Consider the following 60,217-nt stretch of genomic DNA (forward strand, 5'->3'; position numbering starts at 1 on the left):
TATAGTTAAAAAAGAGGGGGGAAAACAACAAAGAATTGAATATAAAAAAAAAAAATATATATATATATATATATATATCAACTAAGTCAAATTATTGGAAAGAGATCTTCAGAGTTCAGACTAGTTAGGAAAGATTTCCTAATGTGCCATATAGAATGATAATAATAATAAAAAAAAAAGTAAAAAAAATAGTACTAAACTCAACCATTATTCTCCAGTACTTGTGCCACAGAATCCACATAGTTGTTCCACAATTCTTGTACCACCTTTGATACAAAATCTGCGAGTTCCTCAATTAGTTCTGGCAAATTTTGCAAACCTTCTTCAATTGAAGTCTTCAATTTCTCTGCAACTTCCCCAATTGCTGACCCAGTAGCACTCATTGAACCTTTGATGCTTTCTTTAATAGCATCAAAGAGTGAAGACAAAAGCAAGCTTATTCCTTCAATTATAAGCTGAAACATAACATCCAAACACGCCCTTAACGCCTCGGCTACTAGTTGAAATCCTCCATGAATGGCCTCACTGGGTACTTTGATGGCTTGAATCAACAACACAATTGCGGAAGCAATGAAGGAGAAGATTAAGTGAGTTAACAAACTGCATAATGTTAATAGAGAAAATATAATTAGCCTTAGAAGAAGAACCAACATTTGAATTATTAAGAAGACTTGGCAAACAAGCAAAAAGGCAAAACTTTATGGCAGCATGAAATTAGAATGTTATATCGAATTTGAATGTTTAAAAGTCAAAATTCTATGAATATTTTATTATGATAAGTAAACTATTAGACTGGGTTTGGTTCTGAAAATATGATAAGATAAAATACTGAAAATAAAATACAAAAAACAAAAGTACAAAAAAATATTTTTATATTTTATTTGGTAATAAAATAAATGATCAAAATCTAATTTATTTTATTTTTTATTTAAAAAATTAAAAAAATTATCATACTAAAAAATATAATTATAAAAATTAATAAAAAATAAAAAAAATAAATTATGATTTATGTTAACATTTCTTTGTCTTTGTCTCATTACTTCGTATCTATAAACAAATATAAACAAATGCAGTCTTAGAAACAATTGTTTTGAGTTACCAGTTACTATACGCCACCTTAGAAAAACTTGTAAGGATTGTTTATTTTTTCATATATGCTTTGATTTGAAGCAACGTTACTCCATATGTCGTGCGGTGTTAACATTTAGTTGCTTCTCAATAATGCTTTTAAACACTCATAATCATAACTGAATTAAAGACCTTTTAATGATTAAAAAAATGGTAGCGTGTACTTTTTCATTTTCAATCTTAATTAATTAAGTTTTATTATTAAAATATCATAAAATAGATCATTTTAAGCATATTAACCTTTTTATTAGTATTGAGTGAAAAATTAATAATAAGCTTTGATATATTAGAAGGATAATAAATGAATGATGATATATGGACCACTCTTAAAATTGTTTATTATTTATAAATAGTGAAGCGGCACAATGTTAAACTTAAATTAGAAAATCTCTTTTAATTGAGTAAAACTGGTTCCTTCTTTGGCATTATTAATTATAATGAGAATATATATGTGTTGTGTAAAAAGGACATTAAATTTGAATATCATTTATTTTTTGTTTGTGAATTTACATGATAGGTGTGGTGTGTTTGGTTGACATATACTACTAGAGCATGAGCCATCCCAAAAATCGTTAAAGAATTCTTTGAAAATTGGACTAGAGTGCCAAGTAAAAGTCTAAGCAAAAGAAATGGTTGATAGGATTCTGTACGGTTATTTAAAATATTTGGTTAGAGCAGAATAGCATAGTATTCCAGAACGTAGAGACAAGTGTTGAAGGAGTAAAGATTAGGTCCTTCTTGAGTTGCAGGAAATGGTATGGAGTTGATCCGTTTAATTGTTGATGGCAATATTAGAGATAACAACAGATTATATCTTTTTTATTTGTATTTATAACTTATTTTTTTGTCGTGTTTTGTTCCTTTTTACTCTACTTTATTATGCTGAGCTACCTTTATCCAAAAAAAAAATAGATGGGTGCTTTCTATTTTGTCATTGGAATTGCAGTTTGGGATGGTACCATAAAGGATCATGATGATAAATTTTTGTTTCAGTGCTAATATGGGTACTTATTTTATTACTCAAGCTGCTGAACTATAGGAATATTTTTTTGGATTGAATTTTGTTATCAACTTTAGTATTTTGAACTTAAGTATTGAGGTAGATTTAAATGTTGTTGTAAATTTTGTCTAAAAAATAATACTGTTAATTTCTGTTTTGTTAAATTCTTGTTGCTGCGATTCATTTTAGATGCACAAATTTACTGTTTAAAAAATTCATCATGGATTCAGAAAAACAAATGTTTGTGCAAATTGCCTAATGACACATGGTCATAATCTGTAATTAGAATGCCACTCTCTTTTTAGTTTACCTTCTGCTATTTTTTCTTATTTGATAAGAGACGTCATTGATATATACTTCTTTTTCTAGAATTGTGTTTGTATAATTTTTTTGGGTTTTTAGTCCCATTTTTTATAAAAAAAAATTGTTGAACTTAAATTTTTGTCTTTTATTTAATGTATTTTAAATTTAACTATAAAATTCAATTTTAAAAATTTTGAACATTTCGTGAATGGCATTAAAGTATAAATTAATTCAATGCTTTGTCTTAAACGGCATTTACATTTGTATATTTAATAAAAAATTTACATAATTAATAGATTTTAACTAAATAAAGAATTAAATATAAAGCACTAATGAAACAAAATACCAAAATTATATTTATGTTTTCTTATATAATCTATGTGCATTGACATTCAATAAAAGTGCAAACAGTAATTTATTGGGTGTCAGTCAAAATATATATTTATTATTTTTATTAGAACCCAACATAAAGCAAAAAATATTATTGAATGAGTGCACAACCCCTTATAGCAGGAGAATGAAATAATCTAGATTTATTAGTTAACCTTCAATAGCTAATGCAAACATGAATTAAACAAAGGTTCACTTAAGTGGATGCTTAATTACAATGGGACTCCTAACGTGATTCTTGCCATCGGTCCATTCCAAACTCCCAAATGTATACTCAGGAATTTTCTCTCTTACAGGCCTTAAAGTGAATGTAACTGTGAACGTTTTCTTTTCACCTTTTCTCTTGAAACTTAGAATCTTGGGATCAACTGAAATATCAACTTGAGGAGGTGCTTTGACTCTCACTTTGTATGTGCTTGGGGACCCAACATTGGTAACCGTGCGAGTCACATGCCGAGAAGAACTTGCATTTACAAAGTTAGAAACTGTGATAGATGGGTAATTGAAATCTGCTGGGTCAAACTCCTTTGGACAAATGTATTTTTTGCCAATAAATTGTCTTATTTGCAAACTGGTGTAACCATGACCACACAAGAAGTTTACGTAATCAATGAAACTTAGGTCGTATATTAGTCCTGGATAAGCTGCACGATTTGGAACAATGTGGCCTGCACCGTAAGCAAATGGTGTTGCCCTTTTTATTGCTGAGTCTAGCATTGACCTTCCAGTGTTATCGGTTATTTTTGCTGTGTATAAAAGATATCAAATGTATCTTAATAATTAAAATGATAAACGGTTCAAATGTATGATCATTAGTTAAAAAGAGTGGTTTGTTACCGGTGGTCATGATTGCCGACTTAATAGCCGCCGGACTCCAATGAGGATGAAGTGATTTGAGAAGCCCAACAACACCGGCAACGTGAGGACATGACATTGAAGTGCCTGACATGGTAACGAAAGGAGTTCTACGTTTATCAAATTCTTCTTCTGATGGAGGTACACCTTCACTGTAGGCGGCAATGATATCCACTCCCGGAGCAGTAACGTCCGGCTGAGACAAAACAGAACAGAAAGTATTAGATTAAGGTAGAAATTCAGGTGCAGTTAACTTCATGTAAAATTAATAGCTAAGAATAGTTAAATAATTTGATAAATTTGAGTAAATTGTCATTTAACAGCTCTCTCTGTTATTAACTTCACATCAAGTTATAACCAATTTTTTTTATAATAGACCTTAAGGATTGAAGGCTCTATGGGACTTGGCCCTCTTGATGAAAATGTAGCCACAAATGGAGCTGGTTTTACGCCCAATTGTGTTCCCACTCTAGAAATGGAAGCCACAGGGTACCTGCATAGTATATACATGATTAACTCTTGCCTTGACAAGTTGGTTAGAGTAAAGAGCGTGTAAAAAAGTTAATTACTTGGTTCGGTTAATGTAAGAAAAGACATATTGGCCATCATTAAAATGAACATGTGAGGAAGGAAGCAGATGAGGATCAGCTTCAACGTCGTTTACTGTCTTATTCTGATTAGCCAAAATCATTCCAGTAGCTCCTACACGAGCAGCTTCAATCCCTTTCGCAAGTCTGCTATTCCCACCGCGAACACAAAACACTATTTTTCCCTTCGCCTTCTTAGGATCAAGAGTTCCCTCTTGGCATTGACTCCTAAACATTTCACAAAAACGTCAACACTGTCACCACTCTTTGGCTTCTATTTCTAATACAAAAATATAAAATAAATGAATATTTTTGACCAATTTTTTGACTAATCTTGAGTGGTATTCTTACGCATATAGTTCGGATGCACTAGCAAGTTTAGCATCGGCGGCACTGATCAATGGAGAAAACTTAGTATATGGCAAAACAGACTCGGAAAGGCTTGCTCCCTAAATAGAAAATAAAAAAATATAGGTAAATAATAAAAATATTAAATAATGTAAACAATAAATATATAGGATATTCATTTTCCTAGTGTACAGATGGTTATTTTAATATTAAAATTTAGAGGGTTAATTTAGAGGTGTGGTGTGTTTTAATTTGATTGGTAGTTGTTCATATTGTTCAATAAAATCATTGTCCCCCTAGCATTCCCCATAAAAAATTGACGAGTTACAACAATTTAGTAAAATTATAAAGACTAACAAAATAATTAACTTTTTTTTAAAAGAAAAAGAAATACCTTGCGGATTCTCTTATTACCAAGAATGATATGATTAGTAAAGGCTCTATCAAGAGTGCTTGCAGCAACAGTGAAGATCCAGGGCTCAAAGTTGCTGACAGTAGAAGGAGAAGGTCCATTGTTTCCAGCAGAAGCGATAACAGGTATAGCATGCTGCGCAGCTGCATGAAAAGAGCCTATGGAAATGGCACTATCATTGAACTCAGAGGGAATATCAGAGCCCACAGATAGTGAAATTACATCAACGCCATCACTTATGGCAGCTTCAAAAGCAGCCAAAATGTCCGCATCATAACAACCTCCACTACCTTCCGTTGGTGGCCAACAAACCTTATATGATGCAACACGTGCTTTCGGAGATCCACCACTTGCTGTTCCATTTCCATTTCCGAATACGTTCGCCCCATGAACAAAGTTACCTCCTGTAGTACCAGAAATTTTTTTTACCAAGTTGAATAATAAAGTTTGGTGAGCCAGCCAGTGAGCTACTCTGATAATGGATAATGAAAAGAAGGTAATCACATAGACACAAGTTTAGAATGTCTTTTTTTTTAAATATTTTTTAATAATTAAAATTTAATACATATAAAAAAAGGTCTATGGTGACTTGATTTTGGTGGCTAAAAGTGACATAAGTTTAACTAACAAATAAAATATTAATATATGATAAGAAAATTAAATCTAAAATCAAAATGATTTTCTCTCTTATTTTTATGAAAATAATTTTTAATAATTATTTTCATAATTATAAAAAATAATTTCAAAAAATAACAACAAAATAATTTTATAATTATATTTATAATTATTATTTTATTATTATTTTTATTTTTAAAAAATAATTTTTATAATTATTTTTACTAAAATCATTTTTTATAATTATTTTTATTTTTTAATTATTTTTATTATTATTATTTTTAATAATTTCTAAAAATAACACCAAAATTATTTTTTTAATTATTTTCTTTATTATTTTTATTTCTAAAAAATAATTTTTTATAATTATTCTTTTTGTAATTTCAAAAATCTAAAACCAAAATGATATTCTTTCTCTTGGTGTTAGTTTAAAAATAATCATAAAAAATTATAAGAGAGAGAATATTATTTTGGTTTTAGTTTTCCAAAATTACAAAAAGAAAAAATAATTATAAAAATGTATTTTGATAAAAAATAATAATAAAAATAATTAAAAAATAATTTTAGTATTATTTTTAGAAATTATTAAAAATAATAATAATAAAAATAATTTAAAAACAAAAATAATTATAAAAAAATCATTTTAGTAAAAATAAATATAAAAATAATTATAAGAAATTATATTTTAAAAATAAAAATAATAATAAAATAATAATTATAAATATAATTAAAAATTATTTTAATATTTTTTTAAATTATTTTTATAATTATAAAAAAATTATAAAAAATTATTTTGATAAAAATAATTATAAGAAATTATAAGAAAGAGAAAATTATTTTATTTTTAAATTTAATTTTTTTGCCATATGTCAATATTTTATTTGTTGGTCAAATTTATGTTATCTTTAGCCACTAAAATCAATGCCACCATAAAATTTTTCTACATATAATTAATTAAATAGTGTTATTTTTGTTAAAATTAGATCAGACAAATTAATTTGACAAAAAAATCAAAAAATTAAAATTTGAATCGATTCAAAGTGGAGTTTACTGATTGTTTTGTCAAATCAATTTTTTTAATCTGATTTTGACAAAATAACATAATTTAATCAATTATATATATTAAATTTTTATTATTGTAAAATATCTTTAAAAATTATTTTAAATAATTTTACCTGAGTGAGAAAGGTGTATACTTAATTTGGTTTTTAACAAGTAAAATTTGATTGATATGGATGATTTAATAAGTAATTTATTTAAGATAATTATTATTTTTATCTATAAAAATTTAGATTATTTATAAATGAATGAAATTAATTTTATATTCATTAAAAATAAATATTCTACTTTTCAAGATATAGAATACTAATAATAAATCTGTTCATAAAAAATATTAGTGTTTGAATATTTTTATTATATGAAAATTATTCTTTATAAGTATAAATCTATTTATCCTATAAATACTTTTGTTGACATTTTAAAATTTTAAAAATAAAAATAATAGTTTACTTTTTATTGAGAGATTAAATTAAGTCTCATATTCGGTATAATATCAAGTAATCATTAGTTACATATATAAATATTTTAGTTTATTAATTAAATTCATCACTGAATAAAATACATTTAAAATTTAAAGACAAAAATAGCTATCTTGTGAAAAATTAAAAGACAAAATTAGGTATTATCTCAAAATTATTTACTATATAAATTACATTTTAGAGAATAATTTTAACACCTGCAGTGGATAGCGTGTGTGTTCCATGACCTTCATAGTCACGTGTAGTATTAAAGGGGATTTGGCCAAGAGCTGCGATGTAGCCTTTGTTAAAATATCTTGCTCCAATGAGTTTCCTTTATAGTTTATACAGTGAAAAAATAAAAATCATGAGTAACAAAAATTATGAATTAAAGCAGTTTCTAATTGATAGAAATTATTTGACTCAATTTAAGAGATTAATTTTGTTTATATTTAATATTGATAGAAAATATTTTGGCATATCATAATTTAAACAAACTAAAAAAACAATAACCCATTTTTTAGTTACTCCAAAAATCTTTATAATTTTATAATAAAGTTCCTAATGTTTAAAAATGTGTGTAAATTATTTTTTATGCAAGAATTATTTAAAAATTTTAATTATAAAGCCCAATTCCATAAATAATTATTAAATAGTGTCTTCAATATTTTGTGTAATCAGCATGAGCAAGAAAGAATAAACCTGTTACAGTGAAATTTAAATAAATTCTTCTCATCAACTTGACAAATTCCACGCCATCTTTTTGGAATTGGCCCCATCCCTTCATCACTAAAACTCTTTGATTCAGGCCAAACACCTATCAAATCAAAATACCAACATATAAAAGAGATTAAAATAAATTTGGAGCAAGTCATCTTAACTATTACAATCTTTTAGCTTATTATTTTTGGCATATTTTTCTTTGCTTTTTTTTCGCATCTCACGTAAATTTGCACTTGGTTTGCCTTTTACCAATCAAGTATCATAATATTAAAACCCTTTTTTTTTTCAAATCACTTAAATTAACAAAATGTGTTAAAAAATGATTTGTAAAGAATTCTAAAAAGCATGTTAAAAACATATATTTCTATGCATCATTTATCATTACCAGTGTCCAAATTTGCAATAATTACATCTTGACCCAAGGACTCCTTCCATATAGATTGTTTTCCAATTGCACCATTTGTCTCTAATCCAAGAAAACTCCATGAATATGTTGTGTGCAGTTGTCTTGGTTTATTCGGGAAAACTGATAATACTTCTGGATGTTCTGTACTCCAAATGAAAAGTGTTAGAAATATTAATTATTTGACATGACTTCTAAAGAGAAAATTATTTGATTTTTTTAGAATCCTTTCACTTAATTTTTAATTATATAGGAATTAATATTATTGAATATTTTGTTTGTGTGAGTTTTTTAAAAAAAATTATTTTTCTAATTATTTTTTAAAAAATCTTTTAAAAAAGTAAAAATAATTTTATATTAGACATCTCATGAAAAAAATTATTTTATTTATAAATTATGTTTGGATACAATAATATAAAAATATTTTTTATTTATTTATTACATAAAAAATCTTAAAAAATCTTTTTAAAAAAATATAATTTATAACTTTTTATTTTTTTATTTTTCTAATACTTTTAGTTTTACTATTAAAAATTTACTAAATATATTAAAAAATATATATTTTTCTATAAACTTAATGGCACTGGAACAAACCCTTCGTTTACTAGTTTTTACATATCATGATAAAAAAAAATATTTTTCATTTATTGATAATATAAAAGAATTTTAAACAGACAATTAATTAATATATTACACATTGATAAATAGGAAATCAATTTTAAAATAAACATATATGTAATTGTGTACTTGCAATCTTGGCTGCTTCTTCCTCATCAAGTACTGCAGCAAAACCATTGATGTATTTATTATAAGAGTAAAAGATTGCTTCTTTGGCCTTCTCAAGGCTGTGTCACAAAATACATTCCATTGTTAATTAGTTCATAATGCATTTTGCACTTGCAAATTTCATGAATTAGTTGGGGTTCAATTAATTTCATCGTACCTTCCAACATATGATCCAAGTAAATTATGGTGAGAGTTTGTGACATATTCAGCATCAACTAATGTAGGATTTTGACCAAATGAATGAGATCCCATGTACACAATATAGGACTGTCAAAATCAGACATGAATGGTAATTAGGCCTGGCTATAATTTAAAGTAATATAAAAGTTAAAATTGAGACATGATAATACAATAGTATAATAATAAATAATGTGTCTATTAATTCATACAATAAAAAAAATAATTTTGTTTTATTTTACATTCTTTTCAGTAATATTATTTTGATACTAATATTTTCTTAATAATTAATATGTATTCTTTTTTCTAATTAAAAATAATTTAAATATATAATTAATTAATAATAATTGTATTTTTGTCCAAGTACCAAGAATGTTTGTTGTATAAATATTATATTGCAAAGAAATATTAGGAGAAAAAATTTATTAAAACTTAGTGCTTACAAAATTGAAGATAGTCATAATAACAAGAAGGATAAATAAAATAAAATTATGTCAGTCATCATTAGTTTGGCTAAATAAAATAAAATTATATTACATGAGTCATTAAGGGACTAAAACAGCAAAATGTTGGAACCAAGATAAGAACAAAATTTTATAAAGACCAAAATTAACAATGATGAATTTCACATAAAGATTAAAAAAACATATATTTAAAAACATAATAATAAGAAAATTATCAGTGTTATATAAATCCTAAAAAATTGTAATAACTATAGGCGAATTCAAAAACTTGCTTGTTTGATTGCTTGAGTATTTTGGTGTAGCAGAAAGCAAAGGAGAAGTGAGAGCATCACATGCCACGTTGATGAAGCCATTGTTTTTCTAATGAGTTGTTTCTTTTTTGTTACAAAAATATATTTCAGAGAAGTATTATATAGATGTGTTCTATGACTGATTTACACCCCTTCATACATTTCCATTGTGTGAAAAATCAATTTAGACTTGAATTACATTTTTTTCTACTATATATAAAAGAATTTATTGAATTACTGCGTATAAAAAATATGTTTTAGGTAAAACATAATGGCAGAAGATACTGTCAATAATAAGAAAATTAATTTGCTTTGATTCCATTAAACAACCCATATATGGAAGGAAATATCTAATTTGTTTCAAAACACAGAATAAAATCTTTACTATGAATGCTGACAGCTGACATATATACGCGTTTAATATATATATCAGAATCATTCATGTACTCCTTGAAAATTAGAGAGTAAAATATTTTTTATTTTTGATATATTACTTTTTCTATTTTAAAATAAGTGTCGCTTTTACTTTTTCGATTTATTAAAACGTTAATGTATTTAGACAATAAATTTATCTAGATACATTAATTTTTCAACAAATCTAAAAAGAAAAGAGACACTTATTTTAAAACAAAAGAGTATAATAAAATAAATTTAATTATTAACCTACAAAAATAAATATATAAATATTTTATTTGAAAATAATTAATATATCTTATTATTTTTAAGATTTAATTAATTTATGTTCTAAGAACATATGTTAAAATTATAAATTAATTTTTATTAAAAATTTAAATTTTTAATATATTATTTTATATTTGTTAAAAAATATTTAAAATTTTATATTAATAATAATCATAAGGGCATATATTAATTAAATTTTTATTTTTATTCTCTTGGTATATTTATGTATATTCTAAAATTTTTTTATTCACATGTTAATTACCAGTTACAGCTTCTTAATTTTGGTATTATCTTTCTAGTAGTGTTTTTAAGTAACGTGAAATTTGATTTTTTTTCACGTGAAAATCACAAATCTGGTCAGATTTGTAGCTTTTAATTTAAAAAAAAACCATACAAGTTTGAGAATTAGATTTAGTTTTTATATTTTAATATTAAAAATTTTTTTAAATATGTAAATCGAATTCTCTCATTTATTTTACAATAAAAAAATTATTTTAACACAAATCAAACTTTTCAATTTATTTATACTATTTTTTGAGTTCATATCACTAAAAATATGAGTCTCAAATCTTTATTCAAATATTATCTCATATATTTTAAAATTCTAATTTGACAATTTAAATTAAAAAAATACATCTCTATATTAAATTAACACACATCACTTTTTCCAGAACAAAAAAGAACACAGCACATTTGTCAATTAGGAAAAAAATCAGCCTTTAACTACGTGTTACATTGATTGAATATATAGAAAAAATAATTTATCCACTAATTTTCAAGAGAGTATCAGTAATATTCTTTTCCATGATAACTAGAGTACATTTCTAAAATAGATGCACGTCTAGCTCAGAGAGGGCAAACCATGAAAGCTATTATTGATAGCTCCAGTGATGACATGTTAGAATGTTCCAATTGTAATAATTGATTTATTAATTTAATTAAAATTATTAAATTGTAATAAAATTATGAATAAACATACAAAATTATAATTATATTTTAATATAAAATTTAAAAATATACAAATTAAAAATATCATAGTGATCAATATCTTATAATTTCAACTATAAATAATAAAAGAAATATCTAAAATTTTATATATTTTATTTGAATATAAAATTTTATATCTTAACTAAATTCTAAATAAATAATTTATTTTGTTAATTTTTATTCTTCTCTTAATACTATATAACATAAAAAATACTTGTATAACCCTAATGCATTTAATGCGTATTTTAAAATTTTATTTTTATCCAAATTTTAATTATATATTGAATTGGTTAAATATTTAACAACTATACTAACTGTATACAAAAAATCAACACATATATAAATATATATATATATATATATATATATATTTAAATATAAATTAAAAATAAATTAAACAATACATATATTCATATACAAACACACAATGATAGATTTTTAGTATACACAAATATTTAATTATTTCATGAGTTAAAAACTTACAAAATAGATTTATTATGCAATAATATATAAAAAATATAGACACCAAAAATAGATATAAAAAAAACTTTTGTCTAATTCAAAATAATACCAGAATAATTACCTATATGTATACCTTTTATATTCTTTCCCATTATAGCTAGAGTACATTTTATGACTCAACAACAACAAAGCAAATATATATTTGTTTTTACTGGTCTTCAACATTTTGTGATAAATATGAACTTATTAGGAAAAAAATTCACATGAAAAATATAGTACTAAATGGTTTGTTAACCACTTTTGATAAAAGTAAAGAAAAGAAAACAAAATAACAGACCTAGAGAGCAATTGAACAACTATAAATCAAGTATATTTATTTATTATTGGATTTGCCAACCAAGGAAGACACCCAAAAGGCCAGAACTAATAGACAGGACTCCAGTGTAATAAACGGAAGACCCAACCATAAAAGGTAGAGAATATTTATTGAGTTTTTTCATAACAAATTTCAATTTTCAGAACTGAACTGGTCCAAAGGCATCAAAATAACTCACCAACTGTTTCTAGGCAATAGAAAATATTCAATCTAAAACCATCGAAAGCCAGAAACCTAAAGCACATATCAAGGGTAAAATTTCGAATGAATTTTTTTTCCCCAACAAATGTGACACCATTTAAGAGTGAACTTTATTGCATAGATAGAATGAGGATGGGATTTAAATCCTAACAAATCGAATAACAAATAAGCTAACTATTCAACCAATCTAAATTAATTAATTTCAAATAAATTCCATATTTTTAAGATTGGAACTATCTTTTAACTTTGTACCTATTTTTCATAAGTACAATGTTAAATTTGTTTTTTTTTTTATAGCTAATTTTGTTCGCGTTTTGAAAATCCATTCGAGTTGTAACTCCCTCCCATGACCACTTGTTGACTCCTTCAGCTAAATTCCTGTTATGTGCAAACAACCCAATAATCTTTTCTATAAAGTCTGTCCGGAAAAAAAAAAAGGGAAAAAGCCTTTCTGTAAAGATCAGGACCTTGGAAAATATTCAACAATAGATGCACATATAGTGTCACAGTGAACAACTTTATCTCTATTCAAAATCTCTATCAACTTACATAAACTTCAAAAGCTAAAGCATCAAAACTATACAACATGTAAAGTAAAAGTGTACTAACTCTATATACAATATATAAACATAAGCATAAAAAACCAAAACACTCAAAAGCTAACAACAAAAATCTCACTGTATACACAAGTAGGATTTGCCCAACAAATGAGGAATTTATTAGCAACCTTTGCATTGCCCTACTTAATCATCCATAAGCTTATATACATTATCGATATAATCTTCCGTCTCCCAAAGGAAAGATCCAAAGGCAACAGCTTCCAATACCAGCCTCTTGAGGCTTGAGAATGAGGTCAAAATAACATCATCACTCTCAACCAAACCAGATTCCTCATTGTTAAAAAGTGCACAACTATAGCTTCCTATCAAATTCACAGCCTCTTTGGATCTAAGTTTCGCACATCGCTGCAATGAACCAGGGTGAAATCCAGTTACGTAGCATTTCAAGTCTTCAATATCCTCTTCCTCCTTAGTTATCCCTTGTCCTATGGATTGCAGGCTACTCAAGCTACCAAAGATGGTGTCTTTAAAACCACTAGGGAACATGTCAATAAACGGGAGGGTATTCCTAAGACCAAGATGAAGATCAGGGTTAGCTATCGATAGATTTCGTTCTAGATGGTACCTCAATGAAACCGACTTCAAAAAGTAACCGTATAATATAGAAGCAACATAAACTCTGGCAAGTAAGAATTTTCTAACTTTGGTAGTGGCCCAACACTCGGTAACACTAGAATTTGCTCTCAAGCCAGTTACGGAAGTTATGTGTTCCTTTATCATATCCAAAACTTCCAAGCTGTGAATAGACTCTAGTTCCCAGTCCTTAGAAGGCAATATCTCTAGCCTGCCATTGTAAAGGCAACTAGAAAGCTTTGGAACCAAAGGGACCCTGATCTCGGAAAACTTGTAAAAGATCAATAAGTACATAATATCTTCTACCGCAATTTGACATTGATTTTCTTTTAGCTGCGCAATCCTCCTGGCATTAAGAAAAGTTTAAAGTCAACAGATTTTCAATGAATGCCTACGACTGCAATATGAAACTAATAAGGAAATTAATATGTAGGGTTAGTTGTTTGGCTCATTTGCTTTGACGGTATCATACTGATGACAGAACATACTCTAATATATTCATCATGCAGAAATTGTTTACCATCTAAAATGTCCACAAAGTTAACCTCCAAGACAACTCATAGTACATACTGGAAAATTCAGATCAAAGTGAGCAAAATATATGCCTATATTGCTTGTATTAGAGAACCTAATGCCCTGCTAATTGGTAAGTGTAATACTGCTGCTAATTGGGGATCTTCCTGATAAGTACTACTTCTATTCCCCATAGAATGGAGACACCACTAAATGCTGATTGTCCAAGCAAAAAAGTTAGAGAGTACAATCACGTAACCATTAATTTAGTAGCTGATAAAGTTTCATATGGCACAAGATAAGGCCACTAATTTTTGGAGCTAAATAGGTTTAGGTTAGGAACTAACAATGACCCAATAAAGAACAGAGAGGTCTTAGCTAGCTTCAAATCACGAATGCTAACCAAGACACGATCCAACTCTCACCTCTAACTTCCATTCAGTAGACTACATCTTACTTCTCCTAAACTGAAAATCCTTTGATTCCAAAGCTTATTTCCATAATCTAGTTTAGAACTTACTCCTCTTGCTACTTCATCATACAGATATGCAATTGGCAAAAGAAACACATCAACGCACTGGCTCTTGGATGTGTCAAGTAAGAATGTCTAATACCAAGTTGAAGTCATGTGGACCCAACGTCAACCCTTGGTGCCAACCTACATATTCTTCTAGACAATTACTTCGAGGTTCTTGACAGGTACTAGCTGAGCCCATTTATCTTCGAACAGTTGCAAGTTGTAAAAGTTCACTCAATAAAGGTTTTGGCAAGAGCTAAAATCTTTAATCCATGTACACTTTATGAATGACCTTTAAGATTGGAAGTGAAATGCTAAGCATCATGACAGGTGTGTCTCAACACCTCGAAAATTGCTATGGGATTCAGTTGTCAGTTCAAGAATTCCTTGATGCCTTGCTTCAAAGGATTCTAAAACATGCTGAACTCTTGATTCTTTGCTGACCCTCCTTTTCTCTAAGCTCAGCGGTATCTCATGTTTAACAAACACTTCTGTTTTTAACCTCTAATATGTTTTCTTTTCCTATGAAAAACAGGATTCATATCCACAAAACTATACGAATCAAACCTTCAAACGAACACAACAAGGTTTTTCTTCTCCTACGTAACGTGCTAGACCTTACATGGAACAAATTGACCCAATTTTAAACACAATCACCCACACAAAAAAATTCTGAAAAAACCAGAAAATAAATAAATAAATATAAATCAGAGAAACAAAGATACTTCAGCACTTATCTACACATACCAATGAAGAGAAGCCACGTTAAATATATAGGACCAACAAATTTCCTTATTGAAGTCATTTGTCTCACGAAGAAACAGATTACATCCAAACATACACATGCAGTTTCAAATATACCGAATTAGAATGCCAATCTGGTTGCACATAACCGTCATAGCGCATGAGTTTAGCCCCAAAATCCTGACTAATAAAGCATACCAAAACAAAGTGTTTGAGAGTTTCAAAACAGATGAAAGAGAAGGGACTCTTCAAATCAAATCCCTTCCCCTCTCTATCTCTTCGAAAACGAAGCCAAAACTCGCAAACCAGCACTCAGAAAAAAAATTAAACCAAAAAATCCAACAAGAACGGAATCACAGTAATCTAGAGCCGAACCTGTGAAGCAAGGCCTCATCGGAACCGGAACCGATGACCATGCGAGCCAGCGCAGCATCACGGTCATCGGCCAAGAGCTTGAGCTCTTCTCCAACTGCCACATGGAACAGCTGCCGGTGGTTCTGCAGGACGCCACTCAAGAACTTCCCAACCGTGGACCGCGGCTCCAGCGGCGAGTTCAAGCTGCTGAACTCGCATGGAGTGGCCCCGGCACTCGCCTTCACCACCAATCTCCGCCGCCTCAACGACAAAGGACCACCGCCACCGCCACCGCCGAGAGAAACTCCAACAAGAGGCCTTGTTGCTGCTGTGTTGGCGAAGAATCTCACCGATGATGATGACGACGAGAGTGGTGTTGGAAGAGTGAGAATTGTACGGTGAAGGTGGTTATAGACGCAATTTTCCATAGAAAGTGTGTAACAGCAAAAACGTGAAGATTGAAAAACAGAAAAGGAGTGGTTGGTGTGTGTGAGAGTATAGTAGTAAAAGGTTCTTCAATTTCAAGAGATTCTTTTTGTTTATATTTATTTATTTTGCTTAGTTTGGTTTGGTTGAGAGAAGATAAGTTGAGTGGAGAGAGAAAGAGAAATATCTATAATTTTGGGCGTAACGGATAGGGTTTTGAGACTTTTGAGGGAAGGAAAGGCCGGAATTGTGGGGCTTTGCTTTTCTTTTCTGTGTGCTGAACTGCTGATTGATAAGTGATAAGTGCGTATTATAGTGGGACAGTTGTTATGCTACCAGACAAACTACCTATCATACCTTATTAAATATTATTTTATTATTTGGATAACATATTCAATCTCGATACCTGGAAAGTGGAAATTACTACAGTCTTCTACTCCTTCTTTGTTTACTTTGACATTCTTCTAGATGTATCCATCCTTCAGGAAAAAAATGAAAGTAAAAAAGATAAAATACAATTTATCTAACACGTTAATACATGCTCATGTTATTTTTTTTTATCTAAGATAAAAAATTTTATTAAAATAAAAAGATTGGGTCTAACTATGGGCTTCATACGTTATCAATATTTATGGGATACCTAGAGGTGAAAATAGGTCAAATCAGACCAGACTTTACGTTTAATCAAGTTTATAATAAAGTATAATAGTTTTAGCCTGTAGTTTCATATAAATTTTTTAATGGGTATTAAAATTAGCCTATTGTTAAATCTAGCATGGCCTAAAGTCTATTAATAAGCCTGTTTTTTTAATAATAATTAAATTTAAAATATAATTTAATTTTTAAAATTATAAAATATAAAATAATAAATTTATGAATAATATTGATACACAGATTATATTAGTGAAGAAGAGAAAAGAAAATGACCGTGTATATATTTATTTTTTTATTAGTGTAGAGGGAAAGTTTTTAGAATTATTTTATTTGATTGACTTTTGATATTTTACCATCAAAGATTAAAGATATTAAAAAAATAAAAATATACATATATAATTAAAAAGACAAATGGCTAAGTCGATAAAGGTATTTTCTTAAGATAGAAGATCCAAGTTCAAATCTTTTTAATAGCATTTTTATTAATATAATAAAACTCTATATATATATTTGACAGGCCCAACAGACTATTTTAAAAGTCTAGGCCTGACCTTTTAAAGAATATAGGCTTTTTTAATATTCTGAGTCTGTGCCTATTTCCTATCAGGCCAGGCTACAAGTCCCTAGCAGGCTGCCTGGCCTATTTTCACCCTTAGAAATACCCTTCAAATTTCTCATATCTTAACATAACCTCAAATGCACATACAACTAAAAAAAAGAGAAAAAAAATAAAAAAATAAATATTTTTAATTGTTTGATTGAGGAAAGAAATTAGAGAAAAAGAAAAATAGATGAAAAATAATTGGTGGACCATTAAATTTTTTTCTCTCCAATATTAAAAAGAAAATAAAGAAAAAAAATGATTCTTTCTCTACTTCCAATATTACCTCTTCATTTTTTTAATATATTTTATAATATAAGGGTAAAATTGTCTTTTTATAATATTTTTTCTTCTTTTTTTTCATTCAAACACATCTAAAAAATAAATAAAAATCTATTCAATTTCTTTTCTTTCTATTTCCTTTCTCTTTATTTCTTTTCTTCCAATCAAACATAGCCTTATCTTTTCCTTCTTCGAAAATCTTTTTCTAGCTTTTATGCTTCCTCAACAATATGCAGAGAGAATTCCATCTTTCCTTAAAAAATATTAACATTTCTAGTTTTTCATATGTGCCATAAAAGGTAGGTTGCTTGCAAAATCTTTTTTATGTTTCTAAAGTTTGCAATTTTTAATTATGACTAACTATCATTTTTATGGGTATATGTGTCTTGATTCAAGTTGGAGATTGTAAGTCCAGAATGCTATTAAATTACTGAGGACAATTAATCAAGTAATGCAAAATATTTTCATCATTTTAAGAGTATCTACTCTATATGGGTGAGACCAAAGAGATTCTTTAGTTCAATCTTTGTCTAACTGAAATTCTTTCATGCATCATTTTTTATAGAAATTTTTTTACTTTAGCTTGACACTTCAATTTTCAAATGGAAGACCATAATTTCTTCTGCATATCTGAAAGAGATTGAGTACTGACCATGTTTCTCCTTTCTCCAAACAGGTGTGTCTTCATTCCCATCTATCCGTGTCTGCATGATTATTTGATATTGTTCATATATGAAATTATATAAAAGTAGTTGTTGATTCCACTGTTCATTAGCTGTAATCAATTGAGAGACTCAAATTAATTTCAGGTTAGGATTGGGGTTGCTGAAGGTAATTGGTGGGTAGTGATCTTTAATCCAATGATCTTCTGTGATTCTAACTCAGTGTCTTCTGTCTATATTACAAAAGATCACTTTCTCTAATATCTTTCATCCTTCCAACAAACTTTTCCAACCTCATGAGGAGTTTCTACCTGTATTTGTATTGAAGAAATTTGAGTACTTAAAATACTTGCTCTTGTAAACTTTGTAAATAAGAGAATTAGGTTTAGTTAGCAGTCGTCATTCTTGTTTTTCCAGTATAGCTAAATTGAAAACTTTCAAGTCTTTGAAGTTTAGGCCTCCTTGATTTTTCGGTCTGCAAATAATACTTTAACTTACCCAATGCATCTTTCTCTCCGCATTCTTTTGTACTCACTAGAATTGCATAATCATCATCTGGATTTCTTTCACAACTTAGAGTGTAGATAGGAATTGTCATAACTACAGTCTTAATAAGCACTTCTTTTTTACTAACAGAAAGTAGAGATCTCTTCCAATGCTATAACTTCTTTGCCACTTCGTCTTTGATGAAATTAAAAGTTAATTTCTTTGATCTGTGAATAACTGTTGGAAGACTCAGGTACTTGTCTTGGTTTCTAACATAGAAAACTTGCAGAATGCCAGATAGATATTTTCTAGTAACCATTGGGGTGTTATGCCTAAAGAAAACTGAAGATTTGTCCAAATTCACCACTTGTTCACATAGTTGACAATAATTATTCAGCACAATATGTAGATTAACACAGTCTTTTTGCGAAGCCTTGCTAAATAAAATAGAAACATCAGCAAAAAATAAATACTAATGTAAGATCTCAAATTTTTAAAAATCTAGATATGAATAAGTTGATACTATTTTGTTTTATTTTGAATCCATTTAGGCCGCTTTTTCGGTTTTTATGAATGCTTTTATGGCCTCTTGGTGGACCGTACGTGCGTATGGTTGGCCTCTTGGTGGGCTGTGTTAGATTCTTGTTTATTTCATGGATATCCGTGTTTTTGGCTTCGGGAGTGATCGGTCTCCGGAGATAGCCGCGTTTAGTTCGTGTCGTCAGTTGGGGCAATGCTTTGGAGAACAAATGTTAAAATAAATTTTTATTTAAAGTTTGGGCCTCGTTAAAACCTCTAGACGTGGATAGGAAAGAGTGTTTGATAAGAAAAATATGCGATAAAATAGTAGCAACTTAAATAATGAAGGAAAATAAAAAGGTAATTTAAATGACCTCAATCTTGTCGCTTGGGAGGGTGTTTCTATATGTAGTAGCGCCGCAAGTTGGTGGCATTCCAAGATATCAGGAGCTCGGTTTCGTCTAATTGTTTGAGCTTGTAAGCTCTTTTCCCTATTATTGTCTTGATCCGATACGAGACCTCCCAATTGGGCATGAGCTTTCCTTCTCCGAGCATGGGGAGACCGATGTCATTTCATCGTAAGATAAGGTCTCCTGCCCCAAAGTTTCATCGTACCATGCTGCGATTGTATCTTAGGCTTATTCTCTGTTTTAGGACTAACTTCTGTAGGTGTGCTATGTCCCTGACCTCGTTTGTGAGGTCCCACTCTTCTTTTTCGTCGTGCTGTCCAAGGTTCTTCGTGGGCTGGGGTCCCCGACTTCTACTAGGATAATGGCTTCTAGGCCGTATGTTAGTCGAAAGGGGTCTCTCCGGTCGAGGTTTGAGAGGAGATCTGGTATGACCAGAGGACGGATCCAAGTTCATCAGCTCATAATCCCTTGGTCTCGTCCAGTTGCTTCTTGAGGCCTTTCACTATTATTTTGTTGTCTGCTTCTACTTGTCCGTTTGTTTGTAGATACTCTACCGAACTAACCATTGGGAGATACCGAGTCCTTTTAGGAATTTCCTAAATAGTTTGTCTGGGAATTGGTCCCATTGTCTGAGATTACGACCTTAGAGATTCTAAATTGGGTTATGACTTGTCTCCAAAAGAATTTTTGACACTAGCGGGCTGTGATTGAGGTCAAAGACTCGGCTTCGATCCACTTAGTGTAGTAGTCAATGGCGATGATGAGGTATCGGAGCTGTCCGAGAGCCGTAGGAAAGGGACCAACGAGATTGATTTCCCAGGTTTCTAAAGGTCAATCTGCCATTATAACGCTGAGTTGGTGAGGGGCGGCCTGGTGGAAGTCGGCGTGGATTTGGCATTTGTCATAGTTTTTGACCAGTTGGAGGGAGTCTTTAATGATAGAGAGCCAAAAATACCCTGCTTGGATAACCTTTTGAGCCAGTGTCTCCCCCCCCCCCACATGGTGGCCGCAACATCCTTGTGAATTTCGCAAAGTATGTAGTCTGTGTTGCCAGGTTCTATGCATTTGAAGAGGGGCTGTGATAGAATGCACTTGTACAGTTACCCCGCTATTGTGGTGTACTTTGCTGCTTCCCGTTTGATGCGTTTTGCTTCCTTAAGATCCTCAAGTAGGCTTCTATTGGTAAGGTATTGGAGAATGGGAAAGGTCCAATAGTTCTGGCTTGTGATGGGGAGGTCGACCAAGTTTGTGACTAAGACGGACAATGTCTTGATGACCTCTTGAATCAATAATCGATTTTCCGGAACTGATTTGGTGCTTGCCAATTTTGGGAGTAAGTCGGACATTGCGTTTAGTTTCCTAGGGATGTTCTAGATGGTTATTCCGTGAAATTCGGCTGCTAGTTCTTTCACCTTGGCTAGGTATTGTTGTATCAAAGAGTCTCGTGTTTGATAACCACCATTAATTTAAGAGCTGACTACCTGGGAGTCACTGCAGATCTCTAATACTTTGGCACCGACTTCTCTGGCTAGCATTAGTCTGGCTAGGAGGGCTTCATATTCGTCTTGATTATAGGAGATAGGAAACTTGTATCGAATGGATTGTTTGATGACAATTCTGTTCTCGTTTTCCAGTATTATTCCTACTCCTCCTGAGCTGGTGTTCAACGAGCCGTCAACGTGGAGCTTCTAGGTTTTTGCGGGCTCGTTTCCTATGGTCATTTCGGCTATAAAGTTTGCCGTGGCCGGGGCCTTAATAGCATTCTTGGCCTCAAATCCGATTTGGTGTTATGATAATTTGATGGATCATGTGAGCATCTGCCATGCGAGGTCCGATTTCTGCAACACTTGCCTAATCGCCTGGTCCATTCAGACTGTAATGGAGTGGGCCTGGAAGTATTGTCGAAGGTGTGGGGAGGCCGTGAGTAGTACAAAGACAAGTTTTTTGAGTCGGGAGTAACGTGTTTCTTCACTCTGGAAGACCTTGCTTATGAAGTATACGAGACTTTGTATTTTTTGCTTGTCTTCTCATACGAGCACCGCGACTAGTGCCTCCTCTATTATAGATAAGTAGAGGTAAAGCGTCTCCTCGGTTCTAGGTTTGGAGAGTATGCGGGGTTCTGCCAATACTTTTTTAAAGTGTTGGAAGGCTTCTTTTTTACTCGAGTTCCCATTTAAAATTTATACCATTTTTCATGAGTTTGAAGAACGGGATGGCTTTCTGGGCCGAGTCTCTGAGGAAGTGAGAAAGGACGGCTAATCGTCCGGTTAGCATTTAGACGTCCTTAAAACTTGCCAGGATGCTCATCTTAAGAATGGCCTTGCATTTTTTCGGATTTATCTCTACTCCCGTAGGAGATCATGAAGCCTAGGAACTTCTCGGCTTCCATCCCGAAAATGTACTTCGTTGGGTTAAGGTGCATTTGATGCTGCCTTAAGGTGTCCAATATCAGTTCGAGGTTGTTGATGAGCTCCTCGCCAATTTAGGTTTTGGCAAACATGTCATTGATGTAGACCTCCAGCTTGGTTCCGGAGAGGTCTCTAAAAATTTTGGTAACGAGCCTCTGATAGGTGGCTTCGGCATTTTTTAACCCAAATGGCATGACCATGTAGCAGTACGTGCTGTCGGGGGGAGGGGTTACAAACGTGGCTTTCTCCTCGTCAAGCCGGTGCATGGGTATTTAGTTGTACTCAGAGTAGGCGTCCATAAAGCTGTGGTACTAATGTCCCGAGGCAGCGTTTACTAGTCCGTCGATGTGGCATCTTTAGGACAGGCTTTGTTCAAGCCCGTGTAATCGACGCACATTTGCCATTTGTCGTTTGTCTTCTTTACTAGTACAACATTTACCAGCAAGGTCGTGTAAGGGAGTTCTCGAATGAAGCCTGCTTCGAGTAGGGCTTTGACTTGTTTTATGACTTTGGATGCTCGGTCGAGGGACTTTTTCTTTCTCCTCTGAGCTATCAGTTTGGCTTTTGGATATACGGCCAAATGGTGTGACATTAGATTAGGGTCTACGCACAGCATGTCGGCCGGGATCAATGCAAACAAGTCCTTGTTTCGCTTGAAGAGCTTAACCAGGTCATTCTTTAGGTCGTAGGATAGGTTCTTGTTGATGAATGTGAATTCATCCTTGGTTTGCCCTATTTGCAGTTTTTTCATGTCTCCTTCTGGTTCAGGTCGGGGTTGGCCATCTTGTCGTGCATCGAGGTCGACGAGAAAGATCCCGGCTACATCTCAAGACCTCTTGCGGAAGGCCAAACTGGTGTTGTCGCACTCTACCGCCACTTCTCAGTCCCTGTATATCGTTCTAATGGTGCCATTGTCGGCTTGGAACTTCATAATTAGGAACTTGATGAAGATGACGGCAGATAGATCGTTGATTATCTTTCTTCCGAGGATGATGTTGTAAGTAGTGGAATCTTTGAGGATCACAAACTCAGGGATACGGGTGGAAAAAGGCCAGGCGGCCTGCCAGGGGCCTGTATTTGGCCTGACCTGTTATAAAATAGGCACAGGCTCAGGCTCTTATAAAAGCCTTATTATGTTAATAGGCCAGGCCCAGGCTCATTAATTATCCTTATAGGCCTGTCAGGCCTGCCTGGGCCTGTTAATACATAATTATATATAAATAATTTTTTATTATTAAAAAATTATGAGATATTTTAAATTTATTATATTTAATTATAAATAATTTTGTATATTTTAAATACTTTAAAATATAATTTTTTTTATAAATATTAAATATCACATATTATATATAAATATGTTTATTAAAAAATAGTTTTTTAAATAATATTTTTATTTTTGTAAAAAAAATTATGAGGTCTTTTAACAGGTTTCAGGCCAGGCCAGGCTGAATAACAGGTCAGGCTTAGTACTTTAAAAAAAGCCTATAACAGACTACAGGCCAGGCTCAGGCCAATTGACTATATGACAGGTCAGGCCTGTTAAGAACAAAGCCTGGCCTATTTCCACCCTTACTCAGAGAGTATGGTTTTCCTCTGGCTTCCGGTTTCGATAGTTGACGGTAACACTATGTAACTGTCCAGTTTGAGAAAGTTGTCTCCGACTCCGGTTACCCCCATTGTGATGACTTTGCAGATTTTCGTTTCGGAGACCTAACTTAATTAAGGCTCCTCAGAAGAGGATGTTGAAGTTAGCTCTATCATCAATCAATATTCTTTTCACCAGACCGGTCTCGACCCCTTCCGAGATGACGAAAGTGGTGTTTTCCGCTGAGGTGCCGTGTTGGCAGTCATCGGGGGAGAATGTGATCGCCACTGGAACAAAAGAGGTTGGTACTTGATTTTACGGCTAGGACTTTATGGTCATTTTTTAATGCTGATTTCAACTTTTCTGGTGCATCCTTTCTCGTGATCATATTTATTATTATGGTGGGGTCGGTCTCCAGACTCTCTTGGGGTGCCTATTGTATCGTCCTGGGGTTACATCCTTCACGTTCTGGTGATATTTCTCTTTCAGCTTTCCTGGGTTCTCGGATGATCTTGGCGAACTCAGGGAGTTGCTTGTTCGGATGGCTTGTTCGAGAGCGTCCTTTAGATCAAAGCAATATTGGACTTTATGTCTGTATCCTTGGTGGTAATTGCAGTATAGACTTTTGTTGTTGCTTGTCCGTTCCTTCAGCTGTTGCGTCTTCGGGAGGATGTCTTGTTCCACTATTTGGTGGTAGATCTCTGTGATAGGGGAGGGTAGGGGGTGTAATTCGTGAACTTTCCTACCTTGTGCGGTCGGTTCAGGGCAGTAGATTTGAAGTGTTCTAGATTTGAAGTGTTCTTTCAGGGTATCTTTTGGTGGTGGGTTGCTACGAGGTACCGTGCTGCCATTTATTGGCAGCCACGACTTGGCTTACCTCGTCGTCGTTTATATATTCTCTCGCGACGTCTTGGATTTTGTGCATGGTCCAGACTAGTTTGGTGGTGAGGTGCTTCTAGAAATCTTCGTTCATGAGGACATTTGTAAACCTCGGATAATTAAAAAATAATTAGTCAATAAATTAATTATTATTTAGAGAAATTAGAAAATTAAATTCTATAGTTTTGAAAGGTAAAAATATTAAAAATACGAATTTCGACACTAATTTCAAAGGTTTTGGCCCAAAGTTGGGCCAACGGGCTGAACCAATTGAATCGGGCCCAAGCCGACCCACCTAACCCCATGTATATAGGCTTTATATCAAGCTTTCTTCTTCATTCATGCTTCTATCCGCGGAGAAGAAAAGGAATGGAAACAAACACAAAACCCTTGCCACTCAAAAATTTAATTTTCCTTAACTTTCAATTCGCAGTTCCGATTAACAAGCCATCAGCGGCCACGCGTTCGTCTTGGAATTCTCTACAAAACTCACTGAACAATATGGTAAGAAAATCTCAATTTCACACCCATTTCTTTCTTCTCCATTTTTGAAAACTTTTGAGTAAATGTGTCAATATTTTGTTAAATTTTGGTATTTAGAATCAAATTAGCTTTATGAACTTGCTAGGTCTTGTCCCAAACATCCGTTGGTAAGGTGAAGATCCTCTAACCCTTATAAAATTATTGGTATAGAAAAATCTATGTTGATTTAGTAATATTCGTATGGTATTAGATTAAATTATGTGTTGTGGAGGCAAATAAATGGAATTGAAGGCTTAGGAGTGAACATTAGAAGCTTGAGTTTGATTCTTTGTGGCTGGATTTTCTATTTGGTGTACATTTGGAGCTTTGGACTTTTGTGTAACAGTGTATTTTGTGGCATTCCAAGTTTAGGGAGGAATCAGCTAAGGTATGGTTTTGATTTCTCATAGCTAATATTTAATGTCACGTAAAAACTTAGGCTAATTAACCATAGGATAAGTTTGGTTTGAGTTTGATTGTTAATATGATTAGCGAATAAATGTGTGTATGTGTACAATTGATTTGAGATTGGATAGTATGTGAATTTGATGAAATTATGAGTTGAGATGATTGAGGAGGGTTTGAAATACATGTGAATATGGTTAGTGTTGAACTGAGTGAGTGGTATTGATTTGAATGTGAATTAATTGGTTAGAATGGATGAAATTTCATGTTGATATGTTTTGGAGTGACTGAAAGGAATGTGAATATGTTTAGGAATAGTTGGTGCTGTTTAGGTAGTGAAACATTTGGTTTTTGGATTGAGAATTTTGAACAACTAGAGGTTTTATAAACTTTGGTAAAAATCTTATTTTTAACCAACTTCGGTGAGCTATAACTTGGCTTCCAGACCTCAAAATTTTATGAAAATTGTCTTGATTGAAAATTGGGTCCGTGAAGTTTATGTCGTTCAAAGAACGGATGAAGAATCATTTAAAACAAAAAGTTATGCACGTTCAAAGTTTGGTGTGTAAAACTAGTTTTCTGGAAATTTAGTAGCATTTTACCAATTCTTCAATGGGTGTGTATGCAAAAACACTCCTGCGTACACGAGGATTCCTCTCTGTCCATTAAACTCGCGTACGCGAACAGAGCTCACGTACACGACTTTGGCATTTTACGGCCATGCATACACGAGTATGAGCATACGTATGCAGAACCTTATTTTGGCTGAAAATTCTGTTTTGAATTTTAAACCTTACCTCTAACTTTTCAAACCTCTTTTACACTTGTTTAAGGTCTGGTAGAGAGTTTTTAAGCTTTAGAACGGGGATGAGTCTGCTAAATAAGTTGAGGAGATGCTTGGGAAGGTTTTACGAAGTGTTATCTGAATTAATGAGGTGTTGGAAATGTTGAATAAGAAGTAAATAATGAAGACAATGATAATAGTAATGAAACGTGGCTGAGTTGAAAGGTGTTTGATGATGAGGTTGGCTATAAGAAAGAAGAATAAGGAGAATTGAGTTAATTATGAACTTTGAATAAGATATGATGAGATTAATTGAGATATATGAGACCGGATAAGATGCAATGGCATTGTCCACTAGCTCCGGGTAAGAGATGAGGAAGAAGAATGAGAAGAATGATTGAAAGTGATTATGAGTATTATGATTATGATTGTGAATTATGACTGTATATTCTGTTCCATTCTTGTTGCATCACTTTCTCTCTGTTTGTAAAGTATATTGGGCACTATATCCCATGAGTGTGTCGGACACTATATCCTAAGAGCGTGGCGGGCGCTATATCCCAAGAGTGTGGGAGTACTTTACCATGGGAAGTGTGTCAGGCACTATATCCCATGAGTATGTTGGGCGCTATATCACAAGAGTGTGGGAGCATTTTATCCCAGAAAATGTGGCGGGCACTATATCCCATGAGTGTGGCGGACACTATATCCCAAGAGTGTGATGGACAGTATATCCCAAGAGTGTGGAGCATGTCAGAGAGACGATATCTGGGTTAGCTGCCGGATGTGTCGTTGGCAAAGTAACCGGCACGTGAGCTCACGGTCAGTAGACAGACATACATGATGTGCATTTATATATTTTGCTTGAGTGTGCATTGTTTTGGTTTTTCTTAACTGCGTATCCCTGCTTATCTGCTACTTGTTCTACTTGTTGTAACTGTTATATATATATATATATATATATATATATATATATATATATATATATATATATATATATATATATATATATATATTTGTGCTTTCCTTGTTTATTTTGTATGTGTTTGCAACTGAGAGATCCTTTATTTGGTGGAGAAGTGACGAGGGTTGTTCCACCAGTGTTTCAGATGGTTGGAAGAAAGAGAGAGAGAAAGTGAATTGTAGGGTTAGAGTTTAATGAAATAGAAAGTGAATTGTTGAGTTAGAGTTAGATTGGGACTTTGACACCCTAGAGAGTTTACCAAATTTATGGTTTAGTTTAATTTTAAGTTTAAATCTGAGTGTCGGAGTTCTAGGAATGCCTCTGGCTTTCCTAGGGCCTTTTATATTAACTATGCGGGCACCTTTACTATACTGAGAACCCTCGGTTCTCATTCCATACATATTCTATTATTTTCAGATGCAGGACATGAGATGCCACGTTGAGCTTGCTGAAGACTCTTTGGGAGCGAAGAACTTACTTTTGGAACTTGGTATTTGTGTTTCTAGTTTGTATATAGATGTATATTCTCTATTGTTATATTTGTATTTGTATTTTGTCCCTCTTAGAGATTGACTATGGAAAACTGGGATTTGTATTTTTGTCTTTTGGTTAACTGTTGGGTTATATATATATATATATATATATATATATATATATATATATATATATATATATATATATATATATATATATTCTAGCCGGTCTTTGCTTCACAGGTCGAGTTTAGAGCTTGCTTATGTATCTATCTTTTGAAACTTTGTTTATACACTTGTCTCTTTGGTTCTCTATTTAAGTCTTCTATCCTATCGCCTTTCAAGTGTGACGCATTTTTAGTCTGGTTTTGATCATCTTTTCTTACAAGACTCCTAGTTAAACTATTTTTCATATAAATCTATTTACGTATTTTTGTTTTAGAGGTTGTAGCGCCCCATCACCTTTAATTTACGTCCTAGGCATAAAGCTCTGTGTGGTAGCATATTACACCATTGGTCAGACAAAGATTGGCTACCGAGTATGTGAGTCAGTTGACTATTAGGCATTCATCATTGAACCTATCGAGGTATTTTCTCGTGGATTCGTCTTGTCTTTGAGTGATTTTGAGTAGGCTGATCGGATGTTTTACTTTGGTGATCCTGGTGGTGAATTGTGCCATAAACTTTCTGGAGATGTCGTCGAAACTGGCTATGGAGCCGTTGGAGAAGGCATTGAACCGTTTGATCGTGGGGCTGGCTAGGGTTACCAGAAAGGCCCTGCATCAGACCCCATCGGTGGCTCCCTCTATGTTCATCCTGGCCTCAAAGGCAGTGAGGTGCTCCTGTGGGCCCTTTGTCCCATCATATTTCATATCAGTGGGCTTGTCAAAACCCTTTGGGAGTTTGGCTTTCAGGATTTTCTCCGTGAATGGGGTGGCTCCCACTATCACTTGCTCATTTCGTGTTCGCTTGGCATCCCGACGATGTCGTTGATCGTCCTCGTCGCGTTGGCATTCCGGATCCCTGGAAACGCTGTGGTTGCGTCATTTTTCGTGTCATTGTTCGGGTGATATGTCGTTCTTGGTCTCACGATGGGATCGAGTCTTAGAGGTTGCTTGGCTTGCGTGTTTCGGTGGCATCGCTCCTTGGACGTGACTTGGCCTTTGAGATTTTGCATTTTGAGGCAGAGTTCTTGGATTATCTAGATGCCTTTATCTCCTAGACCGTTGGATGCTCGAGCTTTATTGGGCTGCCGATCGTTCTCCTTTGGTTGTGGCTTATCAGGGGTTGGCTAGCGGTGCACGGCGCTGGTTATCCTTCTGTGGGTAAAGGGGTTGCTATTTCGAAGTTTAGGAGTTAGGCTTCGCGAGTTTGAGTCGTGGTGGTGGCTTGAAGATTGCTCCTTGAGGTTCTTCGTCATGCCTCCACGACTTGGTAGGTCCCTACAGATAGCGCCAATGTACTAAAAGTATCTGGTACGGGTAGTGGGATGGATCGGAGACTTGCGAGTCGAGGCGGTTGCGGATCATCTGATTCTAGCAGTGGAAAGTGGTACCTGCAAAGACACTTCTACGTCCAAGTCAGAATGGATATGAGAAGTATAAAATGTGTAGAATGGATAACATCCTTGAGGGGCCTTTGACTCCCCTTTATATAGTTTGGGGTAGTTATCTTATCTTATCTATTAAGATAAGAGGAATATTTCATTTTGAATGTTTGTTAGCAATTGTAGGGTCGATTCGGACTGCAATAGAAGTCAAGGTCCAGTTGTCCAGGTTGAAGGTTGGTCCAAATTAAGGACCGGGAACCAAGTCTATAACAGTAACCAGTATAAATGAAATATTGTATTTGTTAAATAATTTTTTGTTGTTGGTCACACAATTAAATTCTAAAACAAAAATATTTTATTAAATATGTTATGATAATTATGGTGACTATGTCATTATTATTAAAATTAAAGTTATATTTTTTAATATTTAAATTATTTTTTAGTTTATATTTTTTAAAAAATATTGTTTAACAATAAAAAATTATTTTAAATTTAGTAATACTTTTTAAAATATCGTAATATAGTCATGTTATATATATATATATATATATATATATATATATATATATATATATATATATTCAATTTGACTTTTAAAATTTGAGATTGGACTTAATTTGATCTTTAAAATTTTAATAGATTTAAATTAGATCTCGAAATTTGTAATCGTAATTCGTATTAGTCCTTGTGAATAATGTGTTCATTTAATACATTAACTTGCTGCAATTTAAATTTATCGTTTAGGTTAGAGTTTTCAAAAGTTTGACTACTGTTTTTAGATCTCGAAAATTTTTAAATTGAACTTGTTATGATCGTTTTCATACAGATATAAAAAATTCGTTAAATTTATAAGATGTCTAATCAATCTTAATTACATGATATCTAAATAAAACAGATCAAATTTTTATAAATTAACGTGCAAAATCAATATATTATTTATGAAAATTAATTTAGGAATGAACGTAAATTAATATAATAAATTTTGAAATATAAATTAAATCAATTATAATTTTAAGATTTTAGTTCGACTTCAAATTTTAAAAATTAAATTGAATATTAACTTTATATATATAAATATAAATATAAATATAAATGAAACCCCAGGAAGTCTCAAGTCTCTCCCAAGGCCCGACCAAAAATTTCCCTCTGTAGTGGTGCGACCAAGGTAGACAGAATCGGCGGAATCGATAGTCTGCCGGCGAGCCACGTCTGCGGAAGAAGGCTTGCTCAAAAGATTGTTTATCGTGGACCAGTGCAAACCCGATCCGAAATCCAGACCCAATCGGTGGAGAAGAATTAACCCTAGCCTCCCTAGGTTACTTGCTCCATTTTCGTCTCTCTCGGTCTCTACCCTCTCTTCTCCTTTCGCCGTCGCCGGAGATCGTCGCTTCGGTGCTCTGGCTGAGGCACCAGTGCAGCCGGTGCTCCCTCTTCCTCTGGTACTCTGCTCTGCAGTGGCACCGTGCCTCTATCTCTCCAAATCGTCGCCGACTCGCTCCTTCTCTCTCCACCCTGTTGCTTCCGCCACGTCGGTTAAGGTAGGTTTTTTTCTGCTATGCTTCTTCCTATTTCTACTGATTCTGCTCTGTTATTCTTGGGTGGATACAATAGTGATGGTGTTATAGTGCAATCAGTTCTTGCTTCTTGTGATGTTTATAGTGATTTGGTGTTTAAGGTTAGGTTTGTGCTTTCTGATTCTTCTTGTTACTGCTCTGCCTGTTCCCTTTCTGATTTGGTGTATAAGGGTCTTTGAATAATCTTTCATTTTTCTGTAAATTTTGTTTTCATTTTCTTCTTGTTTCCCAATTTGCCTGTTCATCGTTAATAGATTGTAGTAATGTTGAGCTCCATTCAGCTCTTGATGCTGCATTGCTTAAAAAATCAATCAATATATATAGACTCCATTTTTTTTCTCTCTTCGTATTATTATTTTTTGGTCCAAAAGACTCAAAGTATTTATTGAATATACTTGAATGATCACGGTGAAACTTATACTATTGTTGTCTTAGAGGAGTAGAAAACGATCATCATCTTTCATCATCTTTTAATTTGTTATCAACACTTGTAAATTGTAATTGAAATTAATTTTATGTTGTCAAATTTATATATATATTTGAAGAGTAATGTTTACGTTCCCTCTTAAAAACTAAGAGTTCACTACCTTGAGTGCGACTTTATCTCTCCCCGCCTTGAGACATTGATGAAGCTGCGGGTTAGGCAGTTCAAGATACCTGCAGCCTTGGCTCTCTTTGGCTCTTACTCTAACTGGCAGCTCTCCCTCACTCTCTCTCATTGTCATTGACAACCATATGTTCCGGTTATTTTTAGGGCTTTGTTGTTGATGAGTATTAAATCTAGGGATTTCTTGTTACTTGTGTTTTTCTTCATCTTTTTCTATTTTTATTTTTTTTGAGGATGATAATTTCACCTTGGTGAACCCATAACATGTATATCATCAGCAGAATTCTAAGAACACATCTACTAGTAAGCTAAAATATCCTTAATTGATGTTTGTTAGCATCTTTTTACATTATTATGTCCATTAGGTTCTCTGTGATCTAAACTTCTATTTTTGTTCATCCCTTGATTCAAATTCAGGATCCAACTCCTTATACTTCTACAGTTTTATTTACTATAACTTTTTGTTGGCAAAGTTTTGCTTCCTCTCTTTGTTTGAAATTTCATTTCTTTTAAGGAAAATTGTGGTGTACACATCAGTGCCTGACTGCCTGTGCAATGCATAGTTTGTTATCATAAGATACCTCTATGCATCACTGTGATCCACAAAATTTTCTTCAATTCTCAATTAGAGTTTCGTTTCTGTTCATTCTTGCAGCTAGCTGTTCGGGTAAAAAGGGATGATCTACACTGCAATTGACACATTCTATCTGACAGATGAGCAGCTACAGAATTCACCATCCAGAAAAGATGGCATAGATGAAGCCACTGAGACCACCCTTAGAATCTATGGCTGTGATCTCATTCAAGAAAGTGGCATCTTGCTTCGGTTGTATCCTTTTAGTTATTGTTCTCACGAATATTCCTATTTACTGTTTTAATTTTCTGCATATTAGTATTGATTGATTTCTTGTGTTCTGCCTAATCTTAAATTATGTATTTGATTTGGATGGATTTTCCCTTAATTGTTTGGTAGACCACAAGCAGTCATGGCCACTGGGCAGGTTTTGTTTCATCGCTTCTATTGCAAGAAGTCATTTGCAAGGTTCAATGTGAAGGTCAATATTTTCTTACTGACTTACTGTATATGTTATCTGCTGTTTTTGCTCTCTCTATGTGCTTCCTGATTTGAAATGATAATGATAATGATGTCTATTTTCTGCAGAAAGTGGCTGCAAGCTGTGTGTGGCTTGCTTCAAAACTGGAGGAAAGCCCTAGAAAAGCAAGACAAGTAATCATAGTTTTTCACAGAATGGAATGCAGGAGGGAGAACTTGCCAATTGAGCATTTAGACTTGTATTCCAAGGTCAGAAGCCTTCTGTACCTCCAGTAAACTGATTCAATCATATGATGTGTGTATAATATATCAGATTCTCAGTAATTTCTTGTTATTTGAATACTTTGTTTTCCATGTTTATGAACAGAAATATGTTGATTTAAAGATGGAGTTGAGTAGAACGGAGAGACATATTTTGAAAGAAATGGGGTTCATTTGTCATGTTGAGCATCCTCATAAATTCATATCAAATTACCTTGCTACTCTTGAAACACCACCAGAATTGAGGCAAGAAGCTTGGAATCTAGCTAATGATAGGTAAATAATTGCTGATTGTGTACTTGTCTATGTGAACATACATATGTATGTCTCACTTCCATGCTATTAACCACGCTTTCTTAGTAACACGAGTTTCAATTTTGAAATGTCTGCATCTAGTTCTAGTATAGCTCCAGTTTAAATATTTTTTTTTTATAATGATTTGTACCATTGTACTGGACTACTGGTGTGCCCTTTACGACTTATAATAGAGATATTGATCTTAGACAAAGTTTTGCTTGACGGTTTTTGGTGAAAACAAGTTATTTTGAGAATGTAAATATGTTTTGATGAATATTTTGTCTAGGCAGGGGAATAGATTTGGCTAAACTTTATTAGGATTTAGCATATGAAGTTCCAAGGTTCTTTTTAAGCTGTTGAACCTGTTCAGCAAGTGCCGTACTTTCTGGGCTGAAGATATGGGTAAGTATGATTGTAAGACATGTGAAAGCGTCACTGGACATTCATGGTTTTCATTTTGCTGTTAGACCTGTTGAACATGATGCTTCTGAACTCGCAAAATTGTGTGTCATAAACATTAGAAACATTTTATTCAAGCATCTGGATTAGAGTAGAAGTATTGTTCACTCATCAGTTGCTTATCTTTGCTAGTATCTTCTATTATGGTTTGTATTAAACATCTTTTATTAGAACTTTATGGTGATTATTTCTTTTAATTAATTTTAGCGTTCAATTGCTTTCTGTTTTCTTGTGCAGTTTGCGCACTACATTGTGTGTTCGATTTAAGAGTGAGGTCGTCGCTTGTGGTGTTGTGTATGCTGCTGCTCGTAGGTTCCAAGTACCCCTTCCGGAGAATCCACCATGGTGGAAAGCATTTGATGCAGAGAAGTCTGGGATAGACGAAGTGTGCAGGGTTCTGGCTCACCTTTATAGCCTACCTAAGGCACAATACACACCAGTCTGCAAAGATGGGGACTCATTTTCATTCTCCAACAAATCCATAGAATCAAAGTCTCAGTCAACCCCTAAGGTGATGCCTGCTATTTTGGTTTTTGGTTTTTCCACATTTAGTATTTGCCTTTGTAGAGTGCAGTATCAGCGTCAGTTCAGTTCTCACTTCTCAGTTATAAGATCGATAATTTGCTGTGTGGATTTCGTAAAGCCAGTATCATTTGCAATACGACTAAAGTTTTGATCGAACAATTTTTTAATTACTGCCAACTTGCAGGATGTTCCGCAAAGTAGCCCGTTAGGTGATGCTGACACTGCAGTTCCAAAGGGAGCTACTGGGGAAGCCGATATTGAATCGGTTGGAGGTGCATTGGCTAAGCAAATTGATAAGCTGAGGGAATCCAAGAAATCCGATGATGAATCCAAGAGTGCAGCAACAGAAGGAGGAGCAAGAGATGAACTCACGCTGAAGTCCAAGTCTGACCGTAAAATGGAGGCCAGTGGGGATATTCGCCGGGATAGGGACAGAGACAGGGAGAGGGACAGGGACCGGGACCGGGACAGGGACAGGGACAGGGACAGGGACAGGGACAGGGAAAGAGATAGGGAGAGGGAGAGGGACAGAACAAAATCCCGGGATCGTGATAGAGGGAGGGATTCTGACAAAGAACGCGAACGAGAGGAGATTGAGAGGGACAAATACAAAGATCGTCGTCGATCCAGGGAGAGATCAAAGGAAACGGGTATTTTTTATAGTTTTTACTTTTGTCTTGAATCTTATTTTATTTTATTTTGGGCACTTAGAATAGATAATTTCTTGTATTAAATGCAGGACATTCGGAGAAGTCAAAACACCATTCATCACGTGGTATGATTACGAATCTGCATGAGTTTATTTATTTATTTTATTTTATTTTTTGGGCTTAGCGACAAAACCCCCCTTTGATGCGGCGGTGGCGGCGTCGTCATCATCATCATTATGATTATTATTATTATTATTATTATTTTCAGATCGTGACTATCATGGTTCCTCCTACTCTTCAAGGGAGAAAGAGCGCCATAGACATCACTGACACTACTTGGAAAAATTTTCAAGATGTACCTGCCTTTGTTGTCTGTAGATCCATCCTTGCTAATTTGCTTGTAACAAATTTTATTACCAGTACATATTTTAATATCCAAAACTGCTTATTTTGTTATTTTCATTGACTTTGATTAATTATTAATTATACTCAAAATTAAAAACACGCCACTAAATAGAAAGTAGGGAGTGGATTCTGTTGTTCCAATTTTGATAATATTACTCACATACTTGTTTAATACTATGGTGGTTAATTGTTCTGCCGAAAATGTGATTAATATACGGGTAAGATTGATGATATTGTGTCTGATTTTTTAACCATATATCTGGGTAAGATTTTGAAATAGTGGATATTTAGGCTCATAAATTGAGATTAGTTATAATTCCTTTCTTAAATGACACCTATTACCATGCTACCAAGTCCTTGTAAGGAGGTTTATAAGCATGGATAGCATCAGGGCAAGACAATATGAAGTGCTTTTTCATTATTGCTGGTACACGCATCATCGTGACAATATACAGCGACCTTAGGTATTCATTATCATTAACTAATTTGCCAGGGAATTCAGATAACACTAAATGGTCATGCCAAAAACATGACCTCTATTTGTGCTCCAATGTCATTCTCCAAAGAGGCATGCTAAGAGGAGGTTTGATAATGATTATCAACGAGTTACTTACTTCTCCTTATAAAATATGTATAAGGTGATTCTTTTATGTTTGGTTTGCTGCTAGATAAATATGTATTATGTATTCTGGTTAACAAACACAACATATCCACGACCCAAAAAAAAAAAAAAACACAACATATATCTCTCTTAATCGTGTTGTTATCACATAGAACTAGTTATTTACACGAATTTGTATAATCCTTTAGTTGTATCATAGATTTTTCTATTTAGTTTTTGAAAAGTAGTAGATCATATTTCATTAATTTTTAAAAACTAAAATATAAAGATGTCTAAAAGTAAGATAATATAATAAAAGGTGGGAATTTTCCGAAATAATATACTGAAGGTATTTATCCAAATGGTGCATGATCGAAAAACTAAAAAGAATCTAAAAGAAGATAGAATAAAAATATGAAAGAATAATAAGACGAATTGAAAGAAACTAAGAATTTGTTTTATGGAGACAATAATCTAAAATAGGAGTTTTTAAGATTTCACATAACAATTTTGACAGAATTTGCAAAAATAGCAAACAACATTAAAGTAGAGCGTTCAAAGACTAAATGGTTACTAATTTTTTAGCAATTCTAATAAATAATGGTAAATAATTGAAGATTTCGGTCCGTATTTTTTAACTGATTAAATATCTCTGGTGCAGGTTTATGATGCTGTATTTTTCACAAATAATATGGTAATATAATAATATTCCCAGGCTTACCGAAAGAATATTCTTAGGATATGTTGTTTTCACCAAAATTTTTTAAACAACCAATGCAAGATGAGTTGTGACTAGGACTAGATATTTTTTTTCCCTTCAAATAGTGTAGCCATTTTAATAGCAATTTTTTTTTCATATAATAAATACAGAAAAGAATATGAAAGGAGCTTATTCTTTGTTAATTAAATATTGATGATTGATCTTTCATTCAGCATTGAAAATAAAATTTTGAATCAGTTGTCTATTATCTTATTTGTTGATATCCAAGTCTTAAAAAAAATCATAAAAAATTAATTAAAATTGGATGAAAATATAAAATTTTATACAATAACTAAATTGAAAAGTGAGACTCAATTGAGTTTTTAAACTTAAAAAATTGTCAATTAGACTATTGAATTTTATAACTTTGAATCACGTCAGTCTTAAACTTTTTGCTTCATATGAATGTAAGTTAGAATACATAATCACATTTACATTTACAAGGAAAAAATAACTAAACAAAAAATTAAAGCAGTCAAGAAACGTATTTTTCATGTTTCAAATACCAAATCAAATTGACGTCATTAACAAAATGCTAATAGTGACGTGCGTAGTGCGTTGTTCTTAGAATGGTAATGAAAGATCTTTTTTAAAGCGGAAAAATAACCGAAATAGGTTGGAGTTGAGTATCGAGCTAGAGTTGACAATGGGTCATAGGATAAAATAGGGTTTAAATCTTATCCTAACTTTATCTGCGAGTTAAAAATTTTATTAAAATTCTATTCTATCTAATCTGCGGGTTGAGAATCTCTTCATCCTAACCCTATTGGCATCCTAACATTTTAAATCTTATCCTACTCTATTTTACCTGCAGAAATATCAAATTTTTTTAAAGTAAATATAAAATTCAATCATTTCGAATTTTATACATATTAATAACATAAAAAATAAAAAACTAATGCTCTAAATTACTAAATTAACTTACTAGTTTAGTAGTTATTCACTTATTGTAAGTCATTATTATAAGGGAAGTTGTGAGTTCAATTCTCACTTCATTATATATTTAATTTTTATAAAATATGTGTTATATATGAGGTGTGGGTAGGATAGAGTAGGGTACTCTCTAAACCCGATCAACGGATTAGACCGAATTCCAGCCGACGAGTTGGACCGGATTAGGTAGTAGGATATGAATTGCCAGCCCACATAGTTTAATTAATCTAAAAACCAAACTTGTTTTTGAGTTAGTTAAAAATCTAATTTTATATGATAAAATTGGTTATTAACTAGTTAAAAAAATTAAAAATTAGTTTTTAACCGATTATAAAAAAATCAATTTTAAAAAATAACCGTTTTTTTTAAATCAGTTTTTACGTAGAAAAATTAGACTTTTAAAAAAAATTTAAAATCGGTTTGTATAAAAAAATCAATTAACCAATTTAAACACAAGAGTCGCATAAAATTTAGTTTTGGTTTTGGTTAATCAATTAAAAGTTAATTTTTAAAATTTGGTTTTGAATAACCACTTTTAATAATATGAATATGATTTTTAAAATTGCTTTATTAAATTGGTTAACTAAAATGTGATTATAATTTTTTAACCGATTAACCACAATTTGATTATTTTATGTACACTCTTAGAAGAGAGGGTGCTTTTGAACACAGACTTTTATTAAATAATTATATCTCTATTTAATTAATCATTTATATTAATTATTTATTTTATTTATTTAAAAATAATTAATTATATTAAATAATTATATTTCTATTTAATAAATAATTTATATTAATTATTTAAATCATAATTAATATAAATAATTATATTAAATCAATATTAAATATTATTAATATTATTATATTAAATTATAATTAATTAAATTTATTTACATAAACAAATAAATTTAATTTTTACACATCACAAAATAATTTTTGGTTGAATTATTTATTTTTATTTATAAAATTTAAAATGTTAACCAAATTTAAGTTATCTATTTTGACCATTGCATATTATATGTTACTATCAAAATATATATTAATTTAAATTTAAAAATATAAAAGTATACATTAATTATTCGAATACAAAAAAAAATAAAAAATTATATTAGCCACTAACTTTTTGCTTTAAATCTTGAAGGTACTTCTCTTGTTTTCATATTTTGAAAATGTTGAATAATTGTTTCATTATCAACTTAATTGAATGTCGCTCTTTTTATATATGTAACCAAACAATCATTCAACTACTCATCTCCCATTCGATTACGAAGTCGACTCTTTATGATATTCATAGCAGAAAATGTTCTCTCAACTGATGTCGTTGCCACAGGTAGAAGCAAAGGCTAATTTCAACAGAAGAAATACCAATGGATAAATAATATACTTTTTTGTCTCAACTAACTTTTGAGATAGTCCACTTATTCCATTTATATTTGAGAATTGATCATCAAGACGCATATCCAATATAAAATTCTCAAGTTGACTATCAAGTGCCAAAAGTTGAGTAGAAGAGAATTCATGTGGATAAAATTCAGCTAAATGAAACAATTTCTCTGCGTACGCCAGTGGGGGTGAAATTGTCTTTTAGTTGTTGATGTTCGGATAAAATCGTCAACTCGCTACACAATTCTGTTAATACAGAAAAACTTAGATGGCAAAAAGGTAATTCAACAAAAACACTTTTATATCCAAAGTGGGGACCACCGTCCGTCCCCACCCCACCCACAGCCACATTTTCAATTGGAGAAAAAGAATAAAAGAATAAAATAATTAAATAAAGAAACTTACAATATTTAATCCTCTTTAATATTTTAATTACCCCTATGAATATCTACCTCTATTTCTTTAAATATTTTAATATAAGAAAAATTTAATTTAATACATCTCTTTGGTTTCTTCTTCCTTTGTTTTCTTTCTTTTTTTTCTTCTTCTATGGAATTCACCTCCGTCTCTTTATCTCATGGCTTCTTCGCTAATCCAAATTTCCTCTCTCTTCACCCTTCTCTCTCTCTAGAAATCCGTTTTCTCGTTTTCTTTTCCGTTAAGGTTCCCTTGCATTGCTGATTTGTAATTGTGTCTCCGTTGATTTGCTTCGTTATTCTATCCAATTATTCTACGCGGTGAGTTAATTTTTCAGTCTCTCTCATTTTTTTTTTTCAATTTCCAATTTGTTGTGTTGCTCTCTTTTGCTTTTGTTCTTGGCTGGTAATCAAATTGGAATGCAGCTTGAATTAAGCTTTTTGTTTTTGTTTTTGTTTTTTTTGTCCCCCCTGCTTCTTTGTTAATCGGTTTGTTTTCTGAGAGAATGAGATTCTCTTAATTTTTTTTTTCATTTATGATTTTAATTCTTCGGTTTTTGAAAGGATATATTTTTTATGGATAGATTATTATCAAGGTAAATTTTTTTCTTTCTTAAATTTACTTTTTCTTTCAACCTTGTAATTTTTTCTTAAAAAGTTTCCGTATTCTTTGGAATCAATTCTTTGGTTTCATTCGCTTAATATTTTAATTAATTAATTAATTAATTTTTTGGGGTCACATGATAAGTTGGCCAATGAATTTTGATTTTGTTGGTTTGAATTGAATAAATTGCATAATAGACTAATTGCAAAGTGTATGTAGATATTGTTAAGATCAGTGTCTTCAAGGGAGATCTGCATTTTTTCCTGATGAAGGTTCTCTTTTTATTATTGTGGGTTGATTGATTCTATATGAGCAATAGTTGACTATGAGGTGATATATTTATTATTGAGATTTTGTAAAGTGACATAACATGATACTATATTATATGGTGATACTGTATTTTCCTGTCAATATATTGTTTCCTTGATGTTCAAGGGAGCTAATTACTGGAGTTTCAGAGAAGAACTAAACTTTTTTCCCTCTTGACTGCAGCTTATTGCCCGCTTCCGAATACACGGGCTCGATTTGAAGTCAACATGATCACAATGGATTTGCCTATGATATGTCACAGTCAACTGGGGTTCTGAGGTTCACAACATGTTGATAGACTGCTTGCTGTTTGTGAATGAATTATTCGACGAAGAATGGATTGTTGATGATATTAGATGCTTTATTGTCTACAAATCAAGTGCCAACACTGTGTTGACAGTTAAACATCTCTTCATGGAGTCTTTTCCTATCTCTTTGAAGTGTTATTGGTTATAGTGTTGTAATTCTAATAATGGAAAGGTTGGTTTTTTTCAAATATTTTTTTCCCCTTTTATTTTCTGGCTTATGTACTCTAGCTGGAGTCTCAATTCTATTTGCAGCTCGGCACAATAAATTTTTTTCTGTCTTTTTCTTTGTAGATACAAAATTTTGAAAGAGCTTGGAGATGGTTCTTGCGGTCATGTATATAAAGCCCATGATACCAGAACTAATGAGATTGTAAGCATCTCGATCTACACATAGTTCTTTCAACTTTAGTATGTTCATGTAAATATCCTTCAATGATTGCATTTAATTTGCAAAGTTTCATACGTCGAGAAAAAATGTTTCTCTTATTTCAGTGTGTCTACTTTATAAGATGATGATGCTTGACTATTCAACTTCTTCCATTGAATAGCTTAAGCTTTTAGGAGAGTTGTTTTTGGCACAAAGACACACACAAGTACTCCCTCTAACTACTAATTTTACACTGCAGTGAGGATTTGAGTCTTTAGTGAGCACTCCATGTAATTCCTATTGATCATAATGAATTTTCTTTCTATAGTTCTCTTATTTTTGTAGGTTGAACCATGTTAAATACTGTGTTCATTTCTTTCCTCTGCTTTTCCCGTTTGCACGCACTATTAGTATTAGCAACTGAACCACTTTGGAAGATAATTTTTGTGGTGACATATCTATGAACATGCCCAGAAAAAATTGGAGTAGACTCTTTGAAACTGTAAATTTGTGCTGGCAAGTTTGACTTTTTTTTGAATTGAATAGTTCATATCCATATCCATACAATGGACATGCATGATTGCATACATTCACACACATTGCATTAGGTGTGTTTGGGAAATCTGACATGTTAAACTTATTTTAATAATCACTTATTTGTACACTCTTTCTTTTTAAAGAATTTTTTAGAACCCGATTTCATGAGAATTAAGTTACATTTGGATAGTGCAAATAAAAATTAGTTTTAAGAAAATCAGTTTTTATTGTATTGTATGTAAAAAGCTGGTTTTATATGGTAAAATTGCTAAAAAATATTTAAAATGATTGCTTATCATATATTATTTATATTTGATACTTTGGGCTGATTAAGTAGAATAATGATTATTCTGAACTAACATGGTTTTAATCATAAGTTTCAAAAAGTTGCTTAGCATGAATAATTACTAAACAAATGTGTATAAAATGTCTAAAAGCCAATAGAAAGAAAGCTTTAGCAGAGATCCCGGGTGGGTAGGTATTAAAAGTGAAGAAGTGGCTTTTTTCATTGTCCTTGTGTAAATGGCAATAGATTACATTTGTTATTTTTGAATAACTTTTGATTCTATGCTTTTGGTTTTGTCTATTAGGTTGCTGTCAAAAGGTTGAAAAGAAAGTTTTGTTTCTGGGAAGAATACACAAATGTAAGAGAAGTTAAGGTATGTGCAACATTAAACTTTTTTTGTTATAAAGGTGGCTTTAATTCGTTTTTAAAACTGTAATAACAATTTTGCATTTAAATGCTAACATTTCTCCACTGAAGCACATTGCATTCCTTTTGCAGGCCCTCCGTAAGATGAATCACCCAAATATCATAAAATTGAGAGAGGTTATAAGCGAGAATAATGAATTGTTTTTCATTTTTGACTACATGGTAAGTAAATAAATAGTTATTCTTCATTGTGTGTGTGTGTGTGTGTGTGTATATATATGATCTATTTTGCCATATTATATTCTTTTAATTTTGAATCATTTATTACTTATTATGTAAGACCAGAAGATGATATGTAAAACGGATATGTTTTTATTATGAAAAAGTTAAAAGGATAAAAATTGATGATGGAGAGAATGGGAGGATTACAAATTGAAGGAAATGGTATTGTCTGAGAAATATTCTTCTATAAAAGATTGTTGTCCATGAATTGAGGATGTCAAATTAGTGAATGAATTACAATTACCTAAAATCAATAATGATACACTTTGCTTGTAAGATGCAATAGTGTTAGTGTGTTAATTGGCTCCTTTTGCAAGAAAAATATTTTCTGGAAAATTGACCCTATAATATTTAATGAAGGTTAGATGGAGGACTGTATTACCATTTTCTTTACCAGCAAGTTCTTGACATTAGATTTCATCTTTTCAGGACTGTAATCTTTATCAATTAATAAAAGACAGAGAAAAGCCCTTTTCAGAGGAAGAGATAAGGCGCTTCATGAAGCAAGTGCTACAAGGACTTAGCCACATGCACAAGAGAGGATTCTTTCATCGGGATTTAAAACCTGGTAAATCATGTAATTCCATTTTTGTAAATCTTGTGGTATACTGTTGAGTACTTGAGTTTAAAAAATAATAAGGGTTTTGATTTAGTATTGATGTTTTCTTCTAAACAGAGAATTTGCTCGTGACAAATGATGTTATTAAAATTGCTGATTTTGGCTTGGCTAGAGAAGTATCGTCAATGCCTCCTTACACTCAATATGTTTCTACCCGGTGGTGAGTCTCTTTTGTTTCATCAACTTTTTTGCCTTTTTTCTGTAAATCAAATTATCTATGCACATATTGGGATTTGGGATTAACATCAATAATTTTGGGTCTGGCTGAAGTACCTAACTTTTTAGAAGATATTTTTTATTTACTTTTTTTATTAAGATCATTTTCTTGGGATTTCAGGTACCGAGCTCCTGAAGTTTTGTTGCAATCCCCATGTTATACTCCTGCTGTTGGTAGGCATTTGTCTGCTTTTGAATTTAGGATTTAATCCATTTTACATTTGTTGCAATCCATAGATAGATTTTTTGTTTTATTTTATTTTTTCATTTTGTATGTGGAAGGTTTCAGAGTGTCTTGGGGTTAGATTTTGGGAGCCATCCATAGTGACTCAAAATGGTTTTGGCAGGAAGAACTACTCTTGGGGTCTCCCAAAAAACTAACACAAACACTCCATTTTCTGGGCACAATTTGTTGAGCCCATTATGGCTAAATTGTTAAGGATGACTTATTTGTAGATTCCCTGTCAATTGTATTTGCTGTTTTATCCAGCTAAAGTTTTATGTGATATCCACCTCAGTTTTTGTCTCCTGCAATTAAGGTGGTATTTTTATATTATGAACAACACAGATGGTTCTTACATTCCCATATTTGAGAGGAAGTTATCACAATTAATTTTAGCGAATTATTGTTGCTCGATATCCATTCATTGCTGGACAACATTATAATTATTAAGATTCTTGGAAATCAATCTCTATAACTTTGAAAATACATATTTGGAAATTCAAATAATCCTCTAAAGTCAAAGCTTTTGTTTGCACAAATGCATATTCAGACCTTCACTTTCACCTTTGAAATTACACATACCCCTATATCTACGAATTGACTTCTGTGTATTCAAATGGACATATTACATTGATGTTCATAATTTGCATAGTTAAACTTATTTGGCATTTATGCTATCAAACCATAGATGATATTATTGTTGTTTTCTTCTTGAGGTAGTGACTAATGAATAGAAATCATTTTGCAGACATGTGGGCAGTTGGTGCAATATTAGCTGAGCTTTTCACTTTGACCCCCATATTTCCGGGTGAAAGGTATATTATTTTACCTTGGACCCATGCCGTTTCACTATGTTGTCGTGCTTTTATTTCTGCCTCGGTTTCACTTTCAATAATTTGAAATATTTGGTTGTCGCCGTGGAGCATAATAATGAAATATTCAATATTCCTGATTGTGATAGCTATTTATTTATGGCAATGATTTTTATAGTCAAGGTGTTTTTAGATGCATTTTTTTTATATCAAATGTTCTTTGGTGTGTATGTATTTCTCTCTTTATAAAGTTGTATCTTGGCATATATGTGAAACTTTCTTCCATTGTAAGTTATAGTTGATATGGTAACTAAAATCTTTTTCAAAAGAATGAATTGTTTTGTTTTGTCATGTTGTGCATTTCTATAAACAATCTGTTAGGCTTCTATTGGTTCTTACAGAGCTCTTTTTACGTCATTGATAGTGAGATAGATCAAATGTACAAAATATACCATGTTCTTGGTACCCCAGACTTAGCTGCTTTCCCCATGGGCACAAACAACTCTCTGCTGTTGGAACTTGTAGGTCATGAATTTGTAAGTATTCATGTAACATGAATCTGGTTGTGTAATATTACTCAAGTTTGTCATATTTTTTTATTTCATCACTATTTCATGATTTCTTAATTTCCCTAATGGTTTGGGCAGGTTCCACCTATGAAGCTTTCTGATATCATTCCAAATGCTAGCTTGGAAGCTATAGATTTTATCTCAGTAATTTCTTGTCACTTTGTGAACTTTACAATACTGAAGTTTATGACTTACTGTTGACACTGTTAATAGTGCTATCTGTTAATATTTGCTGCATTCCAAATTCTGTAGCAACTCTTATCATGGGACCCATCAAGAAGACCAGATGCAAATCAGTCATTGCAACATCCTTTTTTCCATGTAACTCCCCCCCCCCCCCCTCCTTTTTCTCTTCTTCCTCTTTTTGGAAGTCTATTGTTTTTTTACTTTGTGATTCATTTTGCTAATATTTACTGCACAGGTTGATACATGGGTTCCTTCTTCACTTCATGCCCGCGATCCACTTGAGCTGAAGCTGAGTAGCAAGAGTGAGGCACTCCTGTTCTCTTTCTGTCTTAAATCCTTCCTTTGAACCATTTTTGTTTGTTAGATAGATGCCATGTATATTTGAACATATTGTTTATTGTTCTCCTTCTGCTCAATTTACAGGGGCAAAGCCAAATCTTGAGCTGAAACTGCAGGATTTTGGCCCTGATCCCGATGATTGTTTTCTTGGCCTGACATTAGCAGTAAAGCCTAGTGTTCCAAACTTGGGTAAATACTATTCTAATAATTCATATAACTGTATTAAAATTAACATTGAATATAATCAGTTGGGCTAAGTATTTCTTTTGGGTCACCCATTTTCTGGTATAGCAGTAGCATGTTTGGTGTCGTTTATTTAATAGATGTTTGCACAGCAGAAATATCCCTTGTTTCTAAATATTTTTGCTGGTTTTTTCGGTCAGTGTGCTACGTTTGTTTTCAGGTCTACGTTGTGCTTTGTTGGTAGGGAAAACAACCATGCATAAATTCTGATGGATTTTTATAACCTTGACCTTCCTTAGTTTTTGTGTTGTTCTTCCGAAGTTTGTATCAATTGTTACCAAAGCCTTCTACCCTTGGTTGTAAATTAGAGTTCCGTTGGTGTATGCCTGAAAGCTGTTGATGGTTTCGTGAACATTATGCAGTTCCTGATTCTGCAGTTATCATGGAATGTTAAGATCCTATAGCATATGGAACTTGAGTCCCTCATGGTTTCCAATGTGTTTACCTGGACTTGGAGTCTATTACTTTAGACAAGTGATTGCATTGCCTTTCTTTGAGCATTCTAAATGAAATTTTACATTTTCTTAGATGAGTGATTGAATAAGACTGAGAGTATATCAAGTAAAGACTAAAGGGATGCCTTTTTGTTATATGTGCATTTATCTAAATGAATGCCAGTTAAAGGTGATATACTTAGCAATCTAATTATTGATTGTCACTTTAATCTACTCATGATAAATACTAACCAATGAGATTGCTGTTTTTTGTTTTGTTTTGATTGCTCGAGTTTCTGTATTCTATTGTGAGAAAATATTATAAGTTTCTATGTTTACCTACTCTCATGATAATTATTCGGTTTACAATATTGAATCTATGTTGTTTTCTATATCATGACCTCTTCCTTTGATTTGAACTTTGGTCCTTATTGCCCTCTCAATTTTCTTCATCCTCTCCTTCATTTTATCAATAGTAGACATGCCAAACCATTAATATTGCCACTTCTTGCAGACTTGGTTCACAATGTTTCTGAGGGCATGGGAGAGGTTGGTGCACAATGCTGTAAATTCAGGAGCATTGCATATTCTAGTTTTATGTTATAAGTTATGATCCTATTACCTGAGATAATTATCTATATTTTGACTTTTATGTGATATAACAAAATGCAGAATATGCTCTTTTGCTCGGATTTTAAAGATCACTCAGACCAGTCAGGTAATTTTTAGTTTCTGACCTATATTAAAACTCATAATTTCATCTTTTTATAGAGAAGATACCAGTTTTAACATTTGAAAAGCTAGATTTGCTTATTTCAATTTTTTGGAAAGCTTAGTTGGTTCTGTTAGTTTCCTAGTAATTGAACCCCCATAACTGTATTTTTAAAGGGTGTAATTTTTTTTTTTTGATTCTTTTGATAAAGACAAAGTAGAAACTAGAAAGTACCAACATGGACAAAATTTCTTCTCTGAAAACAAGTGAATCCTGTTATAATCAGAAAATAGAAAAAGAAAACAATTGAACCCTTAACCTTATTAATAATGATGGCCAAACTGAGGGAAACTAAAGTAGTTGCTCATAAACTCATAATGATACCCAAGACAATCATATACAGCAAATAATTGCTTAGTTTCTGTATATACCATCTTAGGATTCCCGTGAACTAAACATGCCAAAACTAGGTTTGGTTGTTGGAAATAGGCCACACAATTGAAAGATAAACGACTCTACTTAGTACTAGTAAGTAGTAATTAGATGTTACTAATTGAAGTATTAGATGCCGATGGATGAGACATGAAATTTCTACTTTAATCTCGATTTTTTTTTAAATATAAAAAAGAAACATTTACCAACTCTCTTCTTGTTAATAACGAGTTATGGTTATTGTGTGATGTAGTATTTTGGACATTGTTATCTCCTGATCAAAATGGAGTTCAGAATTCAGCAGAGACATCATTGTCATTATCATTGTCATACAGGTAAGTTCTTTTATATTCATTCTCTTTCCTCATCGGTCATAGGCAGTAATATTGATTCTTTGTGTAGTTCTTTGTTCGTCATGTTTGGAAAATCCTAGGTGTGCCAAATAGATCAGTTTCCTTTGATGAGGTTTTACAGGTTTCGGTAGAAAGAAAGAGGCTAAATTTTGTGGCAATGTGCAATATATTCCACTATGGCTAGAAAGCAATCTATGAACTTTTAATGATAGACCTGGAAAAGCTGTTGTTTGGGATAGAATTAGGCATTTTCCATCTATATGGTGTAAAGCATATGGGTTTTTTTGGTTTAGAGGAACTCTTTTCCTCTACCCCCTTTGTATTGCTCCACCCTCGATACATAAAGAAAATTCTTTCTACGTGTAAACAATCTCACTGTAGACATGATACATAATAGGGTACAATGACTTTGATTTATGTAGGCGATTTCACCTAGTAGGATAAGGCTTTGTTATTTTGAAAAAAAAAAAAAACCACTCATATAAACTTGGTATAGATTAATGATCTGTAATTTTCTGTCTGTTGTCTTTTCCGGCGACAGCTCCGTGCAGCATTCGCCAATTGGAGTTCCACAATCAACAGGATTTTCCTTCCAGCCTATGCAGCCTAACATCTTAACCACACCATTTTTGGCTCTGTCTTCCCCATTCCAGCGTGGGCACTGCCTTTGAATGATTGATTGAACTTTGATCGTCGCCGTTTCATCTTCTTGAATCCTGATATTGCACATATTGGTTTTCGTTTAGCTAATATATTGTACAGCTCTGTGTAGAACTAAAGATAGTTTACCCTTGTCATGAAATTGAGTGTAAGTACTGAACTATATTCTACAAAGATATCTGACTCCATTCCTTAATTGTAATACTGAAATTCAAACTTGATGTTATAGAACTTGAAATAGAGAATATGAGGAGGCAATGAAGCATAACTTCTTTCCTCCTTCTGTCATTTTTTTTGAAACATTGTGTTCATGACAAAATATTTACATCTGAAACTGTTTGCATAAGAATCAGAAGAAAAATTTTACCGGGAGCCACTAATTTTACTTGTTGAAAAAACTTAGGCTTATGTTAGGTAATTAATATCTTTTTTGAACAACATAAACAACGGGTTCTAAAATTAGTCAAATTCAAGTAAAACATATTACACTCTAAATTACTCACCTAAAAATCTTAATATTAGAATAATTATCCGTATACCTAATGAATTGAACATTCAATATGTTCATTATTTATATTGTTTAATATTTTTATTGTCTACCTATATTTTTTCAAAAACTTATTTATCACATATTCAATCGGACCAGTTGGCAGTTGGTGCATCTCTGGAGGTCAATGCAAGCGGTTTGCGTCAAATCAATTGGTTTTTAATGGGTTTGACTATGTTGATTGGTTCAGTCTGACCTAATTCTGGTTTTAATAGATTTGACTGCTGTTGATTGATTTGGTCTAATCTGATTACGATAACTACGACGACTTTGGTTCTCAACTTCTCATGGGTAACCAAGAAGACCATTTTTTTTTTTTGGATGCTTAGTATAACCCGATTTAGATGTGAACCAGTCAGTCTAGATCCAGTTTTGATGAGTTGTAAAATGATGTAAAATATGATGACTTGGTATTACCGTATTAGTATTGCCTTCATGAATGGGTGAAGCATTATTTCCAAACATATTTGACAGATTTACCACTAATCTGAGCAACTCCTAATAGTCTGTATTTGCTTAGCGGATTAGTGAGCTACCACTAGATCAACTAAAATTGATTAGGCGCCAATTTGTTTAACTGATGTTTTTTTTTCTATTGTTAAAATAAGCTTAACAGCCGTTTTACTGCGGTTGATATGTTCAAGACGTATATTCAGTTATAATATATTTAAGGCTTTAAGCTGATCACACTGTATATATTTATCGATATCCAAACGTACACGAGAATGGTGGATGGAAAAGTTAAAGATTCTTGAAGGCTTGAAGCCATATATACAAAAAGGCAGGGAAAGTGGGAGAGGGAATAGGAACTTGATTGCATGTATACCTAACATATAAACTATAAAGCGTTATTCTTCTTTAGCATGTACATAGACATATTTATCAATCCAACCATCATATGTGTATAAACTATAAATACATAGGTTTAATTTATTTTTAATATATATTTTATATTTTAATATTTATTTTATATTAATAATTAATTTTAATATACATATAATATAGTTGATTTTTAATACATATTATATATATATAATTGATTTTAAAATTAATCTTTTGTGTATATAATATTTTGTTATCAAACTATTTATAAAAATTAATACAAAAAATTGAATAATCGCATGTTACTAAAGCCAACGAACTATAGCTAAAATGACATAATCTTTTTATTTTAAAAGTTTTGAGTTCGAACCTCACTTTTAACCTTATAAAAAAAAACGTGTGACTGAAAAAGTCCAATATATATATATATATATATATATATATATATATATATATATATATATATATATATATATATATATATATATATATGAGTTTCACCAAGAATGTCATTAGTTACGCGATAAAGGAATTTTGATTTTGTCTCATATGAGAAAGTCTGATCCAGCGTTTAAGTAATATTCCAATTTATTTCCCACTCATATGAGAAAGTCTAATCGTCCAGCATTAATTTAAATAATCTTATATGTAAATAATAACTTACATATATTATTGTCAGTGGAATTTTGAATCAAGAATCTTTAGAATGGGTAATAATTAAATTATTTACACTAGTTACAAATTGAGATTTTAAAAATTGCGAATTTCGTCAATCTAACAACTAAACTAATTAATATTATCTTGAGAACCAAATTTAATTATCAAAGTTTAGAAAATTTAAACATCAATATATATAATCTAATACTCAACATTTAATTATATTTTTTATATTATACGTCGCAATAAATAATGTGATAAAAGTATCAGATTACTTCTAAGTTTTTTGAATTTATATGTTAAAATGTCTCAATTTAAAGGTTAAATGGATAAAATTCAAAATTTATATATAAAAAAGTGTAAAGGAGACGATAATTTTAGGTGAAAATTCAGGTGCATAAATGATTTGACTAATTTTGACTAATTTTTTTTTTTAACGGCTCTTAATTATCAACTTCGCATGAAGTCGACTGCATCTGAATTTTTACTATAATTTTAATGTAAAAAAAAAAATTTGACCAAAAAAATGTTGTTGATATATTATTTCATATACAAAATAAGATTCAAATTCTCAACATTTTTTTTTTTAAGTTAAGAGTGAAATTCGAACCCGAAATCTCTAATATATTATTTCATATACAAGATGAGATTCACATTTTCGAATAAGGAGTGAGTCTTGAATCTGAGACCTCTAAGTAAAGATGGAGAGATTATGCCATTTGAGTTATAGTTAGTTGGCAAATTTTTGACATTATTTATTTAGATGGACTAATAAAATTACATATTTGCATTTTAATATATATTAGATAATTAGGTTTTCTATTTAAGGACCTACGAGGCTGCATAAACTTAATTAAGCATCTCTCTCAAGTCCTTTGTATTATAGCATTTATTTCCTTCTTTTCTTTCTAGTTTTGGTTCTCAAGAAATGACTCTAACTGGTAAAGAGAGTGTTGAACTTGGGATCCAGACACCTGCTGATAAGTTCTTCAGCTCTTTGGTGAATCAACTTCTCGATTTTCAAAGCGTTTCTGATCATGTTCATGAGGCCAAGCTTCACAAAGGTGATGGCCATAGCATTGGTTCCGTGAAGCAATGGACTTACACCATGGGTATATATGCTAATTACTATTTAATATAATTAAATAGTATAATGTTTTGTATGTAATTGTTATTAGTTACTACGTAACTTTTCATTTATAGCTTATATGTGAAATTTCCTTAGAAATAAAGGTTACTAAATCAAGGAGTTTATTTTCGTAAAGAGACCACTTTGATAAAGACACTAAAAATATCTTTTTTTTAAGATGTTTACATGTTGTAATATTATTGGACATTTTTATTAAACTGGTTAATAATTTATTTTTTAATAAATCAGAACAAAATAAGTTTATTATAACAACAATAATAAAGCCAATTGTCCGCATTATAATTATTAGACCCGATTTGATCCAATAGATTTATACAATCTAAATCGAAATTATGTTTAAATTTTTTTATAAAAAGATAAATATATCCTTAATTTTTGTTTTTAAAAACAAAACCATAATCCAGTGGGTTATGTAAATTAGTCAGTTCAACCGGATCTGATAACAATTAGATTTATTATTACTGTTATAAAAAAATCAATTTTATTCTAGTTTGGTAAGAAATTCAAAAAATAACCGATTTATTAATACGTCCAATAATAATGCGACGCATAAGTATCTTTACAAAAATACGTTTTACGCATCTTTATAGGAGTATTCTCCTTTCATATATTGTTGGTGTATTCAGTTATTTAATTATATTCAATTTTTTTTATATGATCATCCACATCAAAGGTATAAAAAGTAATTATTTTTAGAATAAAGTATTATTGTGTTGTCTCTCAAATTAAATGACAAAGAGTTCTAATGGTTTTTTCATACTATTTGTATCCTACTTGTTAATTGTTATTGATGTGGATATCACTAATTGCTTATGATCAAAGCACAGATGGAAAGGTAGCAACATGCCAAGAAAACTTTGAAGCCATTGATGAACAAAACAAAACTCTCACATTCAATCTCTTTGGTGGAGATGTTAGTCCACAGTACAAGACCTTAAAAGCCCATTTAAAAGTGATGGATAAGGGTAACAGAAGAGGTGCCATTGCTAAATGGACTTATGAATATGAGAAGCTTAGGGAAGATATTGCACCACCATGGGCCTACTTGGATTTGACAACAACGTTTACTAAAGATCTTGATGCTTATCTTATCAAGGCATAATACCAAATTAAAGAAACATTAATGTGAGAGTATTATATTATATAAATAAATCAGTTTGTGATGTGAAAAAAAAAAATAACAAAGAAAAAATGTGTTTAATTTTTCCTCCCTATATTGTGATCTTTCCCATCAAATAATTTGTTCAAATATGTGAGAAGCTTGTAATAGACGTATAAATAAGTGATTGTTGTCTGGCTATAATAACTTAATAGAGTATCAACCACCACTTAAAAAGAAGAAAAACACTCCTCTGGTAATAATAGACAGCTATAAGTAACCACCAGCCCGATCAACCAATGTCTTTGATATCATTTGTTGGGTTATACAGTTGGAAACTCTCGATTACAAAGAGATTTGTAAAAAAAATTAAGCGAAAGAATATAAGATGAGAAAACGTTATATCCAAATCAAAATCTTAAGACATCAAGTTAATATGTTTCACATTTTATAAACTCTTTACTTATTTTTTCTTATATGGGACTAATTCTTCTACTACAAAAAAAACGTTGAGAACCGTTAGATTTATCCGTGAATTTAGCGTCGACAATTAGCGACAGATTTAGTGACAAGTTTTGCGTCGGAAACAAGGTAACTTAGATTTCCCAAAAATGTTTACCGTAAAATTTTACATTCCGGCACTAAATCCAATGGTGATTAGTGGTGCGAAATATGATTTTGTTGGCGCCATAGTTACTAGCAAATTTATCGTAAGATTTTGCCGACGGTAAATCGATTTAATAAAATGCTTATCGTTGGAAAAGCCGATGATCAATTGGTTTAAAATTTAAACACGAACCCTTCCTCCCTCGCTCACTTGTCTGAGTTCACTCTCTCTTCTCTCTCCCTCTCTCTCCTCTTGTGCTCCGCTGTCAGAGGAGGTGCTGTCAGCGTTGCCATCACCTGTCGGCGTCGTCGTCACCTACCAGAGTCTCTAGTGTCATCGCCATTGGATGTTGTCGTCGCTGGAGCAGTCGGTTGCCGCTAGGGAGGTTGAAAATGCTACCGCTGTTCTTCTTGGTAGCCACTGTCGTCGGTGTCGCCATCACTACTGGTACCACCACTGCTCCAGTATTCTGCAGTCACTATCAAAGGTAAATTTATTATAGTTTTTTAATTTTATTAAGATTTTTATTTGAGTTTAGAATTTTTTGTTAAACAATTTATGAAATTATTGATTAAATTAGTGTAATGAAGTTTGTGATTAGAATTTGGTATAGTTTTTTTTTAACTATTTTTCATATTTTTTGTGATTTTAGGATTTTATTAGGTATTTTTTCAAATTGATTAAATTATAGTAATGGAGTTTGTGGTTAGGGTTTAGTTTGTGGTTTTTAGTATTCTCAAATTTTTTTGAGTATAGGATTTTGTTATGTACTTTATTATCAAATTATTGATTAAAATAAGATAATGTAGTTTGTTATTAGAATTTCTTATGTTAATTTAATATAAATATAAATTATAATTAAGTTCATGTTGGCTAAGTAGGGTGAGATTAAGAGTGTTCGACTTTATGTAGTTTATTGAATTAATTAATTTCACCCAAATGTTATTGTCGGATTATTCCAATGATAACGTTCACCAAGATTCATTTTCATATTCACCATATTCCGTCGCTAAATCTAACGATAATTACTGTCGAACAAAAAAAATTTGACAGTAACCATTTACCGAAGAAATTTATATTAGTTGATGATTTTCGATGATAAATTCGACAATAGTTAGCGTTTTTCTTGTAGTGTTTATACTTGTCACACTTACTAATCAATAGCGAATAAAGAGTTAAGATCTATTTAATCAACAACTAAGAGCCCATAACAAGTTCAAAATATACATTTTTACCTTTTTTTTCGGTGGAGTTATCATGAATAACATAGTAATTCTCTTTTTGCGAAATTATCTGTGTGTTCTGAATATCAATGTCTTGGTGAAATTAGATCAATTCCGTACATGAAATATGTGAACTTTACCCAACTGATTTTGAGTTGTTGTAATGTTATGGACGACTAGGGGTGGCAACGGGATAGGTAGGGGTGGATTTTTGCTCTACCCGACCCCGTCCCGCCGTACAACAACTCGCATAGAATTCGCCCCACTTCTACCGGCGGGTAGTAAAACGTTGAATTCTAACCCGCCTATGCGGGTATCTGCCCCGTCCCTATCCGCCCCTATAATTATTAAAATCTAATAAATAAAATAAAATTTCAAAATTTATATAACCATCATATACATAACATAAATTAAAGTACAAATTTAAATATGATATAATATTATTAATCATTTACTAATTATTTTATATATATTATACATATTATATATTAAAATTATATATATTATATATATAGCGGGGCGGGTAGGGACGGGTATCACCTAAATTCGATCCTGCCTTATTCCTTCTAAAAATCTGCCCCGATATGAAGCAGGTAATTACCCACTTTAAACGAATAGGAGCGGAGTGAGTACCTGCAAATTCGGATGATATTGCCATTCCTATAGATAATTAGGGGGCAGAGGGCAAGAATTCTAGAGGTGCAGTGGGTATGTGGAATTCCGAAATTTGAGAGAATTTTCAAATATAGTGAATGGACAAAGTGGAATAATGCACAAAGTGAAAATATTATATATTGTATTCGTATGTGGTCCTTATTGCGTAGAGGGAAAAATATGCTTTTTGGGTGTGTAGAGTTGTCTCGTCTGTAAGATTCTATTCAAGTTCCATTACTTATAATGGAAGCTTCTGCAGTAATGTTGTGAGCATTGAATATGGAAACGAAGCCAATGGACTGGACTAAATTTTCCCAGCATTAGATTGTGCGTAAGTTTTTGGTGTATGCCGTTTGTTAAGTTTAGTTTTTGGAGAGTCAAGTCTAAACTACAAAAATATGTTCCATTGGTAATGATTCAAGCACCAAGTCAAATTTGAGTTTGACATAGCTTGATTCAACCCCTTTATTTTTAATTTTAATTTATTTATAATATATTAAAAGAAAAAGTATATAGAATCAAAAGGTGACCAGTCAAAAACTAAACAAAATAATATTAATTTATATTAATAATTAATTTTAAATTTTTTAAATTCAAAATTTAAAAATTTAAAAATTAATTAAGTAAACCTAATTAAAACCTATAAAAGCCTTCCTCTTCTCTCACATTAATCTATCCACCTCCAACAATCACACACGGACTTCTCTCTCCCACCAATGCTGCTGGAAGCGCCGGCGACTTCCATGCTCTCCGCAACGCCCTCGCAAGCTTCTCCTCTTCCCTCCTCAACCACCTCCTTCAAACCCTATCCACCTTCAACCGCGACATCACTCGCAAGAACGCGTTTGATTTCCTCATCACGCGCCTCTGCAAGCTCCAACGCAGATGGTCATCTTCGAGAATTACAATCATCCGTCGAGCAACACCTCTAACCGATGTGATGAAGGAGGTATTTAATTAAATACAGTAGCATTTGCACGTGTGAAAGGCATGCACTAAACTAATCAATAGTAATAAACAGGATGGAAATCAAGGTGATGCGGATGCTACCGTTCTTACTCCAATTGTCATAATAGATCAAGATTCCGATTTTCATTGAGAAGGATGGTGGATGATGGAGTTTTTATTTTGTATTCAACACACATGTTTATAATTAAGAATTGTTGGAGATGTTGTTTTCTGCGTTTTGGGATATTAGGTACCGTTTTAATGATTAAAGAGACTGCAAACTACATAATTACAGAATTATAAAAAAAACATTTATTTAATATAAAAAAAACATCCTAATACTTAACAAAAGAAACATCTAATTATATTTTAGTAAAAATAATTAAATATCTATAAAATTTAAAAAAAATATGAAATTATTAAAGAAATAGAGACATTCACATTTGTAATACAAAAAAATTCGAAAAATATACAAAAGAACATCCATTTAGTATGAAAAGAAACATTCAGATACTTAGCAGTTTGTAATACAAAAAAATTCGAAAAATATACAAAAGAACATCCATTTAGTATGAAAAGAAACATTCAGATACTTAGCAGAAGAAACATCCATTTATATTAACTCAAAGAAATTTTGGATTCACCCAAAGATATTTGGCTGATTTTTGGCTAATACCTTTTTGGTTCCCTAGCTTTGCTCATATTAAAATAGAGGTGAATGTAATTTTTTATTATATTTTTATTTTTTTAATTTTTTAATATTATATTACGTCAATATAAATAATTAATCGTCACGATTTATTTATTTATTATTTAATTTTTATTTTTTTATTTTTTTATTTTAATTAAATTATTTTAAAATTTTTATTTTTATTTCTCATGTGCTTTATTATTATAGTTTTTAATTTTTTATTTTCTTTCTCACTCTTCTCATAACATTTATTTTTTTAGATTATTCTATAATTTTTATATTCTCTTATTCTTTACTTTTATATAAAATATTATATATTTTTAATATTAATATTATTTTTTTATTGAGTATAAATATAATTTATTTTCTTTTATACTCGTTCTTTCTTATTGTTATATAGAATTACAATTTAGAGCTTTTTTTTATTTTCTTTCTCACTCTTATGTCATTTATTTTCTTGAGGTTACTCTATGTTTTTTATATTCTCTTACCCTTTACTTTATATAAAATACTATATGATTTCAATGTTAATATTATTTCACTTTAGTAAGTATAAATTGAGTAATAAAACATAATTTATCTTTTTTTCATGTTTACTCTTCCTTATATTTTCTATATAAATCAACATTTGTTTCATACTTTTTTTTATCTCCTCTTTTTAAGTAATAGCATGTTTTTTATTCTTTTTCCTCCATTCTTACTAATATTTTGTACAAATATTTGAAGAATATAGTTGATGACTACAACTCTTCTTTTTTTATAGTTTGTTAAACATATGTATTAGGTAATAAATTTCTAAAATACTAAATCTTTACAATTTTTTAGCTTTTTTATTTTTGGTCTAATTATATTTATTAGTTATATCATTCATATATAACTTGTTTTCTTTCAACAATTTATATTTTTTAAATATCATTTAGTTATAAACTTATAATATATTGAAAATATATGGTACTATCGCGAGTCATGAAAAATAAGATTAAAAAATTGAATATTAATTTCAATTATATATCATGTCTTTTATCATTGTTTTTTAATTTTTCTATTTTTAGTCTAATTGAATCCATTAATTATATCATCTATATATCATTTATTTTTCTTTTCAACTATTTATATTTTTTAATATTATTTAGTTGTAATCTTATTAAAAATATATAGTATTATCATGAATTATAAAAAATAAAATTAGAAAATATGTTAATTTAGATGATTGAAACATTATATTATCATTTAGTTATAAACTTATAATATGTTTAAAATTGTATTTAACTTAAATATAATCTAAGAAAATAAAAAATAAAAAAGACTACATAAAAGAACAAAAATAAAGACAATAATATAAATTCAAATAAATAAATTTAAATTGAATATTTTTATAATTTAATTTAAAGTTCAATTTATGTATAAATTTGTAATTATATAATATTAAATTTTAAATTAATTTATGCATTTTATACATTATATATCTCTTTTATTTCCACACAATGCGCGAATTTAAATCTAGTTATAATAATTTGAAATTCATGATTTCAATTCTGGTGGTTTTATTGTAGGTATGTTTGTTATAACAACTCTTTAACGGCTATATATCTTCTTTTTTTATTTTTTTAGGTTATGCTACGTGTACATTAAAATTAACTACTAAAGTTAATTATTTATATAAAATATACATTAGAATATAAATATATATTAAAAATAAATTAAATTATATATATATTTATAGACAAATATATTAGTGATTGATTTTAATAATGTACAAGTAACATTTTACTTCCATAATAGGCATTACCATTTGCACTATAACTTGTTTGTACAATCATTGAAATCATCTCTGCATAGAACAAAGTGCCAAGTTCGCACTTGTGCATATCCTTCGGCTATTTGAACAGTGTGTAACGATTCGATTTTTAGTACGTGATGGCTAATATTAGTTGTCAAGCGCTATTTTACTCAAACTTGCTTTAAGGGTTCTTGACCTATATATATATATATATAATAGAAAAATTTTAAGTATATCATTAATTTTTAATTGTTAAAAATTATGAAACATCGATATAACGATATAGTTAAAAACTTTCTTTTATATATATATATATATATATATATATATATATATATTACTTATTAAGATCGCGTGTTAGTCAACTATAACAAAATAGATATAAGATAGATAAATAATACATGAAACATATATATAAATATAAAAGAGTAGCATCGTAATATTATCTATTTGCCCGAAAACTCAACTTAATACATCATCATAATTCATATCGAAAATATTACTACTTATTTATACTTACACAAAATTATTTACAAATTTCGATACCTATATTACTGGGAACTTAACGAAAATCACGCCAGTTTTCATCTGCAGGAGGTGAAAATCTAATATTCCCAACAGAATAGTCAATAACGTATATATCACCTCGACAATTGAGATGCTTCAATGTATATGCATGCACCAGCACCATTGCTTTCTAATTTCTGTACTTTATAGGATGCCATTTTCCTTCACTATACGAAAAGCTGATGACGATTTTGAAGAGAAATTTAAAAGGTATTTGTTATCGTGTTTAAAAATTTAGTGCCTAATTGTAAAAAATGTTAAATAATTAATATTTAATTTAAAAATATAAAAGTAATAAATTTTAAATATTTAAAATTTATTATTAAAAATAAATTTTTAACAATAATTCAGCACCTAAACAATAAATACTATAGAATTGGCCAATTTGTTAGCAATAATAATAGACAAGCTTGACGCAGCACAAATAGCAAACCAGCATTCAGTTAGAGAATTAGTTACAATCAGAATCTTCCAGAAGAAGTTAGTTAGGCCTTAGTTAACCAAATCAAGTTACCCACCAACTGTGTATATATACAGAACTTGTAAAATATCTGAGGCTAAATCATTTTTCTCTGAAGAATCACTAATCACTTTTCTCTCTTTTCTGTTTCTTTTTCTCTCTGCGCTTCTTCTCTTCTCTGCTCCTTCTTCACTCTCTTTCCCTTTAAGCTGGATACCTTCACATAGTATCAGAGCTTGCTGATCCATGGAACACACACCTCAGTTCACCACCAGTGCTTCTGCAATTGCACCAAATCAAACCGCATTCGCTGCCTTCGCTGCAATCAAGCTCAACGAAAACAACCACAACGCATGGAAAAAGCAAGCCCTTGCATGCATCAAGGTCAACAAATTGCAGAGTCACCTCAATCCTTCGAAGATTCTAGCAAGATTCAGTTCAAAGTTAAATTGAGTTAATGGAATTGAAAATCAAGAATATGAAGAGTGGAAAATTCATGATCAATGGCTAGTTGCCTGGCTAATTGCATCCATGGAACCAAGCTTTGTAAACCGAGTGATCGAATGTGAGTATGCTTATCAGATCTGGTTCACAT

General features: G+C 31.4%; 5 protein-coding genes across 5 annotated transcripts; 3 read left to right on the forward strand and 2 right to left on the reverse strand.

The window, feature by feature from the left end:
• Positions 1 to 2,845: 2,845 nt before the first annotated feature.
• Positions 2,846 to 16,188, reverse strand: LOC112710302 (subtilisin-like protease SBT5.4). Its single transcript, XM_025762467.3, has 12 exons — positions 16,048 to 16,188; positions 9,225 to 9,334; positions 9,029 to 9,126; positions 8,264 to 8,425; positions 7,858 to 7,972; positions 7,374 to 7,489; positions 5,006 to 5,427; positions 4,615 to 4,712; positions 4,246 to 4,491; positions 4,055 to 4,169; positions 3,659 to 3,872; positions 2,846 to 3,567 (listed from the first exon to the last, which is right to left on the reverse strand). Exons 2-12 carry the CDS (start codon positions 9,317 to 9,319, stop codon positions 3,014 to 3,016), a joined length of 2,235 nt encoding a protein of 744 aa, XP_025618252.1. The 5' UTR covers positions 9,320 to 9,334; positions 16,048 to 16,188; the 3' UTR covers positions 2,846 to 3,013.
• Positions 13,174 to 16,736, reverse strand: LOC112710303 (UV-B-induced protein At3g17800, chloroplastic-like). The gene is made up of 2 exons (XM_025762469.3): positions 16,048 to 16,736; positions 13,174 to 14,244 (listed from the first exon to the last, which is right to left on the reverse strand). The coding sequence occupies exons 1-2, from the start codon at positions 16,452 to 16,454 to the stop codon at positions 13,449 to 13,451; spliced, it is 1,203 nt and encodes a 400-aa protein (XP_025618254.1). The 5' UTR covers positions 16,455 to 16,736; the 3' UTR covers positions 13,174 to 13,448.
• Positions 16,737 to 30,725: 13,989 nt separating this feature from the next.
• LOC112710304 (cyclin-L1-1) lies at positions 30,726 to 35,518 on the forward strand. Its single transcript, XM_025762470.3, has 9 exons — positions 30,726 to 31,173; positions 32,472 to 32,645; positions 32,790 to 32,871; positions 32,979 to 33,119; positions 33,238 to 33,407; positions 34,125 to 34,398; positions 34,597 to 35,062; positions 35,152 to 35,187; positions 35,331 to 35,518. The coding sequence occupies exons 2-9, from the start codon at positions 32,494 to 32,496 to the stop codon at positions 35,390 to 35,392; spliced, it is 1,383 nt and encodes a 460-aa protein (XP_025618255.1). The 5' UTR covers positions 30,726 to 31,173; positions 32,472 to 32,493; the 3' UTR covers positions 35,393 to 35,518.
• A 4,007-nt stretch (positions 35,519 to 39,525) lies between these two features.
• LOC112710305 (serine/threonine-protein kinase MHK) lies at positions 39,526 to 48,717 on the forward strand. Its single transcript, XM_025762471.2, has 18 exons — positions 39,526 to 39,881; positions 40,657 to 40,953; positions 41,073 to 41,151; positions 42,276 to 42,344; positions 42,470 to 42,559; positions 43,049 to 43,187; positions 43,296 to 43,398; positions 43,576 to 43,628; positions 44,426 to 44,492; positions 44,914 to 45,025; positions 45,137 to 45,202; positions 45,311 to 45,379; positions 45,480 to 45,546; positions 45,668 to 45,772; positions 46,775 to 46,809; positions 46,933 to 46,978; positions 47,658 to 47,739; positions 48,299 to 48,717. Exons 2-18 carry the CDS (start codon positions 40,946 to 40,948, stop codon positions 48,426 to 48,428), a joined length of 1,320 nt encoding a protein of 439 aa, XP_025618256.1. The 5' UTR covers positions 39,526 to 39,881; positions 40,657 to 40,945; the 3' UTR covers positions 48,429 to 48,717.
• Positions 48,718 to 51,287: 2,570 nt separating this feature from the next.
• Positions 51,288 to 52,807, forward strand: LOC112710306 (MLP-like protein 43). The gene is made up of 2 exons (XM_025762472.3): positions 51,288 to 51,555; positions 52,421 to 52,807. The coding sequence occupies exons 1-2, from the start codon at positions 51,372 to 51,374 to the stop codon at positions 52,693 to 52,695; spliced, it is 459 nt and encodes a 152-aa protein (XP_025618257.1). The 5' UTR covers positions 51,288 to 51,371; the 3' UTR covers positions 52,696 to 52,807.
• The last annotated feature ends 7,410 nt before the right edge of the window (positions 52,808 to 60,217 follow it).

This window comes from Arachis hypogaea, chromosome 9 (assembly GCF_003086295.3).
Source record: "Arachis hypogaea cultivar Tifrunner chromosome 9, arahy.Tifrunner.gnm2.J5K5, whole genome shotgun sequence".
Classification (NCBI taxonomy): Eukaryota; Viridiplantae; Streptophyta; class Magnoliopsida; order Fabales; family Fabaceae; genus Arachis; species Arachis hypogaea.

Bases quoted from the DNA above. Each gene is read 5' to 3' on its own strand.
- LOC112710302 (XM_025762467.3), bottom strand. From the start codon at position 9,319: ATGGGATCTCATTCATTTGGTCAAAATCCTACATTAGTTGATGCTGAA. The intron at 4,713-5,005 runs GTATTTCTTTTT...TTTTCTATTTAG, and splicing joins GTAATAAGAGAATCCGCAAG to GGAGCAAGCCTTTCCGAGTC. The intron at 4,492-4,614 runs GTAAGAATACCA...TGAAATGTTTAG, and splicing joins AGTGCATCCGAACTATATGC to GAGTCAATGCCAAGAGGGAA.
- LOC112710303 (XM_025762469.3), bottom strand. From the start codon at position 16,454: ATGGAAAATTGCGTCTATAACCACCTTCACCGTACAATTCTCACTCTT. The intron at 14,245-16,047 runs GTTCGGCTCTAG...TCTTAATGCCAG, and splicing joins GATGAGGCCTTGCTTCACAG to GAGGATTGCGCAGCTAAAAG.
- LOC112710304 (XM_025762470.3), top strand. From the start codon at position 32,494: ATGATCTACACTGCAATTGACACATTCTATCTGACAGATGAGCAGCTA. The intron at 32,646-32,789 runs GTATCCTTTTAG...ATTGTTTGGTAG, and splicing joins AGTGGCATCTTGCTTCGGTT to ACCACAAGCAGTCATGGCCA. The intron at 35,188-35,330 runs GTATGATTACGA...TATTATTTTCAG, and splicing joins AAAACACCATTCATCACGTG to ATCGTGACTATCATGGTTCC.
- LOC112710305 (XM_025762471.2), top strand. The intron at 45,026-45,136 runs GTAAGTATTCAT...TGGTTTGGGCAG, and splicing joins AACTTGTAGGTCATGAATTT to GTTCCACCTATGAAGCTTTC. The intron at 45,203-45,310 runs GTAATTTCTTGT...CAAATTCTGTAG, and splicing joins AAGCTATAGATTTTATCTCA to CAACTCTTATCATGGGACCC.
- LOC112710306 (XM_025762472.3), top strand. From the start codon at position 51,372: ATGACTCTAACTGGTAAAGAGAGTGTTGAACTTGGGATCCAGACACCT. The intron at 51,556-52,420 runs GTATATATGCTA...ATCAAAGCACAG, and splicing joins GCAATGGACTTACACCATGG to ATGGAAAGGTAGCAACATGC.